Source organism: Gymnogyps californianus, chromosome 1 (genome assembly GCF_018139145.2).
Source record: "Gymnogyps californianus isolate 813 chromosome 1, ASM1813914v2, whole genome shotgun sequence".
NCBI lineage: Eukaryota > Metazoa > Chordata > Aves > Accipitriformes > Cathartidae > Gymnogyps > Gymnogyps californianus.
In genome coordinates this window covers 194295886-194367974 of record NC_059471.1, presented here as the reverse complement: position 1 = coordinate 194367974, position 72089 = coordinate 194295886, and the positions used below count along the sequence as shown (strand labels likewise).

The 72089-nt window shown below is 39.4% G+C and overlaps 1 protein-coding gene across 2 annotated transcripts; it reads left to right on the top strand.

Annotated features, from left to right (window-relative positions):
• Window positions 1-17291: 17291 nt before the first annotated feature.
• On the top strand, window positions 17292-69739 carry WASL (WASP like actin nucleation promoting factor). Of its 2 annotated transcripts, XM_050908910.1 has the most exons (12): window positions 17292-17641; window positions 44206-44340; window positions 45564-45650; window positions 46193-46289; window positions 51402-51425; window positions 56393-56561; window positions 60023-60065; window positions 60452-60605; window positions 63847-64367; window positions 65481-65589; window positions 67002-67095; window positions 69168-69739. In XM_050908910.1, exons 1-11 carry the CDS (start codon window positions 17522-17524, stop codon window positions 67061-67063), a joined length of 1521 nt encoding a protein of 506 aa, XP_050764867.1. In that variant the 5' UTR covers window positions 17292-17521; the 3' UTR covers window positions 67064-67095; window positions 69168-69739. The 2 variants fall into 2 exon arrangements, with proteins under 2 accessions (XP_050764867.1, XP_050764857.1); XM_050908900.1 differs by having other exon boundaries at window positions 67002-69739.
• Window positions 69740-72089: the final 2350 nt, after the last annotated feature.

Below are 72089 nucleotides of genomic sequence, written 5' to 3'. Positions count from 1 at the left end.
GCTTGCAGTTTGCCTAAACAAACCAGGTAAGGAGCCGTCACGCTACCCTGAGTCATGCAAAATCCCATACTTACGCAATTTGAAGTACACGATCCCTTTTGACACCCATTGGGATGGTAACGTGCTTCAGGTAGTGAATAACCTATTTCCTCCAGAATTAGGGATTACCACAGTGATGACACTGTATCACCTGGGCCAGGCAGAAGTGGGGTGTGAGTGGGGAATGACCTTGAGACAATGACTTGCTTCATGGTTGGGAGGCGAATTCGTGCTTTGTCATCCAGCTACTCGTGTTAGGGTTTCTATATTTCAGAAGAGTTTGCTGGGCAATCAAAACACTTGAAACCATTTCAGTCATTCATCCTGCTGTTCCTAACCATGTGAATAGAAACAGGTTTGGATTATACTCTCAAATAAAACTCACAAGACTGCCTGAGAGATGTAGGAGCCTATGTGTTTTGACTTTCAGTAGGAATCAGGCACACAATTCATTTGAATAAAAGGTTGATTTTTCCCCTTAAATACAGATTAGGATTTCCATGATAAAACACAAAATTACGCCTCTATTCTTAGTAAATTAAAACATATTCTCATCATGTGTTGGACTGGCAATGATGCACATGGTCAAGTTTGCCCAATGTTTTCGCATCACTAGACACTATTTTTGGGCTACCTGAACCCCAAATAAAAGCAGGGAGACCCTCCACGCTGTTTTGCTCCCCTACACTTCTTTGGTTGCCCTACGGAGGAAGCAGCTACTAAATGAGTGTGAGGGGAAGCAGAGAGGGGAAGCAACCAGGGAAGCAGGTAGGAGATGCTGCAGTATGGATGGGAGAAGAGGGCAAAGGCCAGGGTGCCCAGAGGGACTGGAAGGGGACGAGCAAAGGGCAGCCAAGGACAGGGACAGATAGCTGCCAAGGGGCTGCCTCTTTTGTCATCTCCTGCCATTTCAGTATTTGACTTGAAGATATTTTTACAGATGAAGTGTTGTACAAAACCATAAATTGGTTTCTTAATCTTTCAGGTTTTCACCCTTCATAAGGTGACAATAATAACAAACAGCAGTTACCATCACAAAAGGTCTTCTTCTGAAGTGACTGTAAAAATGATATTGTGAATGTTCTGCTTTTTTACCCTTCCCATGCATTTAGTTTAAAAGTCAGCAGTGTTTTGTCTTTTTTTTCTAACTGCCAACTTTGTAAACCCAGCAGCAACCTAAAGGAAAGCTGGTAGCTGGTAGCTTTCCACCCAATTAATCATTCCCGGCAATGAAGGCTCTCAGATGTGTTCTCAGCCACACGCTGGCAACCCCACTCTTTTTAAATTGCAGTTATATCTGTGCAGATCACCCATCTTCAGTACCTTTCCTTAGATATAACGTTTTGAAATTTGCTAAATGATTATTTTTACAGTGCACAGAAAGAAACAGAATCCCACTCAGACCGAGCGCTGTGACTCTGAAGAGCTAGCAGTCACAATATGCACTAATGGGTTATTTCTGTCATGCAGATTAGCAAATATGTCCCTGAATTCATGCAGGATGTATCTTACTCTTGTGGAGAGGGCCAGCACAAGGACCATATGTCATTTAAATCCCATTTAAACACTATTTTAAAGGCACTAGTAGGACTTCTGCGCTCCATCATCCTTTTCATGAGGATTAATTTCTTAAGTGTCATTTTTATATTGTTTTCAAAGGTAAATTGCATTTTAAGTTGAGGAAGTGGCACCATCTTGTGGGTGAAAATGAAAGCGTTTTTTTCTTTAGTAAATTTAGTTGGTTTTCACTTTTCTCTCATCCCCCCCCCCCCCTTTTTTTGGTTCTCATAATTCTACAGAGTAGCCTTTTGAGTCTAAAAAATAGTCATTGTTTCAGAAGACTTTAGAGCACAGCTGTGCTCTATTATGCAAAAAGTGCACAATATTTTGATAACTTACCACGCTACACAGATTTCTGAGACATCGGCTAATGTCTATGAATGATACTTGAAAAACCCTTTTGAGGTCAGCTCCAGAAAATTTAAAAAAAAACAAGCTACATTATGTCTATCAAGAAAATAATGGCTACATTTGCACTGGCAATGTCTTACTCCCAGAAGTGAGTCAAAATTGTTCAAATCCACATATAGAGGATTTCAATTTGCTTAAAAACTGAGACCTGTGCCTTAACTCTAAGAATTATCAAGATGCAGACTCACTTTTCTCAGTCTTTTTTTTTTTTTTTAATACCCATGTCTTCTACTTTTAAAGGACTAGTCAGATTTGTCAGCAAGCTACTGTGGAGACAGAAAAGAGAAGACCAAGAATATTTTTGATGATAGAGTATTATCGGCTTGTTTAATATGCAAACAGCTGTTGGGCTAAGAGTAAAATGTGTAGTGCTTGAGCTCATTTATTTAAAGGCATGCCCGTAATTACTGTCAGTCATCTCAGTGGGACTCGCCTCTCTTTAGATATCACCAATACAAATGTCTATACCTGAACCGGTCACCAAAGCTCCTTTTGAAGTCACTAGGGAGTAAGAGTTGCTTAGGTGCGGTTCATCTCATCGTGTACCAGATATCTGAAATAGATCAGCTGACTCATACCCTTAAAGTGCTTATTTCTCTTCTTTGGTTATAAAGGGAAAATGATGTGATTAGCATAGACATAGCTCCTGGAGCGATCTGCACGCAGTCAAATGAATCCCACCCCTTGTGCCTCATATAAACGACATTATCAAGATTTTTTGAGCCCTGTGGATGATATTTAATTCAGCACTCCAAATGACTTAATACAGACTGTCTTAAATATGGATTTCAAGAACAAGCTTTAAAGATCAAAACTGAATTAAGAGCCATTAAAATAGCTTAATATAGGGCTGCACACATTGCGTCAAGAGGTTGGCGTGATCCTTTGTGGTGACCCTATGAGAGGAACTATATATTATAGCACTGGTAGCTTTACATTTAGAGGTGTTTTCAGTTATTTTTGTCTCTGGTAAATGTACGTATAAAGTGGCATTCACAAAAGTCAATGTGCAAAGTAACAATAACTGCTGTTTTTAATCACTGAAATGCAAGTTAACCCTAAGATATTTCTTGCTAATTGCAGCTGTTTTCCAAAACCAAAGTGCCAGAATATGAGCTGGGCTGTAAAGCAAAACCTAGCACAAGAGTATCCTCCTTCCAAAATCAGATACTCGTGCAAAGAATATGGTCCTGCGTTGGCATTACGCCTTGTGAGCAAAGCTCAGAGGCCGTTTCCCTGTTGCTGAATAGAAGGCTGAACTCCACAGCACCTGGGTACAGCTCCTTCCCTTGACCCCGTGGCAGGACTAGCCGCTCCCAGAAGCACTGGGAGAAAATGGCAAGGTGTGGAGATCCTCCCTGGTGAGATGAAGAGGTGAGACAGGTCTTGCCCATCCTCCTGGCGTGACACAGGACAGCAGTTCAGAGCCTTCTGCTGCCCAAAGCTCATGCAGGAAAACAGACAATATCCAAGTGCTTCCACCTTCACCCCCCTGGCTGGACACGCCTGGCACCCACATGTTTCTGGACACAGCTCTCAGAGTTTCCAGTTCTTGAAAGTTAAACTGCTAGGGGATTATTCATCTGGGCTTTATGCTGCACCTTACCCTCAAGGAGATGAAGGTATCCATTCTGGAACTACTGACTCAGGAAATACCTCCAGGGATTCCAGATGGGATATATACTATCTGAGATCTCCTTCCCATGATCTTCTCTTCTCTTGAGAAGGGATATTCCAGGACACTACACGGATGCATATTGTAAAACAATGGCAGCATTTAATCATGAAGAAGCAAAAGAATATAAAGACATATACCTATATATATATATAAAGTTGTAAAGGCAAATCATAAGAAAATGCTTCCCCAAAATCTTACTTCACAAGGCCGTAATTAGCTACCTGTGAATTTGTAGGGATTAAGCAAGAGAAATTAAAAGTGCATATAGCAAACCAGCCCAATTATTCACCCGATGAAGAAAGACATCAGAACCTTGTGCAATAAACTGAGAACATTTATTAGAAAATCGAAAAGTTACAGAAACACAGTATAGACGTAATTTGGGTAAGATACACTGTCTAGAATGTAAATGTCCAATGTTTAAGGAAAGAGGACAATTCCTAGCCCAACACATAGCCCTTGGCAAATTTAGGAGTTTGCCTAGGCTCCCTGACTCCACATCTGTAGTAAGCATTTGCACAGACTAAAATCATTATGGAAATACTGCCTTAAGCAAGGCAAGAATCTGGTTGACCCTTTGTCCAATTCTTGGACTGAATCTCTTTTGATGTTAGAAGTCTGGCTCATTTAAATGCTAGCCACTCCACCCACCTTTTCATCTCCTGCTGTATTTCTTGGGTTGAAAATGTCACTGAGAGTAGAAGCTGTTCCTGCAGCACCCCAGGCCTGACGGCGAGCATGATACAGCTGGAACCTTTCCTCAGATCTCTTCTCCTGCCATTTGCAACCCATCATTGCAGACTAAAGACTGGCATGTAATTTCAATGGAAAATCCTCTAAAATTTAAACTTTGCCTCATCAGTTGGAACAAAATTTGGAGTGAGACTGAAAGAACCCAGAGCTGGTTTTATAATTGCAGAAAGCTTGGTCACCATCATTCGTCATACTGATTGCCATGTTAATTGTCGTGTTCACTGCACTTCCTTGATCTGCCTGTATTAGAATGGGCAACATCTGAATATAGTTTCTCTTTTTCAGCATTTGTGATGGGGCACAATGAGGGAGCATTAAAAACACTGGAAATAAATTTATTGTTATGAAATGGAAGACATCAAAACATTTATCCAGATTTATCATCATCAAGACTTATCAATCAAAAAAGATTTATTTAACATTCAGATAATAACACAAGACACAACCATTTCGGAATTTCGTCATTCAATAATCATACATGAAAAAAATCTTAAAATTTATTATCAGGTCTCTATACCTTCATTGCCTTCCATTCAGCTCAAGAGGGGCAGAAGTCTTTTCAGTAATATATCAAAAAGGGCTTTGATAGAATAGTTTAGGATTTTAAGTCTTAAAACAGGCAGTGGCTGAAAAGAGAATACACAAGGGTTGAGCACTGAGCTATGGCTGTTTGGGGGTCCAGGATAGTTCCCACACCTTTCATTAGTAAAAATCTCATTTACCTCACTGCAGATAAGACTACACACTGGAGAACCAGTCAAGCTCACAGTGCCTTTAAATTCTCATACATCTATTGGGCTCAACTTGCACCCGCTACAGATCTCTTTCATTCATTGTAAATGTTTACCAAAGGAGGTTTACATGTTTACATTTACATGCCAGCTGCTTACAGAACCCGCAAACACATCAGCACTTTGAGAGCAGGAGGTTTTTCACATGATTTTGTATTCAAATTATCTTGGATGACCAGCAGTGACTTAAAAAATCCATGTGAGGAAGCAGAGCTATTCAAAGCTTTCTAAGAAAAAGCTCTGCCTTCTTGGAAGTCCTGCCTGTTCTCAGGCCCTGGGCTGTAAAACCTCATCCAGACAGTACAGCCACATTAAAAGTTCAGTTATAGCCTTAACTGGTGCAAAAGTTCCAGTATAATAGGCATTTGAAAGGCCAAAGACAAACAATGCTCTTCAAGATTGTTGAAGGCAAATGGTTCTTCTCTGGTGAGAGTTTTCCTTTACTCAAGTGGCCAGGATGCATCCCTGTTGGAACAGCAGTGCAGGACAAGAAAAATCAGTGATGATGTATGTACTAATATATATATACACACACACACACACAGATATATATACACACGCAAATGTTCCCATCTCTGCAATACACGGCAATTTTAATGAAACCAACTCTAAATGAGCATGCTGCTTTCCAGATTGTGGGCTATCATGACACGTGAACTACTGATGCATTACAGACCTGTAAAGTACCTGTTTTGCCGGGGGGAGAGGTGTTACCCCCTGGTGCGAAAGTAATACTAATCTTTAGAGAGTATATTACGGCTGATTAACTTTATGGACTGCATTGGTTAATGGACGATTTTGTTTCCAAATATTTTAAATCTCTGATTGCTGGCTCAGAAGCATATGTTGAAACACAACTCACTTGTGTAGATTGTTTACTGGGTTTTGTTTGTTTGCTTGTTAAAACTTTTGGCATAACTTTAGCTATTCAGTTTCATCAAGAGAAAAACAAGTACAGCAAAGCACAAACTTTGAACTTTTATTAGTAACTGTGCTTTTGAGGGAGAAGGGAAAGTTAGACCAGCCGACAACGAACAGTGAGCAACTGTTTACTTTAAATTAACAAAGAAGAAATAACACATAGAAGTGGAAATGGTGAACAAAATTATTGCTACAAGACAGAAAGTGTTGATAGTAGTACTCTCTAACAGCAGCAGGGCCTCACTGCATTTCTCTTTTGGCACTTCTCTCTTCTGATACGCACAGTGCCGAGCTGTACAGGGTTTGTGTCCACACGTATACCTTGCAATCACCTTGAGATGCCCTTCCCCAGGAAGCGAGTATCAGTGCCATATCTTAGGCAATCTAGAGGTTGTGATAGCGGAAGGGTGAAAACAAGAAATGACTTGTGCAGCATCGTGTGCGTGACCAGCAGAAGGGATTATGTTGGGAGTGGTGGGTTTTATGCTCATATATCTGTACAGGCTTTGAGAACTGCACTGAGAATTGCCCACCACCAAGGAGGATCTGTGTCCCTTCACAGACTTCACCACGAGCCCAGCCCAGCGACTAGGGGCAGCTTCACAGAAGTGTGATCCTGCGCTGGCACTTGTGAGTGCTGGGATTCAATCAGAACAGGAATCTCACACACTCCCAGCCTGCTGGTACCGTCTTCTCTGCTGTTCCAGAAAGCTGTCCAACATCTTCACATCTCCTTTTTTCAGCGTTCTTCCTTTGCATCAGTACAACATCATCTGTGATCTCTCTAGTTTTCTCCTCGGTGTGTATGCTCAGCATCTTGAGTGGGTTGACTGGCCTTTACATTTGCCAAACTATTCTTTTTAATATTGGAAAAATTAATTTCCCCTATGCATAACTTATTTTTCTGTGACAAGAGTAGTGTTTGCATTTTTTAATCATTTTTAGCACAGTTACATTTTTTACTTATAGGTTAGCCAGAGATTATAAGGGTAAAACCTGTGGCCAAATTCTGCAGTTGCAAGAGAGTGAACTCAAAATGAAGCCAAATTCATCATTACAGGAGTTAGAGCAAATGTTGATGAATCCACAAAGTAAGTTTAGAGGAAATTATTTTTCTAAATTTTGTGTGCTTAAAATATATGCCAGGAAGTATTGTGACAGTTATTTGCATTTTATGGATATACTTGTTTCAAACGATGCTTGCAAGAACAATATCCAGTTCTAATGGGATAGTGAAAGAAAACCCAACAATTTTTTATTTATGTGGCTGTTGCTTTACTCCTGTGGGCAAACACCATTTAGATAATTGCTGCTGGCTGGTGGGTCCTGTACCATTAGATATCCTGTCCTCCTGAGGGGATGCTAGAGGTGTTCTAGCCCAGCTGTTCCCAGCCTTATTGTTTTTCATAGCTACAAAAATTCTCTACAAGCCGTTCTCTGAGATACTGCAGCTTAGTGCCCCCGCACTCAGTGAAAGAAATCTATCCTTCAGCATTTATAGAAGTGTATTGTTTAATAGGATTGCATTTAAATTTCTATAAAGGTTGTCAATCCAATGCTTATGACTCAGAATGGAAACTTCCTCCCAGAGAGACTTTATTTAACCACTGACTTCTAGATACAGAGAGTGAGCAGCACACTGTAAAGAGAGGTTATAAATTTTTTTGTTTTAAACTAACCAGCAATAAGTTCTGGCTTCAGCAGTTTTATTACTTTTTATTAAATGAAGTAGAGATTGTCTATTATTGGAAAGTGCTAAATAGAATGAAAAAGCTTTTTGACAAGATCTGTTAGACATATTTTATCATGTATTTTCCATTCAGTGCAATTTCACCACTGCAGACTAAACAGAGACTTAAATTAAGATTTGACAGATTTGTTTAGAAGCTACTGCTCTCCAATAGACCCCAAATAATTTATTATTTTTACACAACTTAAGACAGAAGCATTCTGAATTCCTTTCATAGCAGTGACTGGTTTTATTATTACTTTTTAGATGGTAAGATACCTAAAATACAAATATGAACAGAAAAACTAAAGGGATTTTCTGAATTATTGAGTCCTGTCTTTTGGTGTTAAAAGCAACACTTTATAGAATCACTTTGATAAATGTCTTGAGCTCCAGCTTAAAAGCAGTTCAATTTTTTGCCCCCACTTAATCCTGCTGGAGACACGTTACAGACTATCCTCACAATTAGGAATCTGTAAATTTCTGTCTAAATGTATCCATTATTAATTTCTAAACATTTTTCTTGAACCAATGTTGCCCTTTCCTTTAAAAAAAGATATTTCTTCTCTGATGTGTTCCTCATAAAGTCCCTCATCACCTCATAAACGAGGATGCAGTCATTATGGATTGTTTATAAATTACATGTATGCACAGTATGAATTATATCTATTCAACAGAAATTGTATCTATTCAATGATCAGGAAGTACACTATATTTAAAGTTATATCTTTTCTCAGGTCTTCTGTCATTTTATTTTGCCATGATACCTCATTTCCTCTTTCCTGTTCTCCCAGACATGCTATCTTTCCTCTGAACCTGTTCCAATCTAAATTCATCTTCTAGAAAATGGGCAGAGAGAATCATACACATTGTTTCTGATAAGGTGCATTAGGGCCTTGCACAACGGCACTAATACCTCCCTGGCTTTAGCGGGCACCTCTCCCCTGAAGCCCCCAGGACTTGCATTCACCTTTCCAAGGCCACATTGTCAGGGCAGCTCCCAAACATTCTCGGGCCTCCCCCTCGGTCGTTCTCAATCGAGACACTTAAGCACAGTGCTTTTTACTACTGAATTTCATCTCATTCCTATGACTCATCCTGAAAGCCACTGTGCTCTTTCTGTCTAATATTCTGATCCTCCTCATATTTGAAGACAATAAATAATGGATAAAGACAGCTCATATTGCAAAATTAAGCAGGCTGCAGGTTACGGATTGCATCATATTTGAAATAAACCACACATGGTTATAGAGACTTTGGCAAACATTCTGTATATTCAAGAACGATATTAAAAATTGAGTGGGTTATTATTTCATCAAAAACATTTTTTCAGTGTAAATATGAATTAATTATGAATTGATTTTTGTCTTCTCTTTTGAAAGTTTAGAGTTCATGCATTTATTCCAGTTCATCTGCTTTATATCATTCCTTAGGCAACCACCTAACACCGGATTATTTCAGTGTGAAGGAAGTCTCCAAACGACAGTCTGTGTAATACTCTCTTTCAGCCTTGACCTTGCACACAAAGACAGCCAGAGAAAGCAGAAGTATAGACACAGTGCAGCAGTTGAGCACACCTAAACCTGTTTGGAGATTGGAACTACGATTCAGTTATACTCAGTTAGAGATTTTGGGTTACAGAGCACCATAAAACCTGTAAGATATTCCCACAGATTTACACTATGGTTATAACTATGAGCAACCTAGAAAAGAAAGTTAATCTATATCTTATGGTTACATGTTGGCAATCTAGATGACATTCACAAGCAGGAGAACATAGTAACTAAAGGTGTCTCTTCTGCCACTAAGAACATTTCTCATGTTTTCTTGTTCTGAATTGATCAATGTAGCTAGCAGAAATCAAAACACCTACCCAAAATAATTGTCATAATGTATCATTATGGGAATAATCCTATATTGCCTATATATACTGAAATATCATACCTCATCCTACTGCAATATGTAGATAGTATTAAAATAGTATAAAAATCGTACTAGGCCTTATTCCATCTGATTTGAACAAATTACTTTCTACCACAGTTAAAAATGGCTTAGCTTTTAGGAAGTTTAGTGAAAAATTACGCCCCCCCTTAAGCAAACACTCTGCAGGCTATGGTTATGGAAAATCATTCTCATGGTAATCAGCTGTACATGCTGACAAACTTGTTCTTTTCTGGTTGCCTAGCTATCTACCAGCCTCCTCTGGCTCCCCGCCATGACCTCTGTGAAAGAGCTGCTATAGCAGTAGCAAGTATTTTCCCAGAAAGCCTTATTAACTGTGCTGGGGGTTTCTAGCTTTTGAACAGCAACTCATCGTGCTGTAATTATTGTGAAAGTATTTTAAATGAAGACATTTGGTTTCATATTTTAAATAGATACGAGAAAATTCAAGGCTAAGAAACCTAACTGGACAAAGCAGGTCAGCATTGCATGTTATGCTGTTGCAGCAAACACTACAAACCCAAGTCTAGAGTTCAAATAAAATCAGTTCTGGCCCTCTTAAAATCCACAAAAATATCTTATCAGCTGAAAAATGGTAGGTCTGAAGCTGAGATATATATATATTTTTAACACACATGATGGTAGGCTTGAAGAACCATGACATCTACAAAAAAGTTACTCATCTTCCAAAATTTATTTGTCACAAAGAAGTATAGAAAGAAAATTGATTAAAGGAACTTAACTAAATTTCTCTACTTCAGGTTGTAGCACACAGAATCACTATTTATTCAAGGATGGTTAGTTTTAGGAGGTGGACTCCTGTGGATGTTCTCTAAGTTTAATGTCGCCTCCCTCCAGATCAGCTGCTGAGTTCTCATAGATGTTTACAAGGCACCTGGGCACCAAACCTGTACAGGGCTTCAGGCATTGCTGTGCTACACATACAGCAGTATTTTAGTTAGAAAAAGAAAAAAGAAAAAATCAGCTAGATTAGTTCTCATAGGACAACTTCTCTTTCAGGTTGAGCTGATGAGCATGAGCAAAGTAGATTTTCACATAAAGCACTGATATAATTTGTATGTGCCATCTTAACAAACCATGGGAAGAGTCCTTAATTGAAAGTAATAATAGGGTAGCCAGGAAAGTAACAATTAAAATAACTTGGCTGTCTGTGCTAAATTCTAGATATTTGTAAGGTCTTAAAGAAATTTGATTATCTTTACTTATTAGGATGCAATCAAAACCAAAGATTTACTTTTAGACTTACTTATCTCTGAGGTGACACAACTGGACAGACTACAGATTTTCTTGTTGATGCATCATACGCATAAGTAACAGTCAATTGACTGCACATATAGTTTTGAAAAAGAATAAAATAGATGGTTTTCATCCATCTTCTCAAGCCAGTTTGCAGCATGTTCAACTTCATTTTGTTTATATTTGTTAAAGCTCCTACAGCGCACATTTGTTAAACTTCTAGACTTGTTAAGCATATTCTCTTTTTCCTATAAAAACAATACAGTTCATTGCACCAGTGGCTCTAGTTGGCCTGGAGCTGATATAAGTAAACTCCCTGAACACAAAAATCAGGCTGATCAAGATACGCATGCCCTCAATCTTGCTTTATGAGGTGGAGCCGTACGCCTTCAAGAACACTGATGCATAAAGACTGCTCTTTTTCTTTTTTTTCCCCTAAATATTTGCATCAACTAGCAAAACCACAGAGAAGCCAGACGATTAAAGAAGTATTAATGCACCAGAGACAGTCTGATGCAACAGAGAAGCCCCAGGTCTGGACCCATCTGCCAGACGAAAGCTGACCTTTGATGGGATCTCACTCTTTGGCCTCCTGGAAGACAGCAGCAGCAGAACAGGACTGGCAGGACACCGCCAGCCCTGACACACCACAGGGCTGCAGTAATGATCTGGTAGCGTGAGCCCCAGCACAACCCCAACAAGAACCAAGGTGCGGTTCATGCCTGTTCCTTAGGGTTGTTATATGCCAGATACAGAATTAAAAGAAAAAAAAAAAAAGAAAAAAAAAAAGAGAAATTACATGAATGTTATTAAGCCATCCATCAGGATCCAAATTGCAATTGTTGCTGAGTTGCATTACATATTTGCCAGCTGTGCATTGACCTATTGGGAGTGAACTACTAATCTCAAGCCAGCTCTTAGAGGGCGAGTATATACATTGTACTTAGCGCTTACAGTAAAAAGGTTGGATTTTGAATGCACTTGCCTGTGCTCCCCTCCGCTCAGTAAGGACGAGGCTTCCTCGTCAGAGCCACACTGATCAGGGTGGGAGGTCAGTCACGCTGCAAACAAGAACTGACGTTTCAAAGCCAGAGCAAGATTTCTGTTGTTAAGGAAATGTGCTCTAACAACGGATTTGCAGATTGCAGTAAGGAAAGCACATGTTTTTCTTTTTCTTTTTTTAACTGGTGAAGTTCTCGAGCCTCATGGTGGCTGATTAATGGTTGAAGGGAGATTTCATTACATTGAATTTAAAAACTGTCAGGAAACTTAGCGGAAGGAATAAACATGCCTTTTAATAGCTGTGGATAAATCAAAATGATCTTATTTACTCCACTCATGGTTGTTGCTGGGTGTAAAACTCAGAAGTCACACCTCTGCTGAGGTATAAACCAAGCAAAGAGAATAAAAAGACTGTTTCAACAAATCCTGCGCTATACAATTTTGAAGACGAGCTTTGATGCAAGGCTAGATGCAAGCTGGGCTGCGGAAAGAAAAATGTTTTCCTCTAACTTACAGAGTAGCTACAGAACTGTTCCACAGTGACTGCAGGCAATGATCAATAAATAAGTATTAAGAGGAGAGAGAGAATGCCTCAAATTCCAGTATGTTGTTTGGTCCATCTTCTCCACAGTCCTGAAAAGGAGAGTGATACAGTCCGATGCTTCAGGCCACAAAGGAATTGTAGAGAAGCTCTTGAAAAGAGCTAGATCTCCCCATAACTGATTTCAAAGTTAAAAGAGAATTTTTCATATCTTACTCCAGCATATTGAAAGTACGATTCTACATCCAAAGCAAAATCAATGTTATCCTTTGCTGAGCAAAATGGAAGGGCACAAATTACTTTCCTTCAAGTAAACAGTCTAAGGTCGAAAATCAGGGTTAGAAAGATATGGCAAACAGGAAGACATGCGTAACAGGCACTACAGGGAGAGAAAAAGTTCTAGCTGGCACCCAAGACGGCATTCGTGCAAGAAATGAAAGAACTTATTGTCCCATGGCATTGGTTCTCAGGCTCCAGCCTGCTCACTCCCGTGGTGAGGACGCTCTGCTTCGCGGCCGGCCCACAGAAGGAGGGGATTCTTCCTACTGACACTGCACTTCCACATCCGTATGGAATCAGCAGAGGCTTTCCTGACTAATTAAAATAAAATTTGTCAACTTTTGCAACTTCTGCTCCTAATTCATGTCTTTCTGTAATTGAAATCTACAGGATATAAATTCAATATAGAGAAAAAAAACACCATAGGCTCCAGATCTTCTTTCTTCCAGACTATTACCCACCTGAAACAGATAATGTAAAATCTCTGTGAGAAACGAAATGCGGTGACTGAATCTGAAATGGGCCGTAACTTAATAGATGATTCAGTTACCTCCAGAGCAGGCTGGGATTCCTAAATGTTTAAAGGTTCAGTGCACAGAGAGTAGAAGTGAATGAACCTCTATCAGTAAAATAACTAATACGTTATTTGCCATCGATTCAGTAATGATGCAAACCCAGTCCTCTTTGATGAGGTCTCTGTTGACAAAAACAACATGGTTTACTTAAAAAAGAGGAATTTCGTCTTCACAGCTCAAAACCTACTTCCAACCACAAAGACAGTTCCTTTTTTTGGTTACCACAGCGGTTTTGCAGAGAGTGGACTCGAGTTTTCTGCAGGCCCAGCCAAAAAGGGTGTTGAGGGAAAGAAGCCCTTCCTCCCTTTTGTTCATTCTTGGGCTGCCCTGTTGACATACCCGTCCCGTGTGGTGACAGTAATCATACGCTCTCACTCCTGATCTCCCCCAGCCATGCTTATGTGGTCGCTGCAGCGAGGTTTGCACTTGTCCCAGGCTGCTCCACTTGTCACGTGAGATGGAAGAGAGACGGTAGGAAATTTTTTTCTATGGAGAGCCGTGTTCTCCTTTAAGCCTGCTTGTTCTTTGGTGTAATCAACTGCCTGTTCATCTTACGGAAAATAAGAAAACCAAACTGTGTGACCTAAATTCAGCACTGGGACAAAATCAAGATCTGGGAAATGCAGCGACACTACTAAAAAAAATAATAAATCCTTGGAGAACTAACAGCTTCTTGCATTTAGATAATTCAGACTTTGATAAAACCTTTAAAATATATTATGATTTGTAGTGCTAGAAAAATGAACTTTAAGTAGAAAGTTTTCCTCACCTTTTTACTCCATTTTCAATTGCAGAATGTTATTTCTGAAATTGTGTGAATATTTAAAATCTGCAACTCGAAGTATAAAAGTATGAAAAATTACTGTAGAGGTCCACATTTAAAGACAAAATTCAGAGATACATATTTTCTGTCAGAAATAAGTCTGACAAGGATAATAAAAACTGTTTATTAAATAAGTATTTATAATATAAATCTTTAAGATCATTACACTTGCTTATATTGATACACGTTATGTCACTTCCAGTGTATTTCAGTACCTTGGTACTATGAGCTCGTATCCTGAAATGGAGAAACACAAAAGAAGAGCAGCTTCCCATAAAGCTTATGGACATCAGCAGTGGGTAACACAGGTTGAACCCTAAGGACTACAGCGAGAAATTCAGAGGAAAGCCTCGGATGAACAATGACAGCAATTTCCCTAAGAGAGGTCAGAAAGAGCACTGCAATTTCTTCAGGATATGGAGAGGTAATTCCAGATGGTGCCTTTCCTTGAAAGAACTTTGCTTGAAACCAGACGTTTTATGCAGGAATAGCAGCTCGTTGCTGATATTACTGCAAACGTAAATATCAAAGGCAAAAATCTATTTTTCAGTGCATCCCTTGGACTTATCACCAGATACTGATATTTCCATTTCCCTTCAGGACTCAATGCTTTGCCATGATACAAAAACAGAAACAGCTTTTGCATAATTAATGAAACACAGAGTCTGAAAATAGTCCTTTTTTCTTCCCTTTCCTGCCTACCCCTATTAAAAAAGCAAACAAAATCCTAACAATAGAGCCTGAAGGTTAAAGGGCCCTTACGAATAGCTACCAGCCAGCTGGTCTGAGAACACTATGAAGCAAAACGTATCACCCGCAACACCCAGAACTCTCTTTGATGGCAGGAACTACACAATAAGGAACAAACAGTAAAAGCTAACCGAAATGAGAAAAAAAAAAAAAATCAAGGAACGTAAGTGGTCAGACAGGTGAGGACAGTACCAGTATGTACCCATCGAAGGTGTACTCTATTTTTAGCTATTTACACTGTGACCACCAACAGTGGTATGTAAATTTCCTTGAAACGGCTTTGGCTATAAAATAATTGTTTGTTTTATGAAACAAAATAAAACAACACCAAAATACCAAGTGTCTTGTAAAGTGCTTCCATGTGTTTTATCTTTTACGTACATTTTCAACGAGCGAAATGCTGCCAATATTCTTTAGCTAAAGTATTTCCCCTTCCACTAAAATATGCACATACTTACACAAGAAACAAATGAAAACTGAAGAACCTAGGACTGCTGAAAAGTACTTTGGAAGCATTGGTTCCTACTGTTTTTCCTTTACAGCAAAGGCCCAAGCCACTTCTGCAAGATCTGCAGATTGAGGAGTCCTGTACATGCATATATTTTAAATTCTTTTTATGCTGGAAGCTCAGGATTTTCCACCGTATTCTCCCTTCCTTACACTTTTGGACACAGTTACAGGCTCTTAACTACAGGGAAAAGGGCCTATAAGCAGAGCAGAAGGGGTTGCCATCTGTTTCCGTCTGATCTTTTGGAAGATATGAAGAGAAGTCAGTACAGCTTGGTACAAAGACTTGCGTTCACAGGTTTTCCTCCTGTGCTTCTCTAGTTCCTTTCCTCCTGTGCTCTTCAGTTCTTTCCCACAATACAAAGAAAGTAAACGATCATGGAGGGATTGCTTTAGCACCTTCCAGATGGACAATGAATTTATCAGAGGATGTGAAGCCAACACATTCTTTACCTAAAAACACTGAGAAAACTAGCAAGGTGCTCACTTCGACATCTGCTTTTCACCTTTGCAGGCGAGAAGCATAAGCATTTCTTTCATGCAGCTGAAAGCCAGGCTGGGCATAAGGCAGCTGTGCTCTGGATCTTCAGGCTTTGAAAGGTCTTCAACCTCCATGCCAGCTAGTTGCTGTCACATGGAGAGAAGCAGGGGGAAGAGAAATCTAGCTGACAAAGGCTGCTGATTGTATACACGATTTCTCCTCAGCAGCTGACCCCCGGAGAGCCTGAAGTACCTACTATTTTTAGGTATTTCACCTCTAACTGTAGCAGCCTGCTGTTCGGCAGCGTGATGGCTGACACCCCCACGCCCGCCTCCCTGCGTGACTGCGCACAGCCAGGCAATCGTCGCCTCTGCACCGCCAGGACTGCATGAGCTACCCGCCCCACGCCACGCGGCGGGGAACAACACAGCCGGCTTGGCAAGTTGTATGGCAAACCATGAAGAAACGTTTTCCCTTCTGTCACGAACGGTGAAAAGATTTCCGAGTTGCAAATTAAATCAGGTTTCACTAAAAATGTAAGGGCTTCCAACGCGCCCTCGTCCCCTCACCCCTGCGCGAGGCCTGGGCACCCCGCGCACTTGCTCGGTAACGAGCTTCAGTTCAGGCAACGGTGCCGTTTAACGGGCTTCGGGACCTCTTCGCGCTCCGGGTGACTCCCCCCACGGACCCGGCCTCCCCCCACCGCGGGGCGGCACGGTTCCACGGCTCCTCGCCCGCAGCACCCAGGGGCGCCCCCGGCCGCGCTCCCCCTCACGCCCTGCCCCGGTGGCTCCCACGGCCTCCGGGACAGCGCCGCGCCGGTCCCCGCCGTGCGGCCGCATCCCGCCGGGCCCCATCCGGGGCTAGGCGGCGGGGACGGCGGCGACAGCTCCTTCCTCTTTTTCTTCTTCTTCCTCCTCCTCCTCCTCCCCAGCTCCCCGCCTCCGCCCAGCAGCCGCCAGGCCGGCCTGGCAGGTATTGAGGGGCAGGGCGCGGGCGGCGACGCTCGCCAGCTGGCTGCCGAGGCGCGGCCCGGCGGGGCGGGGCGGGAGCGGAAGGCGGCGCCCCCCTCTCCCCGCACGGCGCATGGTCGCGGCGGCAGCGCGCTCCGCCGGCCTCCCCCCCTGGCTGCCGCGCGCTGTGGTCTCGCCCGCCCCCGCTGCCATGTTGGATCGTGCGGCCGCCGGAGCCGGGCCGGAGTTGGAAGTTTAGCGCTTCTCGGAGGGGCGGGTGCGATCGGCCGCCGGCGCGGAGCGGCACCGGTGCGGCTGCCCCCCTCCCCGGCGCCCTCTCCGCGGGCTGCCGGCAGCTGGCCGAGGCCCCGCCGCCCCTCTCTACCTCCCTCCTTCCCCGGCCCCGAGAGGGAGGCTCCGCGATGCGGCTGCTGTGAGGCCGCGGCGGCAGCGGAGGAGGAGGAGGAGGAGGGGGCCGCGGGCGCCAACGGTCGCAGGGCGGCGAGGGCAGCGCCGGGCCGGCCCTGGCCATGAGCGGCAACCCGCAGCAGCAGCCCCCGCAGCCGCGGCGGGTCACCAATGTGGGCTCCCTGCTGCTCACCCCGCAGGAGAACGAGAGCCTCTTCAGCTTCCTCGGCAAGAAATGCGTGGTGAGTCCCGGCCCGCGGCGGCGGGGAGGGGAGGGGGCGGCCCGCGGCGCTCCCGGGCCGGAGACCCCCAGCCCGTCCCCACCCCGGGCGCGGAGGGCCGGGGGCCGGGGCAGGCAGGGGGCGTGTGAGGACAGGCCGGCCGGGGCGCCGGGAAGTTGAGTGCTGCGGAAGTTTCAGCCGGCCCGGCCCGGCCCGGCCCGCTCCGGTGCCCCGGCCCGGCGCCCGGGAGGGGGGCGGTCTCCGCAGGCCTCGCTCCCTGCCCGCCTCGTCCGCAGCACCCCGGGCGGTGGGAGCGGAGCGGGGGTGCTGAGGGCAGTGAATGGCGACGGCCGCGGCCCGCAGCGTGGGTGGCGGGGCCCCTCGGCCGTCCCGGCCCGGCGGGGCTGCCTACCCCGAGCGCCGGGCCCGGCCTCGCCCCCTCCGCCGTGCCGGCTCCGGCTGGAGCCGTGCGCGCCCGGGCGGCTCCGAGACCGCCTCGAGCGCCGGTGTGGGCTCCGTCCTTCCGCGCTCCCCTGTTCATCGGCATTGAGCTCCCGGAGGGCGGCCGGTGGGGCTCACCCCAGCCCTGCAGCTGACCCGTGCTCTGCAGGGGGAACTGGCCAGCAAGGGAGCAGCCGCGGGGCTCGGTGGCAAAAGTTCAGTTGCTCGGCGAGGCTGGGACGAGCCCCAGGTGCACCTGCGGTACAACAAAGCAACGTTGATGAAGTTGTAGGGAGGCTCGTATCAGTGTTAGGCCTGCCTTGGATTTAGTCTGTACTTTTCCTAGCCTAAACAACAGGTTCATGTACTCAAATGCGACTCAAATACCACATCTTTTCCTGTTTTTATATATATAAAAGGCAACATAATGGTTAAAAGAAAAAGCCTTGTAGTAAATGTGTTACCAAGTATATCAGTAAGTTCTTCATTTTCAGAATACCTCTTGCATGTTAATATAAAACTGTATTAAAACTGTACTCATCTGCATTAAAGAGCTACTTGAAGGCTTCAAAAGTTAACCACTTTCTTTAGAAAAGAAGCGGCTTTTAGAAGAACCGTGTCTTTTGAAAAAAATGAAAAAAATGCTTCTTTTTGGAAAAAAATTACCATTTGGAAGCCATTGAAATTATGTTACCTGGCTGTTTTCTGATGCTTTGTGTCCAGCGCCTAGCATACTAATGTTAGGCACTGTGCATCTTGCTGTAACGCTATGAAGAGTATTTCATGAACTTAAAATTGTGATTTAAAGCAGGATATCTGTGCAGTCATAATGGTTCCACATAACTCTTTGGACTTTGAAATGGTATTGTTGATCAAACTGTTGCAAAGCATGTATAAGATGTAGTAACTGAACAGGAAGTAGGTGATATTTACATTGGGGTGGGTTAAATAAGATGCTCTCACAGTAAGTTAAATGGGTCAGAAGGTGAGACCGTAAAGCATGTTTTTTGGAAAGTAACAGATTTGTAAGAAACACCTTCAATTAATTGAACTACTTTCAGGTACACATTTCATATGTTTAGCTCCTTTGCAAAAAACCCCCAACTTTCCTCTAAATTTAAAAAGTAGTGCATGAATTTGTGTAAGTTGATTTCCAGTTTGTTTTTCTACAACTTGGATTTTCTTGTCAAGTGAATACACTCTTCTTTTTTGTTACGCTCAGCTGTAACACTCACCTACTCAAGTTCTCAACTTTTCTGCATAAATAGCATGTTGAAAGCAGACTTTGGAGGTAAATATCTTCATAGTATCTGGGTGTCATGCAATTTGTGACAGGTTGATAGCTTCATAGACATGACTTGCTTTGTATTTTTCTTGAAACTACACGTTCTTGTGGTTTACACTGAATCTTGGCTGACTTTCCAGTTGAGGTTCTTCTAATTGTGGCCCGTTCTCTTCCCCTTTTCCCCCAGCCCTGTAGGCTCATCTTACTATAATTGAGTCTCTGCTCAATCGTGAGGACTTGAGTGTTGAAGCTCTAGAGATACTTAACCAGGCTTTTTTGGCTTACTGTGGCCTGAGCCAAAAATTATGATAATTCAGAAACTAATTCATTAATAGATTGAACATCTCTGTCCCTTGGAGGGCAGTGTCTATCAGAGAAGTGGAATGGGCACCTGGAGATTGTAGCAGCTTCAGCTGTCTAACTTGAATCCACAATGTCTGTCCGTCAGAGCCCAGTAGTACTCTTGATACTCTTGACCTTCTAGCCTGACTCAGTGTTGGCATGCTATGCTGATAAATGCCTTTTTGCTCTAATGTACATGATATTTGATCTCTTAATATCCATGTTTGAATTATTCATTAGTGAAACTTCAGACTGTAAATGCTACTTTTTAAGAAAGGAAAATCTTGCGAGTTTCGTAGGATGCTACAAGCTTGCTTTCCCATCAGCTGAATTGTCTGTGTGACCTGGCTGCTACAGGTGGTGGTCTCTGTCAGTGTGGGGCATGGATATGCTACTGCATGTGATGTGCATCTGCCATATCGACATAATTTTAGATTATGTTTGACTTGACCTTGTGTTTAGATCACTAGTGAAATGAATGCCAGAGGAACAGTTGAGACATTAAACTATGATCCTAGATACTCTTTTTGTAGTAATAATTTATAGTGCTCTTATGGAGGGCGTAGTGCTGGTATCAGTCCTGAGGGGCTTGGTTAAGAAAGCATGTGGCGCTCTGGACTTGATTTATGTCAACAGTCTTTCCTTTGACTCCATTTTTGACTGATTACAAGGCAGCTACTTTGAAATAACACTGAGGATTCAACTACTTGATTTTTGTTCTATGGAAAAGCAAAGGAATTTATCAAGTAGCTTAATTTTGATCGAGTACTCACAACCTATGAACTCCGATACTGACATAATTTCAATGGCATCTTAAGTAATGATGACTGGTAAACACAAAAATTACATGGGAGTGGGGGAAGTGGTGAAGAGCCATCACTGTGTGTGTGTTGCTGAGGCTGATACCATTTTCTGAACTACTACAGATACTTTGGGAATGTCATTGACTAGTAAGCAAATGTACATACAGACGGTTACTGATTTTTTTTTTTTACTCCCTTTTTTCCCCCCGCTTGCTGAGCTGTAAAATGCTTATCTGAATCTATAAGCAATTAAAATACCTTTGCCCATGACAGATCAGGTTTTCAAAACCAAGCCACTGGCTAATAGTCAGAGCTGCAGCTATAGTTAATTTGGTTGAAATATGAATCCAAATGTAGAACTACTTGCAGTAGGTATCCGGCATAAGGTAGCCCTTTAGGACTTTATTGTTGCTTAGGCATGTAACTAATTTTCATTCAGGTATATGACATTTGTTATCTAGGTCAGGTGTAAAATTTACTATCTGTAGAAATTTTTCCATAACTATTTTTTATCATAATGTAGAAATAAAAGTCTATGTAAACCCATGCTAAGGTGAGCTATGAGATTACTGACTAATATTAATCATGCAAATTATAAAAGTACCTTCTTTATTGAAAACTATTGATGAGACACCTAGCATTTGCTTTTCCTTACAAAACTCATTCCTTAGGACAAAATTAAAATGACTGATTTGTAACTAAGCGGACTTAAGCAAAGCCTTCCAAGTTTGGCATAACCACAAAAATATTTCATTAATGTGCACAAAAGTAATGTCACTGATGAAAAACTAGTTTGTTCTGTAGAAATAATTTTGTATGTGTTTAGGAAAGAAAACCTGAGAGGTGTGTACTTGATAACATTAGAAGTAGGTAATGAAGTATGGCTATTTTATACTGCTTAGAAGTGGGACTCAGCACCTGGATAAGGTGTAATGAGTAAGGCTAGGAATAGGTTGTTATTTGTAAGATCTTGCCATGGTTGATAGGGTAAAGAGGAACTGGTAAAGAATGCAAAAAGAGAAGTGACACAGCAGTAAACTAAGAAAACTGTTTTGGCTGCTTTTAAAGTGCATGTGACCAGAATAGGATTGTATGTCAGAGCCAAAGGACAAATTACAGTAACAGTTGAGATAAAACAAAATAAAAACCTGAATGGCAGTTATAGCTCTTAATTGATAAGAATTAAAGGTATTATCAAGAAAGGACTTGTAAGATTATTTGTGCGTATGAAAACAGCGTGAACTAAGACCGGAAGGTGTGGACTACAGGTCTGAGTAATGGGCAACTTCATGTGGCTGAGAAGTGTTGGGACTCTTCAATTTGAGTGAGTTTATGCTGCAGGCTGTACATCCAAAAAAGCTTGAGATTGCAGTTTGAAAAGGAGTTATCTCTTGAACAGATAACCACCACTAAACTGATGACTCAGTTGTTCTTATCTCATCTTTGCATGTGTTTTTAAATGAGATGCAGAGGGAGAAGACAAAGCGTAAAGGTTAGGGTCTCGTGGAACAGAAGAATATTGAGAGTTATGCCTGGATTTCTTTTGAGGTCTGTCCTGTTCTATCAAAAGACATGTAACATCTTCAGATGCCTCACTAGTATCCACTGGAGTCACTTCCTTAAACAACTTGTCAGCAATCATCTTCCCTTCTAGAGGGAATTACATTGTTTTTTTGACGGTTCCTCTGAACCAAACCTGTGCCTACAAAACTGATTTTCACAGGAATGGGTCAGATGAGACTCTTCAGAGCAAGTGGCTTAGCCATCGTCCTCAAACTGCCTCCGTGTATCTACAGTAGGGTTATTTATCATAAAGTGTTTCTCATGCTTGTTTTCCTCACAGCTTGCTATTAAGCTAAAGTAGTGCACTATGCTGTAAACAGATTATTTACCCATGGATGAGAAATGTTTTGAGACTACATGCGAACACTCTACAAGGCATTGCATCTTGTAGCTGTACGTATTTGAGACAAAGCATCAATTCACAAAGTGTGGGATTCGGCTCAGGAGTAAGAGACAGAAATCTAGGTGTTAAAATCCATCATTGTCAGTAGACATTACTGGCTGTTGTCTAAATCTCCTATTCAACTTACCTTAAGATAGAAACTTAGAATTAGCAGTTGAATTTCTGTCTTTGCTTCAGTGACTTGTAGTGGTTACATCTCTCCTGACCTCTCATGTGCTAGACACATAAATTTGTGTCTTGACATGCAAGGTGAGTCCTACTACAAATTTCAGTCACTGTATATCTCTGTTATGAAGTGTTATGTGTTGCTAAACAGAAGGTGATCTAGTAATATAGGCCTGGAACAAGTACCTCAATCTATTAAGGCTTCAGTGCTCTTGCATTCTCTTCTGAGCTACTTGTAGATCTTTTCTCTGTTTTGGAGGTAGTCAAGTGCCGAAAGTCTCTTAGCATCTCTGTGGTTAATCAGCTGGTCAAGTGTGCCACTCATGCTCCTGATAACGTGCTCTGGAATCCTGTAGCGTACAGACGCAACAGGATGAAAACAATTTGTAGTCACAAGCTGTTGTGTTGTAACTTACCAGCTCTTCACAGCTAAGAAACAGGTGGAGGAATTTAGAAGAGCGCAAAGTTTTAATGTAGGATTCAGATGAACAGTCATGTTTTGACTACAAGATTTCCACCAAGATGTCCAGGTACCACTTTTTTAGAAGAACACCTAAGGAAGAGGTAGTTTCTTGTTAGAAGATAAAGACTGAGTTTACTATTTCATGCGAATATGTAAATGGAAAGACTCTACTTTGTTCTTCCTTTAATGGAGAATTGATGTGATTTCTCTGCACTATCTGGTCATAAGTATTGATTTGAATCTGTTATCACAAGAATGTTTCCTCTGTGAATATTTCTTCTGGGGCTCTCAAGGGTTTAGTATAAGCCCAATTTGTAGTAAGTAGAATGTATGAGATCCATCTTATACCGTGCAATTTCAGGGTAAAAAGGTGATAATGGAGAATGTTCTAACTTAGATCTCAAATCTCTTCTTTCGGAGGAGTTCTGGTACTTCTGCCTGAAAAAACTTCCCTGTCTTTTCTGTAGAGCTTCTTATGACCCTTATTGCTCTACTGTTAGTGTCTCCAGTACTGCCGGAATTAAGAACTTGTTTACTGCTATCATTGGTACGTAGTGGCTGCAGGTGCCAGCAACGGCAGCAATTGCCACTGGCAACTCCTAGCCCAGTGCTGGAATAGGTGAAGCATTGAAGTGGTTTGTATATGATGAGTGAGTGTCATCTAGGAACTTTGCAGTAGTTCATTAACCAACATGACAAAAGGCTTGATTCTTTCATTGACCTTTTATAGGCAGAGCTGTCTGCAGTAGAGAGGGGGCTTGGTGAGCTTTTAAGTGCTCAGTTTGTCAGAGAAAGTTTGCTGTTCACTTGAAGCCGTGTGGTAAGATTTATGGTATCTTCTCTTCCAGTGAGCATGTTTCATAGGCTTGTCTCTTGAGGAATCTTTGTAGTACAGAAATAAAACTTAGTATAGTGCAGGAAACTTATGGTTTCATGACCTAATACCTAGATAATAAAATATAGGAAGTAACAAAAATGTGTCATGGGCACTAGACAGAGTTGCTTATTGGTAGGTTAGGGTACCATTTCCTCAAGAAAGGTTGGCATTATGTGTTACTTGGGCACAGAGGTATATTTTTTTGTTGTTGTTGGCCAGTTTGTTTTCCTTGTAACAGTAAATCAAACAAAGTGGATTTAGTGGAACTAGAAGTGTATCTTCATGGGTGGTTTTAAGCAGCCCACTCTACCAGGACATGACTCAGATGCTGTACAAGATGGTTTTGTTTCTGAAGGTGTTTGCTTGGGTACACTGCCACACTAACTTCTCTGGCTTCCAGGCATTGTTTGTGCCTGGATCACCCATCAAATGGGCACAGTAGGTGTGCAGTTACCTTCAGGGACAGTTGCAGTTAAATTCGAAGATCCTGAAGTGTGCTGTGATCTTCACATGAGAGGAGCAGTGTACTAGAAGAGCCAAATGGAAAAAGAAGAGATGTAATGCAAACAATCATAGGGACCCTTTCGTAGAAAGCTGCTCACTTGCTTAATTCTTCAAATTCAGTAGTGTATTTTCAGCTACCCGTGAGTTAAAGGTAGACAATTTTCCTGACACCTCTTTGTGTTTATGCAGTGAATGACACTTTAGGCATCTCAAATTAGAATGCGTGTGTTAAGAATGTATGATTCTCGAAGAGGTTTAAGTGAATTACTCAGTTCCTGTAGACTTAATGTTCTGTGGAGAAGATGATTGCTGGCAAGGAAATTGTTGCTGCAGAGCTCCACGACATATTTGCAGACTGCAGCTCACTTTAGGCACTTGCTTTCATACATGCATGTTCACCTTGGTGAGACTGTTTTCCCTGTACTGTTTATTTGGCTATCCTTAAAATCCTCAGTCTAAGGCAGCTTTTTTTCTTTTAAGTTTTCTGAGAAACAGTGTTAATGCATTTTCCAGTTCTCCAGTGTGTCTAGCTTAAAGCTGAAAGATCCCATTAAGGCTTGCTAATCAAGGTCGTAAGTGTTTCCATTTCTGTAAGATGGTTTCACACACCATTTTCCCCTTCAGAACTTTGTGTAAAGCAGAATTTCCCTGCATTCATCTCATTTTCCTTCAAAGTGAATGTGTTATTTTGCCTTTATCTCTCCTTGTTAATTAGCCACTATGCAGCATCAGAGTGGTATAGTCATATGGGAACTTATCAAGCATATTTTGTATGCGGGGGTACTGTGCCTGCAATTTGAGAAACACCGACCTAACGAAAGAAAATGGGGCTTTCTCCTCTTTGAAAGGCTAAGAAAACTGTATTTCATTATTTGAATTCTTAATTATGGAAAGATAACTCTTGCCTCTAAGATTGCAAACGCTTTTAAAAAATGCATTTACGTCAAGTGTTATCGATGATGGTTTTCCCGAAAGTTAGCCAGCACTGGGTGAGATTATTTACAAGAAAGGTTAAGTTAAAATATGGATTCCTAAATAACATTCTCTGAGTATTAAGTAACAAGGCCTAGTGCTTGTCTTGCTGTCTAGGCTGAAGAACAACAAGAATATTTGAATATGGGAATTTGGCACTAAATTGTAAATACTTTCTCCCTCCTCAGGGTGACAGCCAAGAGATTTATTTATCTGTATGTGATTTGTGGATAAGAAAAGAAATGAGTATTGATTTGTTGTATTAATATCTTTCTATGTTAGGGATAAAGAAAAGTAAGATGTTTTACAACCTTCTTAGTACATTTTATAACAGAAGCGGTAATTTATTGACTTAAAAAGAATCGTAGTTTCTATGTAGAAAATAAAGCTTGGAGATTTTTATACAGCAGATTGCTGTTAAGTTGGTAATGATGTTTTAGGAATCGATTTAACCACTATTTCTTCTGTAAGCCCCATCCTGCTGATTTGCTTTAAAGTCCTGCACAGTGACCTCTGTCCTCTGAATCTTGTGTCTCGGCGTTCATCAGTCTCCTTGCACTCTCTTATCACACACGTGCTTTTTTTAACAAGTTTTCTGTCCTTCTGTCCCAGCAAAAGGGTTTCCTCCCCTTATTTCCTCTTTCCCCCTGGTACCTCAAGTGCTTCCAGGATCTTCCTTTCTCCCTTCAGCCCCTGCATCCATAATCTGCACAAAGATCTGCTGGGATAGACATGGCTTGTATTCTTCTAACTCAACAGAGCATTGCACGAGGAAAGAGGTGAGGAGAGGAGACGAGACAGTCTCTATGCCAGCCAGCTGTTTGCTGCTGCATACGCAGAGTGCACTTCAGCCTGAGATATGGCCATTAGACATTTCTCTCCTATTTCATCTTCACTGGCCCAAAGTCATTGTTAATGTTGCTATAGAAAAGAGAACTTTTGGTGGATAAGAGAGGGGGAAGCAAAAACCAGAGTGTGATATTCCTCAGGCTTCTTGCACTGCTCCACCCTCCACTGCTGCTCCTCCAGGGAGTACCAGACTCTCCAGTTTGTAAACTGCTATATTAAGAAACTGTATACTGGAAGATACAGCTTCAGCAACTCTACAGGCTCAGATTTGAAACCACAGAATTGCTTAGTCCTGCTTTGAGTGAACTGTAAGTTATTTCCTGCTCCTCTAACCATGTGATAGCTCGCTCTGAGCACAGCTAAGATGTGGTCATTCTTTGTGAGTAGACATTTTTTTCCTTTACTCCCCCTCAGTCAGCCAAAGCAAATAGAAACATCACTTGGCTTATGACACTAAATATACACAAAGGCATCCAAATAGGCTCCTCTCTGTAAAACTGTGCTTGATTTTTGTGGTTAACTGAAAAGAGGAAGAAAACTATGAACATCCTGTAGTGGTATGTGTTCTGTGCAATACCACAGGCAAAAGCTTCCCCTTGCGTTTGCAAAGAAGGAAGCAGTAGTTTCTAATAAATGAAATGCAGGGCTGTTTTTTCTTTATGTGCCTTTAGTCTGTAGTTAAGAGTATCTTGGGTATGAAATTCATTTTATAAGTGGGCACATAGAATTATTAGCGTTTATATTTTTAGTGACCTGGCAATTAACAGTTTCAAAAAAATATAAGTTTGGGGCTTAATTTTGTGCAATTTTATATCAACCAATATTTTTTAGCCATACAATAGGTGTTGTCATTTTGACCTTTCTTAAACAATGTTGGCCTTTTTAAGTGTTATACTGCACTGTTAGCCCTGTTCTCAGTTTGTATAGCTGGAACTTTACATTTAAAACTATACCAGGTTTTAAAGTGTCATTGCAACAGAAAATGCTGGTTGCACTTGATCTCTAGAACTCAATAGTGATTCAACAAACCACTTACCTATTTTAAAAAAATATTTATTCTAGTTTTGTCTTTGAGAGATTTGTCCATATCATATTCAGGTGCCAATATTTATATACTTGAGAGACTGTTACTACGTCTGTATCTCTGCACAGAGCATGCCCTTCCTTGCCTTAGTTCAAGCGTGTACAAGATGCAACACAGCTATTGCATTACGGTTTTGTTTGATAGGATGAATGGAGGTGGATTTGGTGCTAAATGTTTCTCTAGGAGATGTAGATCTTACTTATTCCATGTAATGGTTTTCACTTCGTCTTTTTGTGTCATTTAGGAGGTCTCTCTTTCAGTGCTTCAGTTCTTCATTGAGACTTTTCCTTAACAGTCTCTTTGAACATCTCTGGCCTTTGCTGCCTGTAAACAACAAATCTTGTCTGTTCCTCTGCCCTCTGTTCATATTGTTTAGATGAGGGTTGCTTATTGAACAAGTATTCCTGCTGCTGCTCCAGGCTTCACACTGTGTAACCGAGGGGTCCATCCCTCACACTGGCCATACCTGTCTGGACCATACCTTTCTGTCCCCGATAACCAGAACTGACAGGCTCAAAATGTGAGATACCCACTCAGGGTACATTGAAGCTTAGTGGCAGAAGGATGAATCTTGTCCTTTCTCTCACCTCTGCTCTGTCAGCCAGCTGTGCTAACATATTGATGCTAACAAATTTAAGTAGGGCAGTGGCATGAACTCAGGCATTGTTCTGTGACTGTCCATGGTGTTTAATTTGTTGGCATACTTCCTGGCACAGGTTTGGATAATGCTAGCTAGTAGTCGCCCAAATTAATGAGCATGGTTTTGGGAACAGAATGGTGTAAACATAATTCCTAATAGACGGTATGAGTAGGGCCATCCTTACCCAATTTGTGTTGTGTTGGGAGGAGCGAGGGACATCCTCTGTGCAGATGTGCATTCTGCTGTACCACTTGCTCTCGGATCCAGAAAGTACCCCTGGTCCTAGTTACTAGTATTTGTGCAACCAGTGAAAGCTACCAGGAGACAAAAGCAATCGTAGTGCTGGGGATGGGGAGACGGCAGTGAGCTATCTGTTCTGGCGTTGTCAGTAGCGTGTGCACCACAGAATAAGGGTCAGCTCTGCTGCTGCTCTCACAACTGTTCTCTTTGACATCAAGCCACAGTCAAACCTGGTTTTCCTGCCAGCAACAAAATTCAATCTTGTCTCTCTGCTCCTAGAAATTGCTTTTGGAAGACTGAGAAAATGCAGGTGACTAGAAGTTTCTAGCAGACAAAAGTGTGCCTATGCATGTAACAACCTACTGCAGTGGACAGATTATTAAGTGCATCTGACATATTGTGAACACAAGCTCACAAGGTTCCAGATCCTCTTCTCCGATTTCAGGAGGAAAAAAAAATATATATATTTTTGCCTTCTGGTAAGGAGATCTGGCTAACTTGTAGCTGTGCTTCTGCAGACTGCATTAGGTACAGCAGGGTCACCTTAAGGGTTGCTGTATTTCACTTACTGTCCTTCTTGATTACAGAGCACTGGCCTACCAAGAAAATGAATTCCTGTCTAGAGCTTTCTTTTCTGATGAGTGGTTTGTAAGTAATTTAAGAAAAGTTCTGCCTGTCTTCAGAGACTCCAGGGATGTGCTGAGGTCTCTTGGAATCTTACCTGCAGCTGCATTTTGGAGCGTTTTAGCATTTTTCTGTCAGTTCAGATGCAACAATTTGTTTCCCACTTGAGCTCCAGAGACAGTTCTAGGGTGTGAAATAGCGTAATTAACGATAGTTTAATCATCACATACTCTGTTCTGGTATCTCACCGTAATCATTGATTCAGTCTGGGATGTAAAGGTGCAAGCTCAGGAACCTTTTCAGTTCTGTCTTCTACATCCACTAGATCTGTTAGACAGTGTTTAGATGCCTCAGTTCTGTAGACACTTACGTCAATTTTTTATTTTATCTCCCCCCCCCCCTGGTGTCCTGTGATCTCCTCTTCCCCCTCAAGCCATATTTTATTCCAATGTCTGCTTTTATAAGTCAGCACTGACAGGAACTGGACCCCTGGTGATGCTTGGTGCTGTACAAGCAGTTCTCCCATAGCAGGTGGTCTTTGCTTCAGAGCAGAAGGGAGGTAACAATCCATCATGGATTTAGAAGCTGTGTGCTTTTAGTCTTAATCTCAGGATGGTGACTTGCATGTCAACTCTGGCTGCGATAATTGCTCTAGCAATGAAATGACGCAGTACCAATATCTGTGTCACTGGAAATAACTTCTTCTCCAAGGTCACCACATACAGACAATATCACTGTGATGCAAGTCTGAATTAGCAAAGGGTGTTATGTAGTTGGCTTATTCCAAATGAACAAACCAGCCGTAAATAAGGATGTCTGCCATGCATCATCAAGGCCGGTTTTTCACTTCAGATGCTTTGGGCACTTCGTTGAAGTGCAGCATGGTGCCCTGGTTTGTCAGAGTAACCTGGTCCTGAAGTGAGGTGACTGAAATGTCACTTCTTTGACTCTGGGATTCTTCAGAAGACTGTAGCGTTTGTCGCAGAACTGAAGCTTTTACATGGGGATTGGCAGATTTAGAGATCTTTGTTCCACAGCAGCTAATACAAAACTCTCAAATTCTCTATCATATTGCACATCACGTGGTGGATGGCCTTCTTCTGAAGGATGCACTTTTGAATAACAAATGTTCTACAGGACACTTTCATTGGTGAAGTTGGCTGGCCTTTCAATTTATTCTGTAAATCTTCTTCATTTTCTGTAAATAGTTCATGTGCTCAGGAGTGGATTCTGGACTACCAAGAAATCAAGAATTTTTTTTTTTCCCCCAGGCTTGCTCAAGGTCTAGCTGTGTTACTGGCACACCGCCATCACCATCTTCCTGTAAGAAGATCGTCAGTGTTTGTACCACAGTGTTGAAGTTTCTGGCAAACAATTTAATTCCTACATCTTTTGAGGACCCAGTTATGCAGACTTTAATGTGATGTTCATAAAATTTACCATGCTGAACCTCTAGCAACCTATTAATGCATTGCTATTATGTAGGTCCCACTCCTGTGATTATTTCTTCCAGGAGAGTGGAAGGGATACCATATTTCTATACTCATATGAAGTCTTTTGAGTAGGGTGTCATTTTTCTTGAACTCTGTCTTAATCGGGTAATCAGCTTGTTTTCACTAAACTGTGTATTCCTGGGACTGATATTATCTTTCATATACTCAACATCAGGAGCTTTCTGTTTCTATGCTAACAGATTGAGGCTGTTCAGGTGCTCAGAGCAATTGGTGTAGTTAGTTGATCACAAAGGAAGGGAATATCCATACAAAAACTGGAAACCCAGTGTCTGCTTTGACAAGGGGTACCTTCTTTCAGTCATTGGGGTTTAAGTTGCATCAGTGCCCTTATGGAGGAATATCTCATTTCCAAAGGTGTTACACATCTGAAAAAATTCATCGGTATGTCATCAATAACCTTTTTTTCTGTTTAATGGTTACAACCAGTATTAATGAACATTTTTATTCTGTTAATGTGGTGTAACAATATACCTGCTGTCTTTATGCTGTCATAAAAGCACTGTAACTTATCATTACATAAGTGGAGGTTTTCAGAAAAGTGACAAACACTTGACCTGACAGTAAGGCTGTTGCCAGTTCTCCCAAGCAGCAAGAACCAGTGACATTGAGCATGTTAGCCTCACTGTCAGCTCCAGAACAGACTCAGAGGCTTGCAGAAAAGTAGTTCAGAAATGGAAGCATGTAATGCTTCAAATCTGATGCTTGATTAGGGTAATGATACTGGCTGATTGGACTGCCAGTGCAATACAGATTGATTGTTTCCAGTATTTCATTTTCACTGGGATCAAAAGCAAAGCTATCTTAAGATCTTTTTCATTGAAGTTATTACTTTGGCTCAACTTGCTGTATTTCATTAATTCAGACAGTACTCACCAAAAAGAGTAAAGGTCAGTTTCAGACCTAATGTTTCTTCTAAATGTTCTTTGAAATAAATATTTTCTGTCCTAAGAGTTTTAAAAATATCTTAAACTACTGTGTTCATGTTAGAATTATATTGGTGTGACTTTGTGGATTCTAAATTCCTGTATTGATCTAATAAATATTGATTTTCTTTATTGTAAGCTTTGTTTCTCACACAAGATCTAGTGCTACTTCAGTACTGTTGTAAGTAGAGTGCAATAATTTTTTATATTATTTGTAAATTCAGGCTGGTACATACTTTCAACTTTCCATATAGTATATTTGTTATTGCTGCTGAACAATGTTCACAAGTTATGAACAGGAACACAGCAGTCCTGGAGAGCTAACTATCTTCTTTTTTTTTTTTTTTTTTTTTGTGGGGATGCTTTTGTTCTGACCCATCCAAACATATGAATATTTAAGAATAAAAGATTGAGGAGAACATCACTGCCTTTGTTCCTCAATTCTGCCTATGGTTCCTCATTAGAACTGCTGTGTGAAGTTTTACAATCAGATCTGTGCTGAAGGGAAAAATAAGTATTGTGTGATTTTTAAACTGGAAACTGGTGACTGGACATGGACACTAAAGTGTTGAGTGCAGAGGAAAAATACATCCTGCTGCCTCCTTTCTACAACGTGTTTGTTCTATAAGTAAACACTTTATCATTAACTGTAAATGAGATTCCTTACAGTTTTTGCTGTTCTGGTTGTGCCCAGCAGAGCAGGCAACCTTGTGATAAGTAACATTCCAGCACCTTACGGAGTTACAGAGGAAGAATTTTGGCTTCAGGGAAGGAGCTTTCCCATTCAGCAGCCCTCTGTGCGCTTATTTCGGGCAGTGGGTAGTAAGTTCAGAAAGGAAATTGTCAACTCTGTTGTTAATATCTGAGTTTCAAAATTGTTCTTCATCTGAACTTTTTTTTTAAGTCCTACCTTGGCAGAGGTCAGTTGTATCCGTTTCTTTTTTCACCTTGAAAATTGAGTATTGCAAACTTAGCAATTCCTTTCCTTAAGGTTTTTTTTTCCATCAATAAACTACACTCAAATATTACCTTATTCATTTAGATAATCCAAGGGGAGAGTGTAACAGAAACACAAATTGTACAGGGGAGCTTTTCTTACGTAGTAGAAATTGAGGGTTTGTAATACCTGGCCTGAGAATTTAAACACAAATCTTGAGCTGCAGAGCCCATGCTACAGGATATCACTGAGGGCAAGTTCTTAATGCGGTTTCTAAGAGGCATAAGTAGTAATGCCAAAAGCTAAGCTAAAATATCTCTAGCTTTTTTTATAATGTAGCCTTAATCCTTCATGAAAGAACCTAGATGTATGGGGTGATGACTGGCCTTATTGAAGGGCTGTGTCGGAACTAGGCTAGAATGCCTACTTTTCAAAACTAGTTTTGTCAGGTGATTATCTAGTTCCTGTGGTATTGCCAACATCAGATTTTTTTTTTTTGATGTGTGGTCTCATGATTTTCTCAATCCTTATGTACTTCGGGGATTTTGTTGCTCAGGGGTCAGGGTTATCATGGAAGAGACCACTGAGAAATGCTAGGTAGGTAGGAAATTACTTTTGTTTCATAAAAACAATTTTCCTTTTGCAGTTAAGTTTTGAGTCATGTGCCTTATGCTCTTTATTCTTCCATCTTAAGAATCAAGTGTTAAATATACTGTGTAAAAGTAAGCATGATGATGACTTACAAAAACATTAGTAAGTTTGTTACAAAGAATTTACAGCTGTGGCTTGTCCAAAATGGAAATAGGTGACTTACCTTAAGCCTGAGATTTGCATAGGATTGGCCACATAAGACCACCATTCTGTGACGCTGCTTCCAAACTACTAAAGTTTGTTTACACACAGGTGAATTTAGGTGGCTTCTGGCTTCCACGGTGCATTATTAAATGCAGTGCTTTGGACCTACAAAGAAGGAGCCCGTACAGGCAGTGACAATTGTAACTGTTAACTGTAATAATGTTACTTTACTCAAGAGGCATCCTTCATGGTAAAAGAATCTCTCCATTTTGTTATCTAAAACAGTAAGTAGTGACCAGGCTATCAGGTATTAATTAGTGTTCATGCATTGGGGAGAAAACTAACACTAGTAATGTGGAAGTTAAGCTGTCTTAACCTTTGCTGTTAGCGGAAAAGATAAGACACACGCACCCCCAAAATACTGGATTTCTGTCTGTGGCAGCATAATACTTTGGGTTTTCTTCATCAGTAGTTCTCAAGGCACTTTACAGAGGTAGAGGTCCGTATCTCCATATTACAGATTAGGAAACTGAGGCACGGGGGAGAAATAAACGCAGACATCATGCAACAGGCTGTTGCCAGAACTAAATGAAAAATAGCAGTCTCCCAAACATTCAGCTGATGGTTTCACTATTAGGTACGCCTTCTACTCTGAAAGAGCTTTTAGCGTTGTACCCCTGGAATGAGCTTTGAATATGGCCAGGGGTCATATAACTACTACATCTTCATGCTATTTTTTCCCATAGTATATCTACTTTTTAAGACTTATAACTGGGAATAACTTTATTCATAGCAGACTCAGTTGTTGGTATTAAAAAAAAATCATATGTACAATTACGAGTTTCCTTGTATCTGACTTGAATTATCATAATTGTTCTGTTCAAACATGAACTGCTGAAGGAGGAATTAAAACACGTTGAGTTGTGGCACAGTGAAAGTGTGAAGGGGTTTGCATCTCTAAGTACCTTTATGTAAGTGGATTGAGTCTGCTTTATGGGACAGGACACAAGTTGTATGCACGATTGTGAGACCAGTTGCTGGCTATTATTCAAAGAGGTTTTACTTTTAATAGCCTTTTCTCAAATTTGTTAGTATTTTGAAGGGTGTTCTTTGTTTTATGTTGGCATGAAGTCAGTGTTTTCTTATAAAAGAGTTTTTTCTTTTAAAACAATTTAAGCTATTCAATTTCAGTGTTCTCAAAGTATCTGAAGTCAAAATTCCTTATTATTTTCTGTCCTCAAGTGTAAAGATGATAAGAACAGTTCACCTAAACCTCACCTCTGCAAAGCAAATACTCATTTTTTATTATTATTTTTTTAAATCTCGACCTGGGAGTACCAGTAGATGTTAAGTAGCATTTTCAGCGGCTCATTAATGAGTGTTCCAGAGCTGGGATAATTCGGGGATTCCTGAGGCTTATGCTTCACATCCTTTCTTTAATCAATTTAACCGTTGTTCTGAAGATTTTTACTTGTGAATGTGGTGATACATATACCATTAAGTGGGTCTGTAAAGAACTACAGTGGGTCTAACTCTTAAAAAAACCCCAAACAAACCTGTTTTGGTTTTTATGGATGATGGGGGTCTGAATTCTAACATATGTTCTCAAAGCACGCTCACATGTTCGAAGTGGGTGTGAGGATCTGCTTATAAGAACCTATATTAAATATGGACCTAGTATGTAGCATCTGGAAGAATGTTATTGTGTAGAAAATGGAATGGTTGGTGAAGGCTGAAGAAAGAGGACCTTAGTGCATGAAGGCAATGGGTGGCTGGTAAAAGAGAATGTTGAGTCAAAGGAGCTGATTTCCCTTATAGCTGAATAGGCAGTGGAACAGAAGAAAACAGATTTGAGCTCCAATTTTACCCCATGGGTTGTGTGAAACTCATGATTCTTGCCTTGAATCTGTATGGCTTGAAAGACCGATCTGCAATTTCTGTGTATGACCGTGAAACATAGTTTTGAGAACTGGTTAATCTACATATCTGTACAGTGCTCTATTTGTGTAAAGATCATCATAGCCTTGGGAGTCTTGATTAATTTAAAATGTTTCAAAATCGAAAGGTAGACTTTAACATTTCATCTAAAAATTCCCTGAGCTTTGAAAAGGAACAGTCTTATACGCCTTGATTCTGAGTGTCTTGGGAGGCTGGGGGTGGGAGTGGAACTGCAAGACAAAATGTCTTTCTTCTGTAGTGAGAATTTTTGCTCCGTGGCAGTAGGACAGTGTCAAATTTGTGGACAGCCTGCACACAGCACGCTTTCTGTTGTTCTGAAAGTAACTAAATGTATAACTTTAACAACAGAACACAAATAACTGCATTTTGTCATGTGTCTGCTGCTTTCTGGCCAGCCAAGATTTCAGCAGCATTAAGCAGTGAGAGGCAGCTGAGTAAGCTACTAATGATGCTGTGCAGGTAAACAGGAAGTGACAGTATTAAGCTTGCTCATCAATGAAAACCCCAGGTTGTGTATGTCATCTGGTAAATGATCTGCTAAGCTGAGATAGTTTGGAATATTATAATCTGGAGCATGCTTGTGGTTATGTCATGTCTCTGGAAAGCTGAAGTCTTGCATGTGTTGTCTGAACTGAGATTGTAGGATTATAAAATATCTTTATTCTGTGTCTGATAAAAGCATATCTCAATCATGTGCTGTTCAATTTGGTTTTATATGCTATGCTGTTTACCCACATCTTAATTGTTGGTCATCTGTGATCCACAGTTGAGCAACGAGTGTTTGAAAAGGAGTTGGCCAGCTCTAGCTGAACTGGGGGGGTTCTGGGAGGTGCTGGAAATATAAATGAACTTGTATCTGAAGACACTCAGAAAAATGTGAGCTGTCTGTAACTGGCTGACCGAGGATTAGGAGTGAAGGATTGCTTTGCTAGACAACTGCAGACTTAAGTCTGAATAAGCTCTCTTGTAGTTCAGGTTTGTTAAACAGCAGTCCCTTGCTTCATCCCTTTTTTGTTCTAACATCACTTAGTGATCACTGGTACCTTCTCCACATCAGTAAAAGATCTTCAGCGAGGCTATTGCAGCTGACTTGTGTACTGATCAGAACAAGGCAGGGAATCTGTTCTTGGGTATTAACATTTTTTAAAAATCGGTTTTGGTCTCTTGATCCCTTAAATGTTTTGGGCTATGTGTTGTCTGGAACTGTCTTTTAACTTAGATTAAGATCCTCATGTTTCAGAAATGATAGGAAATACCTAAAGTGGCTTTTTGCTATTTCAGAAAAACTTCCTCTCTTCCTTCTCTCTTGAAATAAGAAAAAGACAGCATCTCTTATGCAGTGGCTTTATTTTTATCATAGCCTAACTTTGTGTATAGGTGGAAAAAAATACTAATTTCTTAGCATCCATGCATAGTACATTTTTAAATCAGTGGGTGGTCATGGGAAATTAAGAAATGAAAAGCAAGCTTTAAGCTTAAAATTGAACACTGTTGGTGACTGTAGCAAATAATTTCACAAGCAGTAGAACTCGTGAGGCCTCAGTGTCTTCAGCTGAGCAGTTTTTCAACTTGCACCCAATAAAGCTTTTCTCGTGTGATTGGGTATTTACAAAAGGCTCTCTTATGTCAGTTCTGTCAAATAATGTGAAATCTTGCTTTAGTTTTCCTGTCTGTGGAGCAATCAGTCTGTCTTCTGAAAATAATGTCCTGTAAAGGGCATTAAAATTAGAAGATTGTTTCCAGCTGCTTAACTTGTTGAAATCTGCCAGCAAACTTCTGAAGTTCTGTATTCTTTCTATGGGAAACTAGTTTAAAATCCTGTCTGTAGCATCTGAAGATAACTTTTTTGCAATACACAGTTGTCTTTAAAGATAAGATTATTAGTAATTTGTTAAATATATCTTTAACAGCTATAATAGCTTTAAAAATTGAAGTAATCATAATTTACCCAAATTGCAAATAAAGAAGTATCCAAATCCCCAGTGGATGAACACTGTCACATGTCAGACTCATTTGTGAAGATTCTGGAGGCAACCTGGTGTGAAGACATAAATTATAAGGCAGTCTGAGAGTTGCAAAATCTAACTTATTAAAGTCTAATTTCGTAGTCAAAATATTGTGGAGTCCTTGAAAAGTATTTTTATCTACAGAAAAGTGTGTGTGTGTACTATCGAGACAGTATCATCACACTTTTTTTTTTTGTACAAGATGCAGTAACCGTAAATAGCGTGATCCACAGTTCTTAAGGGGAAAAAGGCTAAAAAGACAGTCAGATGCATCTATTGTACTTATTCTTCTGTCATCTGGGGCCATAATCCTTGTGGTCCTTCAGATGACGGTGTCAGCAGGAAGCAGAAGTGGTCTGCCTTTGGTGTCACTAGTCTTTTCTCTCTTCTTGTGCCGTTTCTTCCGATCTCATCCCTTCCCATCTAAAACTGCAAAAGTAAGTAATTACAAGTTGACACTTGAGAATACTTATGGAGACCTTTAAAATTTGGTGAAAGTGTTGGTTTGTGTTCGTATTTCTTGCTGTTATACCTGAATTGAACCTAAGCCATCATACTAGACACCCACGCTTAAGAGGGTTGGATTACCTACTATCCAGGGCTAATAAATATTGTAGGATTCTGAACCTAATTAAACTCAAGTTTTCTAAGTTTCTGTGAAAGTGCTAGAAAATATTTTTGTCTACTCTAGCAAATGCCTCTGCTACTTATAATGTGGAAATTGTTAGGGAAGCATACTTGCATGTTGTTTATTTGGCCTAATTAGTTAGGGATCATCTGAATAGTGGCAGGCTTATTCAGTTCATTTAAAAGCACCGTTGGAGGAGATTGCAGTGCATGCCTTCTGTAGGATTGCGTGGTGATGAGAACATTCACCCTGGAAGTGGGTTGTCAGCCCTTCCTAGCAGGAAGGGAACACACTGTTCCCACATGACAGGAGACACCTTCAATGCCAAGAAAATAGCTACATTTTCTCTTGAAACAGGACCACTGTGCAGAAGGGAAATGAAACTGCCAGAAAGAGTGAGCAGAGCTTGGTTGTGTAGGCCACCAAAGGCCTTCCCTTGAGAAGGGGAGGAGGTTCCAGTGCCTGGTCCTTGCAGCAGGTTTTGTTTGTGTTTCTGTATTAAGAGTGATGAGATAAAATGCATAGCTGTGTTGAGCACTGCAGAAACATTTTTGGAAGCTCCATATATTTATGACACTGAAGATAAGGTAATTGCAGAACAACAGGAAGGCATTATCACTGTCTAACTCCAATTTTGTTTGCTTAGAATAACATGAATTTCTTAAAGTATCAACATTTAAATGTGTGATTGCTTAAACATAAGCTTTTTTTTGAGATAAACTAAGATTTCAAGCAATATTTCTGCTTGATTGGTCAGTGCTACATTTTGGGGCTTTTTTCTGCAGAATACTTGTAATCTAGAGAAAGAAATGTCAACCACTGAGTTCTAATTGCCTAATTTTCTGTGGATTAGTCTGGATTTCTTATAGAGTTAGCTACCCTGCATTGTCACTTCTGCTTCTTGTCTTTCTCATTCATGAGTCTTTAATGAGTTTCCGTATCTTCTTCCATGACTCAGATAATGCTAGGCTATTAGAGATTGCCTTGGTACTGAAGCTTCCTGTCCTTCTTGTGGTCAAGATGAGAGTTACACCTCACTAAGTGTTTTCCACATTGGAGTGGTACTTGACGTTAGCATGTCTCTGTTCCTGAACCCTGTTGTCTGAGGAAGACTATTACCACTGTTTTAATGTCAATGCATAGCAACAGCCCTTTATTATTGAACAGTCACCCTTGAAGCAAACTGCAGGCTATCTTCCTGGTCTTGTATCAGAGAAGAAATGAGTGACCCAGGAGCACCCAGCATCACCTGGTCAGGCTTCAGCATGATGGCTTAGCCATAATAAGGATTTCCACCATTGTAAGTCTTAAAAAAAATGCCTGCCACAGGTACCTTCTCACCAGCTGTAGTATTGATCAGAACAACTTTTCCAGATACCCACTTTAAGGAAAAGATAATAGAAATATTGATTTCTATTCTTACAGGGTCTGGATTGCACACAACTATTCACCATAGCTTTTTTCCACAGAAATCTTAAAGTAGCTAATTGTGTTCACTGTGACTTTCAGGCCAGAAGTCTTCAGACTGACTTCGTGAAGAAGCTACAGGCATTGTATCAGCATGGTTTTTTTCCAAGAGGTTACTCTGCTTGGAAACAACTGCTACTGCTTGTATTCTCACATTACAGGGCAAGGTCTTTTTTTTCCCCAGTTTTATTTGTAAGATACATCCAGAGGCTGGGAACGATAACTAAGAAAAGCAAGCCTGTCTGTGTGATTAAATTACATACGTTTGCAGGGTTCTGCACCTTTACTGGAAAAACTGTGACTCTTAAAATTGGAAGAAGATTGAAAATCACTGCTAGTGTGTCTTCAGTAGTACTGTCAACATGTAACACATAACAATACCGAACCATTAGAAGAATACATTAAACTTAGTTGCATTTTTACAAGCACTAAAATGGGAGTGATTAAGCACTGGAACAGGTTCCCCAGAGGTGATTTGCAGCCTTTGAACTTAACTGGACAGGACCTTGAGCAACTTGAACTCCAGGCTTTTAATTACCCTTGCTGTGAGCAGGAGGTTGGACTGGAAGACTTACAGAGGTCACATCCAACCAAAGTCATTTTATGGGTCTTTGATCTTTGCACCACAAACAGTTGTCAGCTGTATGTGAACACTACAAAAACCATCCTGATGGGTCTTGAAATGTTTTCTGTTCTGGTGTATACTGAGGTGGCTGAACATCCTCTTACAGCCTTAATCTTGCTGCTGCTCCTCTTTGTTGTGACTTTTGGCCCGCTGTGTTTTAATGTCTGTAGTTTCCTGTAATTTCTTAGCTTTTTGCAATCCTTGTCAACCATAAGCAATCTAGCATGATGGCTCTTTCTTGTAATGAGATGTGCCACTGTGTGTGTTGGCTTGCTTTACTGTTTTTGAGAAACACTGAGTTACAGCAAGTCATTAACTTGACAGGCTACTGCAGCAAATGTTCACACTAGAAGCTGATCAAAGTACACAGCTATCTGCTGCCCAGTTGGAAACTATTAGTGGCTGCTGTGATCACGTTCTACAAATGTGTGATGACTAATTGTGGCTACCTTTTGCAGGCAGGAGGTGTTTTCATGAGCCTTTTGTTGATACCACATATCCTGCAGTAGTGTGTCCAAGGATGAGACCCGCTCTGCCAGTGAGGCAGCCAGCGTACAGCTGACAACACCAGACTTACTGCTTCATAGCTCATCAGTTTGAGGGATGTGACAAGTCCCTGGAATCAATGGCACGTCCTCCAGCCAGAGGCTGACTGTGGAAAAAATAAAGGGAACTGAGGGGGGTTGATTCTCATCTCCATGGTCCATCAGTTTTTGGTGGGCTACCTTATTTCTTTCCCCTATGCACCTTTTCCAAATATATAGATATACAAAAAGGACAAGGTCCTCACCAAAACTGTTAAGCAAAGCAGTAGTGCCAACTTCAAAATCCTCCTCCTGAAAATACAGTAATAACTTTAGGTATTAAGTAACAAATCAACTTACTGTATCTCAGAAAAAATGCACTAATTATGTTGAGTATTTAATGGCAGTCCTGTTCAGTTCTGTCTGTAACATCAGTGGCGTGACATCTTGTGAAGAAATACTTACATATAGTTTTAAAGAACCCATACTTTTAAATGCAACGTTCTCTTCAAGAATGCTGTGAGAAACTGAGCTGGGTATACTAGTCAAAATAGACAAAGTGAATGCTCATGCAGAAAATGCAGTAGAATACTCAAATTATGATATTTGCATAAATGTTCTCGGATGCTGCAATTCTGTAATTAAAGTTGAATTTTTTTAATTGAATTTATGTGGCTGGGATTCATAATGAATAGCAGTAGATGAAGTTTATGGTTCATATATTTTCTCAAGTTTTAAATTTTGCTGATAAGTGTGTACATTTCCAAAGGCTGTGGATGATTAAATATTTTTGCCACCTGTCTTCCAGAAGCTGAATAGCATAAAGCATAGCACCACTGCTCTGCATGATGAAAATGAGCAGTGGCTGAAGTAAAAGGAGTTGGATTTTATTGTCCTTCTCCCCGCAAAAATACACCTTGTATTTTTTCCTGTATTGTCCTTTTAATAAAAAAATGATAGTGGTGTAACAGTGGAATTTGTAATTGTATTTTCTAATGTGAAAGCCTCATCGCAGTCTGTCAACACTAGGAATTTGCACAATGCTAATGAATAAGTTAAAATGTAATTGAACTCTAAGCTTGATAGGCCTCAAAACAACACCTACTTTAGATTCAGTGAAATTGTTCTCGAACTTGTAAATTAAGCTCTACTCATAGGGTATCCAAGTGTACATTAAATCTATTAGAATTATGCAGGATGAGGACACACTCTTCTTGTGTAATATTCTTCTGTCTACTCATGAGGTAGGTGCTGGTTCAAGTTTTTATACGCAGTCATCATCGAGTTACGACAGTTACTGATTTACCCAGATAATCCAGTTGGTGCTTTTGCTGCTAGATACGATAGGAGGCAACACATAGGGAGCCCTTTCTTGACACAAATCACTGTCTTCTGTGCCTTGAATTTAAGTTGCATAATTCCTGCCAAGACTACCCATTTCTGTGGGTAGGGAGGTTAGTGGAGCTGGACTTGTTTTGGAGGGCTGAGAAGGCTTCTTGCACGGGTAGTAGGGTAGTTGCTGTGGTTCAATGTGATGTGATGCCTTCGTTACAACTGTGGAATGCCCCACCTGTGCTCCTTTTTGTTGTCTTGTGTCTACAACATTGTCAGTTTAACGATGAGGTGATATTGGAGAAATGAGAGAAAAGGCTGTTAGCAGAAGTTTTGAACAAAATCTGGCCAGTTGTGCCCAAAATTAAGTCTTTGCCTGTTGCAACATAAGGGGAAAAATGGCATCTCTTATACCTGCAACTTAATGTCTGCTAACTGTTTCGTTGTGGTAGTATGGCTAATTCAGGGGTCCCTTTTTACTCGTCTGACAAGTCCAGTTAAGATTAAATTTTTATTTAATTCATATTACTTAAATTACATTTAATTCCTTAAATTCATATTACTCTGTAGGTTATAGGGAGAGAAGTTTTACTCTGCACTTAGTTGTAGAGCATTTGAGGAGGCAACTGCAAAGCTTTCTTTTCATCAGTCAGTCATGCTTTAACTTTTTCTGTAGGTTACCAGAAAGATTAGTAGTCAGTCTCACAACTTCTGAAGAGGTGGTTGCAAAGAGGAACAGAATTATATCTTGACTTGTGAAAGTTATATCACAGTTCTTGGGCAAAGGTTATAACGCTTCCCCAAGAAGTAGCCGTCGGTCTGGCTATATTACCTTGACTCTATTTTGACAAAATTGGAAGGTTTTTTTTGATAAAAATCCCATGAAACTTATGTTATTCTTTTGGTTATTTTAAACGAGTTGAAAAGTGTGACATGAGTGATACTGGTATTTAGTAGATAATCTTATAATACAACAAGACTTGCCTGTGTTCTAGATGTCAACTTTTGGCAAGTAGTCAGTGTTGATGAAGGCAAAGTAATGCTTGTAGAGTGGGTGGGGAGCCCATTACTCAGACTAGATATGATCCCTCCAGAAGGGTCTTGGAACTACAACAGATCTATGAAAACATCTGCTTAATGTTCCGTAGTGAAAAAGGAAATAAAACTCTTTGGTTTACAGGAAAAGAAATAGAGAACAAAACAGAAAACAATATTATTGTGACCCTATGTTCAAAAAGCTAACAAACTGGATTCATACAGCATAAGTCTTGTCCCCAATCAAAGAAGGATGTAGTAGGACTAGGTAAGATCCGTGTGAGAGTGACAAGGCTAATTAAAGTGTAGAATGATTTTTTTTTTCTTTTTCCTTGGTACAAGAATGACTTAAAACTAGTGTCACTTCCTAAACAGTAGAGAACTTACAGGGTAAAGTGTGACAAATATCTATAAAAGCATGTGCAGCATGGAGAGGCAACTATGAAACCATTAACACCGTCTGCTAGTGTAAGAACAAGGAGGGAGAGTCAACTGAAACTAGCAGGTGGGAAACTTTTAGATAAAAGTAGCTAACTATTCACACAGTGCGTAAGTGAACTGTGAAATACAATCCTGCCCAGTGTTGTGAGGCCCAGAAGTTCACATGCGTCTGAAGAGTGATTAGATAAATTCACAAAGGAAAAATCCAATATGTGCTGTAAAACACATATGCTGGCTCAGAGGAGCTTTGAGCTCCAACCTGCCAGTTGCTGGGGGTATACTCCCATAGTGTAACAGTGTACTCTTGTATTCTTACCTAGGCATCTGGTGCTGTTGAAGAGTAGATCCTGGGCTAGATAGCCTCTGGTGTGTCCCATTACAGAGCCTTTAAGCTTTATGCCCTTGTGACTTGGCTGCTAAATAAATATTCATCAAAGGCTCCAATTTTCATTCCCGCATAGGACTCTTAAGGTAGGACGCGTATATACTAGAAAATATGCTGAGGAATGTTCCCAGTGACTGAAGCAATCTGGTGTGGAATAATCGTCATCTCTTATTAAAATCTCTCAATTTGAAAACAGGACGATTTCAAGTTGCCAGCTGGGAACGAGCCTAGCTCATGTGGATTCTCAAACCATGCCCAAGAATTTTAGAATTTTGCTAGTTGGCATAGGCTAAAATCATGCCAGAGACCATTTGAACAATTAAGCAATGTAGACAGTTGCGTTCCAGTACCCAGGAGTGTTTCCAGGCACTGTGTAATTTACAGTTCTAGCCTGAGTATTGCATTTCTATCCAGTTTGAAGTACTGAGCAGAAAGAAATTTAGTTGCACAGTAGGGCTTCTCTGCGTGACCACCATAGCTACTGGTCTGCCTCTTACAGGCAAAGTCTTTTTGCTGATTTTTATGAGCAAGAACAAAAAGTTCATTTGGGTTCTTAAGCTGTCTAGGTCTTGCGTAAAAGTGAAAATCTAAAGCATAGAAGTGATTTGGGGTCATTTGAACTTTACTGTGTTACCACCTGGGAAATCATCAAAGTTGCTGTCTAGAACAAGGAACAAAATTAAGAGATGCTTTGATAAAAGATAAAATTTAGAATTCGTGATTTTTACCTTAAAAGTAATAGCTACTTTTTCTTTTTAGACGATGTCTTCAGCAGTTGTTCAAATATATGCAGCAGATCGCAATGCCATGTGGTCAAAGAAATGCTGTGGTGTAGCTTGCCTTGTAAAGGACAATCCACAGAGGTCATATTTTATCAGAATATTTGACATTAAGGTAAGCATCTTTTTTTTTTTTTTTTCTTTTTCAGACTCTTAAAGCTTGGTTGTATTCATTCTCCATTTTGAATTGAATGAGTATAGGTTGTCGTAGCTACAAACTCATAGAAATTCTCAAGTAAATGGTTGTGCTTTTAGCGGTGCAATTACAGTGCTTATTAATAGGCAAGTGCAACTTTCTCAGGTATTCTAAATTTAAATTATTTCACAGATGTCAGCTTTTATGGATGAAATAAATATCAGATACCATTTTCGTACAGCTCACAAGAGCTGTCCTCTACAGATCTGATTACTCAAACTAGTGAAAGTTAGTATAGTGTCACTGATATGGATATCTGTCAAAATTCTAGCAAGTGTCACTACTTTGGATGGTATTAACAAAATAGATGCTGTCCTCTATACGAGTGGAAACAATCTTTTTGATTAGTGTGTTGGTGCATGTGAAAACTGCAGGACAAACAAGTTTGGGTTTTTTTCCCCTCCACAATATATACATTCATACTGAAGATCTTTGTCCTATTATCATATTTCACTTAAGACAGTGGGAACTAAGAGATCAAGTGTCCAAGACATGTTTTCATAACAAAAATGATACTGAAAAGCATAAGTCCTACTGACTTTGCTGAGACTTTGGAAAGCTTCCCATTATCTCTACAGCCAGGAACAGCTTGTTATCTGTCAGCATTCAGTACTTGAAGTCTCTCAGATTTGTTAAGGATTGCCACTTGGCGCTTGCATTTGACTTTGTGATCTGGTCACATGACTATTAGACTTAGTGAGAAACCTGTTCCTTGGGTGCTGATAATAATGCTGTTTAAATATATAAAACTTCTTTAAAAGGTGAGACTTTTGTTCCCTTTAAGTTAACTATTGTCAAGTCTGAGATAATAACAGGAGACTGGAAGTCTCCTTTATTGCTATTGCTGTTACCACTGTATTCCTATCACTGGTCACTATTACTGCTCCCAGTATCACTATTGCAGGGTTGTAGAACTTGAAGGATGTTTTTTGAAAACATCCAGGAACTTGAACAGAACACAGTGACCTGATGGAATAGTCTTCCACAGCTCTTCCACAAATTCCAGTATGTTTTGATTTTGATTGAGCTCATTCGTTGGGTTAATAGCAAGGTAGATGCTTAACACCATGCAGCTTCCAACTCTTTAAACTCTGCAATTCATCTAAGTTTTTCAAAATCTTTTTTTTCCTTCTTCTTTTCAGGATGGGAAATTATTGTGGGAGCAGGAGCTGTACAATAACTTTGTATATAATAGTCCTAGAGGATATTTTCATACCTTTGCTGGAGATGTGAGTCTCAACGTCTTTGAATACCTATTTTAAAATGCCTTTTATTTGAACAGTAGCTTCTTTTAATATAACTGAGGTTTTTATTTCATTCTGTAAATTATTTGTAAAAGTACAATATTACCTGTGTTCCCTGAAGCTTTTTAAGCTTATTTATAGAAGGATTTTTTTATCTCAACTAGAAAACTTAATCCATAGGACAGAATCATAAAATGCATTTCTTTATTTTCAGTTCGCTTTAATGAAATTATGTTTTCACTTGCAGATGATGTTTGTGAAGTATCATGTATTCTTAAAGCACAAATTTTCCTCTCCCCCCCCTTTGATTTCAAGCTACAAGATTTTGCTCAAATTTGTTAGCCATGATCTCTGGAAACTTGATAGTAGACAGATGTTCCTAAGATGGAATGTTTCACTAAGACTTGGTTCCAAATTTGCAGTGACAATTTTTTGTGATTATACATTCAGAAGGTGTAAGAAGACATTTAAGAAAGCCTTTGAAACATTTTCTTAGTCATGGGTGGGGGAATATTAATGTTTTTCAGACATGTCAAGTTGGTCTTAATTTTGCTAATGAAGAAGAAGCTAAACTATTCCGCAAAACAGTAACAGATTTACTTGGACGACGGCAGAGAAAATCTGGTAAATATTCAAATTAATCTTAAATTCAGGCTTGTTTATGTTGTTTTGGGGGGAGGCAGGAAGCTAATTGTATGTCTGAAAGCTACTGGAGGCACTACTGCCATATTTATATTTAGAAGTCATTGTGTTATTAAAGCGTGCTTCTTTTCTCTATTGTGCAAAAATAATATTTTTCTGAAATAACTTAACTTGGTGCTCCTTGCTCTAAGTTTCCTTGTAAGCTGAGACTCCAGGGTTGTGGTGTTTGAAAATATAGATCAGGAGGAAGCAAAAATGGTAAGCTGTCAGTGGGAAAACTAGAAATCTTTCTGTAAGCTGTTTTCACATTTGACTAAACCCTCTTTTAGCTCTGGGCTGTTTATAACTGATTTGTTTAAATTCAGCCCAAGTGGGTTGTAACAAAGATTTTACCATCTGGTATGTTCAGTAGTTCATGTGAATGAATTTTTGGCATTGGTCCAGCGTTTAGTGGAGAAATATCTTTTATTCAAAACCAGTGATCTTGGCGGAGGCCAAGAATGAAGACATAGTGTGCCTATACTGACCTTAGCAGCACAGGACAGTCTGAAGCACAGCACACTTTTTGCTAGCTGCAAGATGCCTTAGGAACATGGTCAGTGTTTTAAAGAGAGCTCAGGCTTCCTACAGATCTTGTCTTGGTCCTTTTCCAGGGAACCCATACGCAACTTGCCTGTCTGACAGCCATATGTGCATGAAGAATAAGGTGATATAAAACATAGGCTGGGAACACACGGATGTGCTCAGGCTTGCTCTAAGCTGTAGCGCAGACTTGTGTCCAAGCTACAGGATGTGTTTTTGTAGTCCATTCTGGAATTGAATTGCACTAGCAATGCAGTGTAGACTAATGTAAAGGGAGGAAGCCCTCATCTTGGAGTGCCATACTTGCAAGTATTCTTGGGAACCTACATGATCTGTATGTATTCACTTGGATTTCATTCAGGTATGGTGACTGAGGTGCAGAGCATTTGTTCCAGAACCTTAAACGGCTTCTTTAAGGTTCCGTCTGTTCAGAATTAGGATAAGTTCGTAGGGTTTCATGAGAAGAAGTAGGGTCATTAAGAAGTGGCATTAATAATGTTTCTCATACTTGTTGCGTAAAAGTAATCTTGCATCAGCTTGCATAACTTGAATATTATCAAACATACATTGTGGTTGGACTAGATGATCTTAAATGTCTTTTCCAACCTAAATGATTCTATGATTCTATCTCTTTTTCCTGAAGTTTCACTCTATTATGTGTCTAAAACACAGTACTACTCTATTATGTGCCTAAAACACAGTACTACAGTGCACAGACGTGACTTGGGAGGAAATATGTTTGCATTATTGGCCATAGGAAACTTTGTTTGAAAACAGTGGTTCGGTCAAACCACCTGTTCACAGGACAGAGGTTCACCTCTGTCCTTCTGCACAGAGGTTTTCTTCCCAGGACCACATAAGTTTTGTTTACTCTTTGAGCTAATATCTAGGTTTGTGTGCTCAAACTCGTGTTGTAGGATGAGCTTACTCCATACATTGGCTTTTAACAAACAACTCCCCCTCCCCAAACACTTGCTACTTGAAGACAACTTCAATTAAAAAAAAAAAAAAAAACAAAACCAAAACAAAAAACTCCAAATTTTTTTTTCTTGTTAAGAGCTGCAAAACAAGAATTGAAAACAGAGATTCTTTAGTCAAGCCACTAGATGGAGTTCTGTATGTCATTGATGTGACTGTATCTAATTGTGCTTCTAAAATAACAGGCTTTGCACTTGCCCACGTCAAAGCTGATTTGCTGTTGATGTTTATATATTTATTTCTATATAAATGCATATATAAAACATTAATTTATACATAGATTTACATATAAATGATATATAAAAGTTGTATATTATTTATAATGTATATATAAATTGTGTGTGTGTGTATTCTAATGCATCTTAACCTCAAATGCAGAGGTAATAGTCTGGTAGTTTTGATGCTTTTCTTTTTTAATGGGATTTTTACTCCCATGCCTTCCAAAATATGTTTCATTTCATAGCAATGCCACCTGACATGCTTTCAACTGAAATAAGTACTCCATGTGATCAGTTAGCAACCTGTTATACCATTCAGGACTTGCTAGGAGACTTTTCCAGAAGTCTTATGGAAAGTTTATGTTCTTAGAAGGTAGCAAGAACAGCAGTTCTGGCTCACAAAACTATGTCTTGGTGCCGAGACTAGTACACAAAATATTGTCTAACAGCTGCAAGAAGAGGCAACAGTATTCTGCTCTTCCTCTGTCGGCATGAAATGCACTCCAGTATACAGACAGCTCCTGAGTAAGTGAATCTGGAGTTCCAGAGGGGTGAAAGTTTGGCTCCAAATAGAGAATGTACAAAAGCTTGCAAATGTAGAAAATACCTAATAGAAAACAGAATGAGGGAGAAAGGCAGAGAAAGAATTATTGTTGTCTTAATCTTTTTAATATCAGGCTGGTTTTCATCTAGCTAAACTCTGATTTTTTTTTTAAGTCAATTAAATTCTTTACTTTAGGAAGAAATTACCATAATTAGTTAATTTATCTGGTAGACTTACTTAAATAATACCTCCATTTACTTCTTAAACGGATCCCAAATAGTTCCCCCGGTAAGCAGGGTGAACACAGTGTTTCTCTTCTCAGTGCTTGTCAGCATAGTACATTCTCCCTTTGGGTGTTCCTGCACATAGGTACCTTTAGTTTTTATTATCTTGCCTCAGAAATGTTAATGTGTGTACACACACAAGTGTCCTCTCCACATGCTGAGCACTCAGCCATAAAAGGACAGCAGAGACTTGTAGAACAGAGCCTTGTTCTTAATTGCCTTTCTGAAGTAGGAGGCTTCTTGACTAATTTCTATGGACCGCTTGTAGCTCATGGGTGGGAGCTCTGTTAGCCCTCTCTGAAGCTGCCTTTTTCCTCCACGAGCTTTTAGCTCCTGATGCCCTTCCTAACGCACTTCATAAGCTTCAAGCTGGATACTTAATATGGAGAGCATTATTCTTTTTGCGTCTTTGGTCACAGCTTTTGTTTTTGCTGCCTGGGAGACAAGGGCATCTCTGAAGTGCTCAGCTTGCATTGGATTCAAGTCTCAGCAGAGATCATTCTTGTTTCCAGGAATACTTATTGAAGGGAGCTGTGTTTCTTGGACGTAGGCAGCTGGTGAAGTTGATCTGTTTCGAATCATTAGGCATCTCCATCTTCAAAAAAAGAGAAATCTGCCACTCTCCAGTCAGGTCATCTGCACTCCAGAAGAGGAGTTCATATTTTCTAGTCAGCAGTGGGAACCACAGAAAAAAGATCTAGTATCTTTGGGCCACAAATTAATTTTTTATATACCCAGCAAAAATTACAGGAAGTGTTTAAAATGTCTTGCTTTGTTTTCCACTATCTTATCTCTTGAACTCTTTCTTCTAATGAAAATTGTAATGGATTCCCATGATTTGGCACAAGGCCACTTAACACTTCCTATGAATACCTCCTACTTTTGCCAGCTGCCCATCCTGTGCCAAATGACTTGCAATCAGGCCTGCGCTCTCCTTTGCTGTCTCTGAGTTGTTGGATAAAACTCTTAATTATGTTCCAAAAGTTGAGGTGTGGTTTGTTTGGGGTTTGGGTTTTTTTGTTTTGTTTTGTTTTTCAGTACTACACGAGTGGTTTCTTAAACTGAATATTCTAGGAAGAGAAAGCATAGTATTTGACAAAAAAGCCCTTTTTTTTTTTTTCTTCCCCTCCTCTCAGATCTGATACCTTTTGCTGAGGCACCCTTGCAGAGGTTCTTCACCTCTGTGCCTAAAACTAACGTGCTGTGAGCTAAGAGGCAACTGTCTGTCTTTAGAAGGCTTGCTCAGCAAAAGTTGATTCTCAAGGGGTTTTGGTCACCTTTCTCTGAAGGTTTGATGACCTTGACAGCTTCTTTATTCCTACCTGAAGATCAGCTGACTGATACGAGGCTGACTTGCCTTGCGCACTTAGGATTGTAGGTTTGTTTGTTTGTTTTTTAAATATTGTTAGGACAAGGTCAACACCATCTGCGGAGGCACCTTCTCCCTTCCCCTTATGTTTGTGTCTGGAAAAATATAATAGGTTAGCAGTTTTTCTGGGACTTGCTGAAAAGTGAAATGTCTGTTACAAATTCTTATTACAAAACTCTTGGGAGTCCCTGTTAGATTTCAGATACTCCAGATCTGAAAGGAAGGGATGTACAGCCTTCCTTACAGAGCCTTGTTTTTTGGTGTGGTGAGATGACAAACTGCTTGCCAATATGGGTACTGCTAAATCCAAAATTCTTAAGAGTGTGTGTGTGTATGTGCACGAATAGTGTAACTGTGTGCTGGCAGTTTTGAAGGACGGTTGCAGGGTAGGTAAATGTTATTTGTGGTGGATAGGAATTAATAGTGAGGGAAATCTCCTTTAAAGGAGAATTTACTGTTGTAGGCTGAGAGTACTGAAGTGTGAAATGTTTACAACTACATTTTAAATCATCAAGCCACATTCTTCATGGTCTGTGAAACAGTTTGGCATTGTGAATAGAATATCAGATTAGTACTAAGGAGGTTCTAGTTCTGTTCCATATTGTTCAGTTACCTGTTGGATAACATAGGTGAAGTGTCTTGCCCCTCTGTGTCCTATTTTTGTTGCATAAAACCAAAAATAATTATAATATATTTTAGGTTCTATGGTGTATAAAAGTGCTAATTATATTTCAAATAAAAATGAAGGAACAGTCTCATTCAGTGGAAATCAGAAAGCATAATGCTTCAAAAATCTTGCTTTGATAGGTTGTACCAAAACAGCTGCTTTTTTAATATTTCACCTTACTTTGGAGTCAAAATGTCTGAAACAAACTCAGTAGCTATTTCCTTATGTTCCTCCTCGGTTTGCTCACTTGAAATCAGTGCTTATTATCTACGATTGGGGTTTTATTGTTCTGTAATGCTTTATTTAAACTGCACAACAAGTAGGCTTTAAGGGTATTAATAGATTGTTAAGTTTGAGTTCAAGGTCATTGAAAGCTTCACTAGGAACTAAAATTTAGAATGAATTTTCCCTGCGATACCTATGAATAAATAGCTCTTTTTCTTTTTTAACAGAAAAAAGACGAGACCCACCAAATGGTAAGCTTTTTGCATGAATCACTGCATTTTATTTTTTTCCTGCTACTGTCATTTACTCTTTATGTATAGCTTTGTTTTGGACTTGTTCAGGATAGTCGTGGTGGCAAAAGCAGCAAACTCTTATTCTGGACGTTAGTATATTTGGTTTGTTTCTGTTCTTTGGTATTTGTTTAGTTGTAGCTTGAAAGATTTGTGGCTTAGCTGGCATTTGTAAAGAACGTTTTTGGAGGAGCATGTTTGTTGCAAATAGGACAGAGGCCCTTCAGCTTAAACTGAGAAGAAAACTTTGCATTTGCTGCTTGGTCTTCAGAATATGCGTATATAGGATCACTATATAGAACCTTGCTGAAATTAAAAGTTAGGCTGTTTGTCTAAAGGCAGGTATAATGATGACAGATTTCATAAAACATCCATAAAATTTCAATTTCAGTGTATCCGGCTAACCGTGTAACATAGCCTTTTGGTCGTATGTCATATGTTTGTCAATATTAAACATTTTTCTGCATGAAGTATTATTTGAATCTATTTGCCTCTCAGGAATACATCTCACTGGCATGAAGATACATGTTCCTCAGGAGATCCTCTCATTGAATTGATGGAAGGAGTCAAAACTATGTATCAGTTTGATCAAAGAATTTTTTACCATCTATTCTAAAATCAAGTGAAAAATGCACATCAATGAATATAAAGTTTAGAGTCTTTGTAGTTCTCAATTCACACTGAAGTTAAAAAGTGATTTCTCCTGTGATATTTTTGTTGGTGATCCAGATCATGGGTCATATCCCTGTATCTGTTATTTTGCTGCTTCAGCAAGGGTATAGCCAACTTATCATCTGAGGTCCCCTTATGGCCTGCAGAGGTAGTCTTAAATTTGTACTAACCAAGACATCCAGGCATCTCGGTAGATCACCAAAATAGGTAATCCTTAACTAATCCTGAATTATGGGGAACTACTTATATCTTTTATATCCAAATAAAGCCTCCCTCATGTGGAATACTTCTCAAAAAATTACTCTCTTTTTCATACACATTAAGTTTTGAGGAAGTTCAGGCAATCATTGGTTTAGGCCAGGCATTTTTAGTATTGATTCCTTCAACTGGGACTGGGTTGTTTAGTTTTCAGACAATCATAGTAATACCATCCATGATTGTCTTACCAGCTTTTCTGCGCTTTCAGAAGGTTTTAACTGTTCTGCCTCTTGAGGGACATTTGCTTCTGCTCACCTAAACAGCGCATCCCTGATAGCCGTGTCTGCAGAGCAGATGGGAATTAAAACAGCAGTGGTGACTGTGTAGTGCCACCTACCACAAAAAATTTAGCCTTTGTCTCTACTGTAAATGTTACCAACAGTAACACAATGTGTTTGTCTAGTTTGCTATCTGTGATTGGAATAAGATTTAAGAAAACTAAATCTGCAAAAACTTTTGTGCTTAAAATACTCTCATAATTAATCCTGTAAGATCTCAGGCAACATCATTTTTTTTGAGAAAAATATTGCATACTAAACTTGCGTTCATTGCCTATGCCTTTATCGTGAATATCCTGTGGAATACATAGGTTTATGCCCGATGTTTCAGGTTTATAATCACTAGTCAAAGCTCTGAGCATCTCTGCTTTTTTAGTAAACTGTTTCACTGGGAGTCCATGTACTCTTTCACGACCTGTCCATCTTCCTTTTCTGATTCTGTCAGTTCTGTAATGCCTGGCTTCTCTGCTGGCAAAGAGTTAGATGTGTTCATGCCCTCTGTCGTCACAGGTGAGACATGCTCAGGGCATGGGTTATAGCCTCTGCATTTCAGCATTTGGAATTCAGACTAGAGCAGGTATATACTATCAGCATGTAACTGGGAAAAACTGTTGTAATATCAGCTGGTTTTTGTTTTACTCTCCATATGCAGTGAAATTCTATTGGGGGAAAAAAAAAAGGAACACCTGCTTTTTTGTACTGAGTACCAATGCATAATTACCTTTAAAACTGAAAAACAAGAACAGTCACATTTCTGTACTCACATGATCCATGCTTGAAATACTGCGGGGAATTTTGTTTTAGTGAGGCTTGTTTGTCTGGATTTTCTGCATACGTTGAAGCTGCATGGAAAAAGCATTCTGTGTTTTCGTATGACGTTTTCAATGGTACGGATTTAAGATTTTTTTTTTTTTGGTAGAATTGCAGGATTAAAATCAAATTGGCATTAACAGTTATGTAAAATGTATTAGTCTATAATTTCCTGGGATTTATGTTCTACTCATTTGTAATATCTAGGTCTCTTTATGCAAATAAAGAAGAGTTATTGTAGTTAAACTGACCTCTAGTGAAGTTCTGGATGAAACAAGGATTTGTCAGAGAATTAGGTTTTGAGGGAATCTTTAAGAACCATGTGGCAGAATTTTGTTTCAGCTGTTAACTAGAACAGTTTGCATTTACTGTAGGGCTGTCTGTAGTCTGGGACAGATGCCTAGAGAGGTTCTAAATAAAATGCAGAGAATTTCATAGAATTAACTTTTCAAAATGTTCTGTACTACGTTTTCTGGAGCCCCTTCTGAAGATGTCACAGATATTGATAACAGTGGATGCTTAAGACCACTGTACTGTCAGGTACTTCCTAACGATGAGCTCTATATGCCTCTCTCATCTTCATTTATTGAGCTATCTACACCTGATGGGGAATGTGCATGTCTTATGATGGGAAAAATTTTACTGGATATAAATATGGCAGTTCTAGAAGAGTACAATTCTTTCCAAGGTTCTTTTATCCCTCGTGGACATCTAAGGTCTAAACCTGACGGTAAGAAAAATTTTCATCTTTAAGAGTTTACTGTGATGTCTTGTATGAATATTACTAGTATCAAGGAATCAGGCTATCAATCCTTAATTTGAGCTCAGCTGAATAAAACTTCAATTTGCAAATGGCTGCTGCTTTGTATGGTTAAAAGCATGTATGGTTAGTTCAGGATTTTACATGCAAAAAGGTGCATTTTCAAAGACTGTCAGGAATTGCGAGGAGAATATTATGAACTTCCTAGCATTGCAAAGGTACGTGTTTCTTTTTGAACGTCAGTACAACTGCTGAAACTACAAATATAATAGGTGAAAATAGGGATAATATAATAGAGAAAATATAATAGGTGATCAAAGTGAAAATGAACTCCTACAGTGTTTTTAGTTTTGTAACTAATGAAATTAAAACAGTAATTTTCAATTCATTCTGAAGATTTTACTTAACTCCACTTGTTAAGTTGTGGGTTGATAATATTTGATGATTAGTGAATTTAATGCTAACTTTAAGTGGTACTTTAACAGTGCAGATTGTTTTGCATAGTCGTGTGTGGTCAGTTTGTGCTTTGGTATTGTCAAAGGACAGTTGTCTAGATCATAACACTTCTAGATCAAAGCATTTCTGCTTAGCAGAAAACACTTTAGAAATTCTTCTTCCTGCAGTTTCAATGCAGTTTTAAATCTTGTCCTTTAAGACTCCTACAGGAACGTAGGAGTTGTCATCTGTTTTTAGATGAGTTTTGTCTAGCCCAGTGTCGTGTTTCTGTTCTTGTTTCTTGTTCTGGCCAGTACTAGGTGCTTCCCGCTGAAGTGTTAAACTACAAATGTTGGCTATGTTATCCATTGTATTGTCTGCTTCTCCTTTCTGATTTGGACTTTGGACTGTGAAACCTAAGGCTTGTTAGTCCTTTCAGAATGCTTAGAGAACTCTGAATTATCCATACAAAATGTGGTTATGAAAAAAGTGTCAAAATAAGTTTCAGATTTATCAAAGTCTAATTAGACTTTTTTATGATCTGCCCAGTAAGACTGGATGCATGAATCTTATTTTAATTGATTTGCTAACCATAGGGTAGTAACTCACAGGCAAGTAGAGGATGTTTTCAAACTATTTCTGGCCAAACTGGTCTTAAATTGACTGCTTAATCCCATTCTTCTGAAACTGAAATTACTTACCCTTTTTGCAGGTTTCTTTAAAAATATGTGTATGTGTATACATATATATATATATATAAAATGCATAAATTGCCTCTTAGTATTTAAATACTACTATCACTTGCTTATGTCAGGAGTTATCTTCTGTCAAAGCTAAAAAAACTGTGTGGAAAACATGCTAGGTATTTTTATTTACTAGTATTACACAAGTAACATAATATTAAAATGCTAAAATTGGCAGGAGTATTCAGATGCATTTTAAAAAAACTAGAGTAATACTTCAGAATTGTTTATAATGAAAAACGAGGTTTGAGAACATAATTCATAATTTGAGTGTTTAATTTGTATTTCTGGTGCTGTTTTTACTGTCAGTACTCTTCAAGCTCTGTTTCTTATCTGGGACTTCAATTATTTTGCAAACCTGTCAAAGAATAAGACATAAGAAATCCTGAATAGTTCCATAGATATTGTCCTGTATTTGAAGACAGTAGTGTGTCCAGAGTGGCCTTCTGAAGTTCTTGTGATGTTCAAGTTCTGTGTGTGATGGCAGAAAGCATTCCCACTTGGGGCTTATTAAGCGAAGGTTCCCTCTCCTTTAAGATCAGTTTACTGTGCTACCAAGGTAATGGTGTGCTGGGTGTTACTGTTTATGGCACTTACTACTTTGATCTTGTCTAGGATTGTAGCTGTGCTGTACTTTAATGTGTCTCATTCCATGTGTTCTGTGCACATGAAAACTCTTTAGTTTAAAATTACTTTCTTTGCCAAATTTGCAAAAAACATTCTAGTTTAGAAATTTTTTCTGCCATCGCTCTACTCTAGCAACATTTTTTTTTTTTTTCCTTCCTTCAGCAAATAACTTAGTCTATGCATCTGACATCCAGAACCCAGCCGGGTGCATGTGGCATGTAGAGCTATGGCTACAGTACAAGTATTTTACCACTCAAAAAAAAAAAAAAAAAAAAAAAAAGTTTATAGGTTAAATATGGTGGTGTTGAAACACTATAGTAAAAATCCTATACTTTACCTTCACAGGCCCAAATCTACCAATGGCAACTGTTGATATCAAAAACCCAGAAATTACAACTAACAGATTTTATACTCCACAAGTCAACAATATTTCATATACCAAAGAAAAGAAGAAAGGAAAGACTAAAAAGAGAAGATTGACAAAGGCAGATATTGGAACACCATCTAATTTCCAGTAAGGACTTTTTTGAGTTTGGGTTTGGTTTTTGGTGGGTGGGCTTTTTTGTCGTTCGGGTTTTTTTGGTGTCAATTACACTTGCAAATGCTCAAGACTTGAATGTGTGACTGTTGTGTGTAACCTGAACTACAGTGAATGCTAGCTGGAATACTGTGGGGTTTAAAAGCAAGTTAGCTTATACACAGGTGAGGAGTTTACTACAGCTGTAAACAAAACAAAACATAACTTGCTTGGAAATAGCTTAGGAAACAGCTGCATAGAGATGCCTTGTTGAAGTGGTCAGCTCAGTGCAGACTCATATTCAGCCTCAATGGTCAGCTCTTTAACACTGTTATTCTTACAGCTGTGCCTGCTTGGCTGTGCTTTGTCATGCAAAATACACATGCGGGTCCTGACTTGTCATAACAGCAGAAATGACATAGCCATATTTTTATCTCTGGCTTTCTGTTTACAAACTTACTCTGATATGTGGGCTAGTACCCGTATCTCGTGATGAAAGGACAGCATGCATATATACACCTCTTAGGAATGCGTTGGGTGTTTTGTAATATCGTTTCTTACGTATCTTTAATCTTTTAGGCTAGTTATGATGTATCATTTTAAGCTTCACTTTCATGAAACTTGGTTTTGGACACTTTACTGAATTAACTATTGTTTTCCCGAACTGTAATTTGGTATTTGGGTAGATTTAGATTAGATGTAAGGAAGAATTTCTTTACTGTGAGGGTGGTGAGGCACTGGAACAGGTTGCCCAGAGAGGCTGTGGATGCCCCATCCCATTGGTTGGATGGGGCTTTGAGCAACCTGGTCTAGTGGAAGGTGTCCCTGCCCATGGCAGGGAGGTTGGAGCTAGATGATCTTTAAGGTCCCTTCCAACCCAAACCATTCTATGATTTTAATCTTCTGCCTTTTAAAGTAAGCGTACTTTATTTGCTAAAGCAACAGGAATTTAAAGAGCTTGAGTTAGTGACAGGAAATATCAGTTTCTGTGAAGTATTAGAAAACCAGTGTGAGGTTTACGTGCCAAGTGACTGTCTTGTTCTTTTGAACCATTATTTTGCATCACTTCCACTGATGTGCTTTCCCAGAATAAAACTCAATAAAAGTAATGCTGGTATTACCTGTTACAGTAATGCTACTGCACAGTGTTTTGAGAGAGTGCTCTGTAGAATGGGATAGTGGACAGAAAGTAAAAGCAGAGATGGGCTAAAATGCTTCCCTAATCAGACTGTGCTTAGACAATTCAGACATCAACCGTGTTTTCTGATCTGAGTATCAGTGAAGTGCTGCATCTATTAGTGTAACTTAAACTGAAAAATGCAGAAAAGAAGGAAGAGTGAAACAAAGAAAACTGAAGAGTGATTGGTAGCTGGTCACTGTTGTAGCTCTACTGATGCAGACTTCATACATGGACAAAATTGCAAATAATGATTTGCATTAGCGTCTCTTACCTCTGATCAGAATTTGTGGAAGGGGTTGTGCAGCAGCGTAGATATAAAATGAATTTGAGACTTTGTTTATAATGTCTATCAGGTTCTGACCTAGAAAAGCTGAAAATAAGATGATAAAATATTTAGTGAAGTTCAAACAAAAGATACGTTCTAGTATCATTAAATGTAACATTAAATTATAAGTGGTGAACCTTTGCAAAAGAAGATTGAAAGTCTGTTTTGTTCAGCTTAAAGTCTAGTTAAGTTTCCTGTAGAGTGCAGCTATGTGTCATCTTACTATGTAAGATACTTTAATTGCTGGGTTTGTACAAACATACGGGAACTGGTGTTTGGTATTGTTAGGCAAATACGCCAGTAGGATAACTTGTATACAACTTGAGCTATGATACTGGTGAAGACCAACACTGTCACTGTTTGTTTATGCCAGATCAAAGTTGCAATCAGTAGATAAAATTTTTAAATGCCTTCTGTTGGACAGTGTTCTGAGAAAAAAAAATCAAACTACTTAACATTAATATAACTTACTGCTGTATACATTCTTTTAAGTAACATAAGAGTTGTAGTTACATGGTAAGTATGTATTTTCATTGAAAAGACCTCTGAAAACAAATGTGTTACGGTCTACGTGTACAAGTAACTTATTTTACGCTGAGGGATGAGAAATAATGCTGACACTACTCCATATAAACTTTAATATCAATTAAGTGCACTAAGTTCTGAATTGTATGCTCACAACCGCTTAGAAGAGCATCCTGAGTTGCACAGATACGCAGAAATATGTGGGTAAGCTTGTATTAGCTGGTAAATTTCTGTCAATTTACATATGCCAGTTAATACATTACAATGGGACATGGGACTGTGTATTAGGAAATGCATGTCTAATTTATGTGAAGCAAGCTGTAGCTTAACATCCAGAACTCTGTAATCAGTAAAGCATCCCATATTTTGGTAGTGAAAGGCATTTAAATATTTAGGCAAAACGGGGGGGCTTTCCTTTCTTGCCTTGTCTGTAGCATAATGTCATTTTAAACCAGATCTTTTACTTTTCTTCTTGCCCCTCAAACTAAGTAGTTAACTAATCATAGTTATGCCAAGACCAAAATTGATCATTGAGCTTCAGTATTCTCATAAAGAAAACTTGTGCTGTTGGGGTACTAACAGACCCAAGCAAGAATACGAGGTCTGTTGCGCTAAGCACTGAATAAGGACAGCGAAACAGTCCTTGTAATTTGACAAACTTAGCCTAAACTGTGTTGGCTACTAACAGCTCTCCTGGTATTTTTAAAACTCTGAGTTGGACTTCCTGAAGAGTATGTTGAGGTTCTAGAAGTGGCCATTGGCAAAAAGAAACCCAAAACATGGAGTGCTGGTAACATTATGGTTCTGTCTTCTATAGCCAACAGCAGTTGCATGAAGTAGCTTGGAGCGGTACAAACTCTTCTGCCTCTTTAGCTGATTATAGCATCACATAAAATAATACTTTAGTAGCCATGTGAAATGGCTACTAGAAGCCTAGGAAGATGGCAACTGAAAACAGTCCTGACTTTTCTTTGAAAGAAGTGAATGGAAGAAGGGTGATGAGAGAACAAACAGGGATGACAGGGAGGAGGAGATTTTCCAGCTGCATGACACTGAAGACGTTGGCAGTAGCTCAAAGTCCAGTTACTATATAAAGGCTAAACTCCTCCCTTGATCTCTGTGCAATCCTTCCATCACCATCCATATGCACCACAGAGCGACATGGAGCCTTCATGTTTTGCCACAGACCATAACCTAAGGGGGAAATGAGTTCTCCACTTGGTCTTTTTGATGCAAGACAAAAAGTGGGAGTAAACGAAGTTTTACTATTCCGTTCTTAAGTGGGGCACTGAGGAGCAAGAATTGCTTGGTGTCTTAATGAGACTAGAGGTAGAAGCTGGTAGTAATCTCCAGTTATCTTGGTGTCTTGTTATTTTAGTTAACAAGGTCCTTCTTATGCTGATTAAATGGACTTTTCTGCTTTTTTAGACACATTGGACATGTTGGTTGGGATCCAAACACAGGTTTTGATGTAAGTAATTTAATAAGTTATTCAAGACACTGAATGATTAAAAGCTTTCAAGGCTTTTTAATGTAAATTGTGAAGATTGGCATTAAATAAAAAGTTAACTGTACATCAAAATAGTTATAAGTTGTGATTTTATAATATGATGCAAACATAGAGATGTTGGAGTGGAAGGGAATAGGAGGGATCCGGGATTGAGGGGAAAAGATGCAAAACTTAAGTTTGTGCAAGCTACTTACCTCTCCTAAAATAGTCCTTTCTGACTGAAAAGTCAACCCAGAGACATGTACTTGGCTTTGCTATTCCTTTTACCTACATGGTTTGTGGGGTTTTTCCAATACAAATAATATTTCTATTTCAAGCTACTTAAAACTAACGTATCTGACTTGCAGGTGAACAACTTAGACCCAGAACTGAAAAACCTGTTTGATCTGTGTGGAATTTCAGAGGCTCAACTAAAAGACAAAGAAACTTCAAAGGTCATATATGATTTCATTGAAAAAACAGGAGGTGTGGAAGCTGTTAAAAACGAACTGCGCAGACAAGGTGGGATTCCTTTTATTTCCACATGAAAATTAGCAGGGCGTTTTTTGCCTTAAGGATTAGAGTAGAAGCTGTTGATGATGAGGCATTTTTGATTCTCTTCTCTGGACTTCATGTCACTGCAGTTGCACTGGATTTCATAATGTTTCTGTACACCATATGCTATGTAAAAATGTTCATGCGTGACCCATGAGAGTACTTATTCCCTAAAGAATAAGGATCTTATCTATGTCAGTTAAGTAAATTCCAGTAACACTTAGTCTGACTGCAAAGCTATGCAGTATGTTCAGTATAGAATTTTCAGACTGTATATGTTGCATATTTATTTATAATCTCAATCTTATAAATAAATTAAAATCTTAGAAACTATATTGCTGTTGTCAGTTATAGTGGTAGTACGTGGCTGACAGGTGTATGTATGGTGTCCATTTACCCTGGCAGCACTATGTAATGAGCCTTGCAACAGCTAGAGACCTGCAAATCTTATATGGATTTTTTTTCAAAAAGGGTTTTTTTTCTAATTTAAAGTAAAAAGTGCTAGTTTTGAGCAGGCTTCTGCTGCAAGAAAATTCTCATATAAGCCATTTCCTGCCTAACCTTTAAATGTGATCTCAGCTTGATGCATTATCTAGTGGAACATAACAAGTCAGTCTGAAAATTACGCTGCCAATGTCAAACTCTCAAAAATTTGCCTAGAACACCTCTCAAGAGAAATAGGATATAAATGCCATTGAAATTATAGCAGTTTGAAACTAGTGAATAAATTGTTCGACTGACTGAAGAGACACAGATTCAGGGTACAATGACTTGTTACATTTATTCCTTAGGTCCGCCACGGTGGAGCGGTATGTATTTGAGCTGGCATCTAAGCATATGCTTCAAAGTATTCATGCTGCTGTGTGATTTCTTTCCTAGACGAGAAACCTTAGTCCACATCTGTTTGACTGCAATACTAAAAATTATAGTTAAACTTCTTAGTTAAATTGCAAGCGAAATTTCAGTTATTATTTTTTTCTCAGTAAGAAATCTGTCAGTTTCTTTATATAATCTTAACTCTGTTTAAATGTTTACAGAGTTGTTGATCCCAGGCTGCAGACCATAAAATTGGATTGAGAAGACTTACCTTGGAGTCTTATGACTAGCTTAAAATACTTTAAAAATGCCTATTTTTCTATTACGTATGTGTTAGCTTCACGTTACGGCCACTTGCATGCATGCAATTGAAAGAAAAGCTGCCTCATTTTTAACATGCATGATAAATCTACCTCTGTGCTTTTTTGATAGAGGTAGATAAAATATTTCAGTGGGTTTAGCCACAGTTATGTTATTTGATGTGTAGGCTTGACTGCTGTTTGAAGTGTTCTTTCTCAACTGAAACACATTTTTCTGTGTTTATTGCAAGAATTTCTGTGCTTATGTATTCCCCCTGCTAGGGTGCTGACTAGAGAATTGCGGACACATTGTTCTGTTCAGATAGAAGTTACTTTCCTGTTTTTCCTGCCTTTCCCCTAGTTTTGGTACTGTTGGTTGGTTTTTTTAGTGACAATACCATGAATAGAAGATTTTACAAACTTTTTTTGTTAATAGCCATGTTCAGATTAATGCGCATTTATAAAAAACTGAATTATTTTCTTGCTTTGCTTGTACCATCTGTTGGGGGGTGGGGGGGGAGAGGATGAGGTAATGGTGCTCTCTCCTTGCTCCTCGTCCCTCATTTCACTTCAGTTGAGTGCAGACAAGCCTTATAAAAACTCCTGAACTCTGTTTCCATAGATTGGATGTGGCATATCTGTCTAGATATGATGCAAATAAACCCCTTCCACACAGGAAAACTTAAACCTTGTGTTCAAAATCTGCAGACTCTGGAGCATGACCATGTTGTATATCTTTTCAGTAATACAGAAAAACTGTCTGTAGTGCTTGCTGAGTAAGTTGTATTTGAAAATACTGGCCTCCAATGGCCGAGAAGGAAACTACAGTCATGTCAGCCAAAAAGTGGTGGGGTTTTTTTAAATCGAGAATGTTGGCAGTATGTCTCTTGGAAAATATATGAAGTTTGAGAGGAGATTCTCCCCATGTTGTTCTCTTGAAGGGATGGAAGAAAACAGAGCAGTTTGTGGAACTTAAGAACATAACATGTAATTTCAGGAGGGGTATGTTTCTCTAAGATGAGCAGCGAAGGAGGCACTGAGGCACTAGTGTCTCCTACTTCCTCAAAATCCCTTTTTTAGGGATGTCCCCTCTCTATTCCAGTGCAGACAGCCTGCTTTCTCAGCATGTAACAGGAAGGAGATAATAGAAGAGGTAAAGAAGTATCTCCTTGACTGTAATACCCTTTTCATTATTAAAGCATATGAAATCAAATGTGAATTTTCTTAGTTGTGTGACAGCACCTGGATTATTAAGTGGCTACGTGCAACAGCCACACAACCTAAAGTACTATAAGCCATTAGATGCTTAGTGGAAGAGGAAATGAAACTGTGCTATTTAAAATGCCATTAGCAGAGCAAGTACATTTCAAGGCCACTTCATATAGAAATGGTCCTGTGTGTTGAGGTAGCCCTGAAGTTGTTTCCTTTCTATGGTCCCTGCCATAAAGATATTGTTGGAACTAATTTCCAGTAAAAGGGACTAAGAGTCGGTTTACACTGCGTCGTAATGCAGTAGTAGTTTTTTTGTTACTAGAAGATGTTACTTCAAAAAATGTTTGCTTCTGTAATTCCCTAATAAAATAATGGATAGACTATAAAGTGGAAATTCTGTATTTCACTTTAAGTGTATTTCCTAAAACCTCTTTCTCTTGCCTTCTGTCCTAGCTCAACAAAATTTTAGAGGATTCTTTTGAAATTTTTTCTGCACTTTGTCACGAGCAATTGAAACACTGACTTAAGATACGCTTGGATTATGAAGAAAATTACTACCATGGGACCAAACCAAAATTAATGACCAAGCTTGTTTTGTGATTTTCATTAGTCTTTTTATGTATTGCACTTGCTTCCTGCAGTGTGGATTCTTTTACAAAATATACAACAGACATAGGGGCAATATTCAGCTTGGTTTGCATTCATATAAGCGTAGCCAATATTCAGCTATATTCAACTTAATCCAGAATTGGTAAAATTTGCACAGGCACAGAGATCCTTGCAAAAGGCAAGGCAAAGCCTTTTTTCTTTTTCTGCTAGTCTCTGAAAGACTGACGGGTATTGGGTAGCATGTAACTGTAAATTGTTTTGTTTCATTTCAGCTCCACCTCCACCCCCACCGTGCAGAGGAGGACCCCCTCCACCTCCACCACCCCCTCCCCATAGCTCGGGCCCTCCTCCTCCCCCTGCTAGGGGCCGAGGGGCACCACCTCCACCTCCTTCAAGAGCTCCCACAGCAGCACCTCCACCCCCACCTCCATCTAGACCTGGTGCAACAGTGCCCCCCCCTCCTCCAAACAGGATGTATCCTCCACCACCACCAGTGCATTCATCATCTGCACCGTCTGGCCCTCCTCCGCCGCCACCACCACCGGCTAGTGGGTCATCTGTTCCTCCACCGCCACCTCCTCCTCCACCCCCTCCTGGTCCTCCTCCACCACCAGGCCTTCCTTCAGAGGTTGATCACCAGCTTCCAGTTCCTGCAGGAAACAAAGCAGCACTCTTGGATCAAATCAGAGAAGGAGCTCAGTTAAAGAAAGTAGAACAGAACAGTCGACCAGTGTCCTGCTCAGGAAGAGATGCACTGTTAGACCAGATACGACAGGGTATACAGCTGAAATCTGTGAGTAAAAACTGTTTCTCACCTGTGTTCCCTTGGGACTTGCAAATGGCTGCGGTATTGCAGTGTGAACGGTAAATTGTGGCTCTGTTTTGCGCTGGGTCATAACTTTTAGAATTTTTGAAGTGATGCTTTAAACAGTAGTACTGAGAAAACGCTTAGAACACGTATTTGCTATAGATGAGTATTGGTGCATGAAATTATCCTTATTTCAAACTCATTTCTCACTTTTCAGTAAAGCTTTGAGCATAAATCCTACAATGATGATACCACAGTATCGTGGCTGCAAAGAACTTTTGCAAAAACTGTGAAAGATTACTGGTCTCCTGAATACTTCAGTAAAATCGTCTGAACAACTGCAGGGGATGAGTTCAGCAGTAATGGTAGTAGAAGGCAAACACTAGATTTCCCCCCCCTGCCCCCGCAGGCATCTTACAATGGATCTGTGCTCTGCAAACACTGAGGCTTGTAAGAAGGCTGCCTGTGCCTGGAAAAGTGCCGCCCGTGAGGGATGCCTCTGCTGTTCCTGGTGCAGCTCGGGCTATTACTGTTACTATTTCTTCTTCATGTCACCGAACATCTTCAAAATAATTTTGCCTGTAGGAACTTTTTTTTTGGCCACTCTTCTGCACTTGAGGCTTCTGATGTAAAACGTGTGAGGGCGTGTTAACATTTATTTGCCATTACAGGTATGCAATATCAAAGTCTATTACTTTCAGGAGGGATTATCAACCCAAAGCAGACCTGGTTAACAAAACCAAACAAGAAAAAATATTTTGTGGTATATACCAAGGATAAAATAAATAATGATTATGCAGCCACGCAAGTCATGCCTATATAACCACAAAGAAGCTTTCCTTTAGCTGAGCACTCACTTCATGATAGTCAGAGCTGAAATATTTAATCTTGAGTATGGACTAACTACAGTTGTATTATGGCAAAAGAGAAAAGGTTGACTTTTTTTATAAATAAAAACAGCATGAGCTAGAGAAACTGCAGTTTCACTCTTCCTTCTGGCTGAAAATAAACTCACTAATCTTATAAGGAAGTTTGTCTCAAAATACACAGGTTCTGTTATTGCTAATTGCATCTTTCTAATGTATCCTTTTTTCCAAGGTATCTGATGGTCAGGAGAGTGCACCACCTACACCTGCACCCACCTCAGGAATTGTGGGTGCATTAATGGAAGTTATGCAGAAAAGGAGCAAAGCCATTCATTCTTCAGGTGAGTCTGATGGAATTTCTCTGACCTCACAGTGTCAGGTTTTCAAGAGTTAACACTTCTATTCAGCATAAAATATTGTTAGGAAAAAGCATGGATTTCAGCATATAGTTCAGTACAGCATGCTCTAGGCAGACCCCTAGTGATGGGTTGAATGGTTATTTCGTGCTACTTTGAATTACTGGTGTATAGTAGTTTGCAGTAATACTGAATTAAAAATTACTAATCGAGGTTAATATCCTTATAAAGATTTTTTTTAACAACTGGCTTATTTTTATCCACTAGATGTCTGATGAAATAAGTTGTCAAAATATTTTGGAAGGAAAGTTTTTAATGCTTTCTCTTTCTAGAAGCCAAAGCTCTTGAAAAGATTCATGCTCTTAAAACTGTGGCTTCCAGTGTGCTTTGGATGCCACCTGCTGGATAATAATCAGATAACTAGTGTTACTTGACTAGTTCCATACTAGTACTGAATCAACTTTTCACACTTCAGTGCTTGGAAACAATAAGGCTGCAAGAGGATTTGCATTTCTCAAATACCAGCTTGTAATAAATGCAGTTCAGTAGCTGCAGTGCAGCTGTTTGGTTACATCTCTTCTGTTTAGGCTTTGATATATTTTTCTTCCAGAGCTTGCTTTGATACCAAAACTGAACTTGCAGTCTGCAGACCATTTGACTAAGTGAAATATAGTTTGTTGATTTGCTGCCCTACGTAGTAATCTCCAATTTTGGTACTTTACGTAAATTAAATACCAGAAGGGCGCTAAATATAACATTTTCCTAGGGAAGGAAATGCTCTTGCCTAACAAATAAGTAGTTTAATTTTAACAGCCTGCAATTTTTAATTTATGATGCATATAAAAATAGTGGAAGGCTGAATAAAGTTAACAACAAACATTGATGTTGAAGTTGATGTGCATTACACAGCTTAGAATATTCCAGTAACCACAACGGTCTTTAGCTCACAAATGTTTTTTTAATCTGCCTGTACAGTAAGCAGAAATCCCATTATGTAGTAAACCTGGGGAAGCAGTTCTTTACGTTTCAGAAATTAATCTGTCCTTGAAGTTTAAAACTCAGTCTGGAACAAGCTGGCCACTCTCACATTCTGTAAGAAAGAGTAGTAAGTGTTAAATGAGAACTTCTGATTCTTTTTCTCATAGCAGAAAACAAGATACATTTTTCCTGCTTGGAGAAAGGAGTGAAAAAGGAACCAAACTAGATTTAACTTTCAGCCAGTATCTATCTAAACGGAATGTCATGTCTAGAAATCTTAAAATAGAGTATTACCAAATGTATTGTCGTGACCTCCTTGAACTGATTGTTCTGTTTTTAGAAAGTTGTGGGAGAAATCAATAACACTTTTGTCATGTTAATTCGGTGCATGCAAGTGACTTGCTTTTTTTGTCTTACAGATGAAGATGAGGATGAAGATGATGAAGAAGACTTTGAGGATGACGACGAATGGGATGATTGATCATATATTATTATATATATATATTTTTTAAGGTGAATGATATACTAAACACTACTTCCTGTCTATGGATTCTGTAAAATTATCATGTAAATGTTCTACCAATTTGCTGTATATTTTTGTTGCCTTTTGCTTTTTTATTAATCTGTGCAATACCTCATTTAATCTGTAAAGGTTTGTCATAATCCTCTACAAAGCTACTCCCTGTTAATGTGTGCAAGTTTACACCTGGATGATCATGTACATGTGAATACTTTCCATTCCATCAATAAGGGAGTTTAAATGTAATATGTGAGACTGACAAAAACCTTAATGTAATTTAGTTATAATGCAAGAAGGAAAACACTATTTTCATACCCTACTTTTTCTGTATCTAAATTTTCTTATTAAAACCTAGTATAGCACTATGTTCTTTAAGTGATGCAGCTCTTAGTTTATTTAGCCCCTTCATTTCAAATGCAATGCTACATGAATGTTGAGGCTGGTTTATACTATTGCATGGTTTCAAATACATCACAACATTGCAGTTCAAATCTTAGCAGTATGCTTTACATAAAACAAAATCAGTACAGAAATGCACAGCTAGTTAGAAGATTACCTTGCCCTAAGTGTAGCAATACTGACTGCTATTGAGCAGCAGTAGTAGTTAAATCCTTCCATTAGGGAACTCTCTATCTGAAGTTAAACAGGGTGGCTTTACATTGTAATAGTGGTAAAGGCATCTTTGATGCAGACAAGTTCAGTCTGGGTTTTTTTTTGTTTTGGTGTTTTGTTGTTTTTTTTTTTCCTTCCAGCTCTTATTTTCAGAATGAAGAAGTGTAAATTACTGGGGGCCGTACTGGAGGCTGGCAATTGCTACAGTTTGATTTATTTTTAAAATCAATTTTATGTGGTTTTCAGGCTGAAGGGCTGCGTTTAATGCTTGCTTCAATAATGTTTAATTACTTTTTAAAATTTGTAGGACATTGGTGTACTAATAAAGTAAACATAAGTGGTATTACTTTGCAGTCTTTGCGTTATGGTACAAATGCTGAAACACCAATCCTACATCGATAAAGTTGGAAAGCCATTAACTCAGAATATACATTTTGAATAAGTACTGAACTTTATGGCAATATTCTGTCTTCATATGTTGGCTTTAAGACCAAGGGTTGTGATTAAGATCAAGAACCTGATTCACAAGAACAGTATTTGAATAAGTGGACGGAAAATGGGATTCTCATTTTACAGCTTGCACATTTATATGAGTTGTACTTTGTAGTGCAGTAAGCATTGGCATATCTGCCTATTACAAAATATTAATCTATGCTACGTGGGTATTTAATATCTGCAGCACTAATTACTGTACTTACTGTAACTTTCAGGTAGAAAATCTTTTTTAAAACCACATTATCTGACATGGAATGTTTAGTTATGTCAGTCATATTTGGAGCATAGTTAATGCACAGTGTCCTGGGTCTTTGACTGTAGTCAAACTATCAAACTCAATTTAAGTTATCGGAGTTGTATTGACTGAAACCCAGTGTTGACCTGATCTTGACAGGCTGGACCTGCATGATACGGCTTGGATTTCTAACCCAGTTATAACCTAGTCTTTAGCGAATTAATTTAGTCATATGAGAAGAAAGGAAAGTTGCTGAAAAGTACTGGGAGAGGTAAGGTTGTAGTTAAATTATTCAGAGGATGCTAACTTCCTTCCAAGAGTAATTTAAGCACATAACTTGAGGAAGAAAATTTCCAAGTGGTCTCACTTTCTTGCGGTAACTTTCACATTGCCCTCTGCTGCTAGAAACACTTCCTACTAGCTTTGCTGCTGTAATGGCTTGAGCATTGGATCAAGTGCAAGTGCAGCCTGGGGTAGCTAATGGCAATGGAGTTAAGAACTTGTGTATAAGGAAAATATTTGTATGGCTTTCATATAACTTCTGGCACTGCTCCCTTATTTTTTATTGCATATAGGGCATTTTAAAATTAAGCAGATGAGGCCTAGAGGTTTTCCTAACATGCTACTTAATAGATGTTTAGCTGTTATGTTCCCAGAATTGGAATTTCTGTAATATAGTTAATAATTAAGCATCACAGTTCATTAATCAAACTTCTATTCCAGGTTTTGGGAGCTCTGAAGTTACCTTATTGAAGAAAACTTTGATTTGTAGATACTGGCCAAAGAAAGCTTTTGGTTTTTCTATTTCTTTTTCTTCATACAAAAAGTACGCTCACATTCTGTGGTGTCCAGGTTAATATTTACTTTAAAGTAGTGTTTGTACATGATAAATTTCAGGCATAAAGACTGCAATGGCAGTTAAGTTAGTCATAACTGCATGCTTCAGCACTCCGCCACTTGCACTATGAGCAGAAGATAGCATTTCATGATACTGGTGCATTGTTGCTAAACATTGTAATGAAGGCCTGTTATATATTCTGGTTAAATGACTGTCCAGATAGCCTTAGCAATTAACAAACTAGCATGAGGCTTTTGTATCTCAACACTCTATGTGCATAGACAATATCAGCTAGCCACTTGTACGTATGAAATCCGTAAGAACTTCTCAATCATTCAGTTTTCCATTTATCGAACTGAAATTTTTAGTATGTGAATTTTTGAAATGTACAGTGAATAGGATGTTGCACTGGTGGCAATTCATCATGGAGCATAATAAAATTAATTTGACCCAACCAGTGTAAAACTGTGTGGTTTTTAAGTGCTAATTGTGGCACAGCTTTTAAAATAGATCTGCATATTGATTACACACTTTAAAAGTAACTTTGGTCGCCTAGCCAAGTTCACAAAGCAGTAAATAGCCGCTGTCAAATCACAGTAGTTTTCATGTCTCTGGAAAGTTGGATTGTGCTAGTGAATAAACACAATGAGTAAGAATGTGACACCCTGTCCTCCTGGCAGATCTCATGGCTGCTCAGCAGCTTCTCTGGAAACAGCTACTGCTGCAGGCAAGTGCAATAATCCAGCAACAGTTCAAGGTCAAACAAACATGGCTTCATTAATAAACACTCTAGAAGGAGTACTAAATAGTTAACTCTTGTCAATGAATGCTCTAACTTACGAGGTTTTTACAGATGCAGATCTTTGTCTTGCATGTTGTAATGTTTGAGCTCAGGACACTTCAGAAGTCTGCTTTCCTCCTCTAAAGCAGCTGAAGAGTCCAGTATTTCAAATTTTTATCTCGTGTACACTTTCTTTTGAAGTTTAGTCCTTCTCTGATTTTTAGGCCTTAAGTGCAAGGCAAAGTTGGAATTGTTACTTACAGGGTGTGCTGAGGTAGATAATTATTTCCTCTCCACTTAGTAAACAGAAGCTTAAAACATACTTTTGAAAGGCGGCTTTTCTTTCAGTTTTTTAATTTGACAATGGTTACTTTCCCGAAGTAAGACGTATGTAAAGAGGAAAAAGGAGGAAGGATCCTTTTGTTTTTGTTTAAGACTGTTACCAATCCATTGCAACAGCCTTTATCTAATCATTAGAGGAATTCCTGGTCTAATTAAAGTTCCTGAAGCTTAAGTACAGTGATAAGCAGCTTTATTTATAGAGAAGTGAAAATGGTTTGGGGAAGCTTAGAAGATACTAAACGTCTGTCTCTCAGAGGACCAGTGTTACCCTCTAGCACTGCAGTAAGGACTCCTGTTGCTATGTTATTTGTTTACTGCCTGGAGTTTTCTTGTGAGTGAGAAGAAGAAAAGGGTAGGGTAGTACGAACTAGAAAGTGAGCTGTGGAAGTTTAATGTCCATGTTTAAGCCTGACAGTTCTCTCCAAGGTAGTGTTCAAAAGTTTGGGGATGTTTATACAGTTGTGGAAGAGACTTTTTTCTTTTTAATCACCAAACTGCTATGGCATGTCTGCTATTTTGTGCTTGAAAAAATAAACCATTAGTTGTTTGGAATGACAGATTTGAAATTAATGCAGATGCGTGTTGAGAAGTAGAATCATTGCATCAATATCAACATATAAATATGAGTTGTTTTCTGACAAATTTTATGTCATGCTGAATTTTACAGTATTTGTGGAGTAACCTGCTAAAATGAGCTAGAATAGTAATTTATCAGGTATTCAAATTTTTCTCTACTGTAGTTCTGGGTAATACCTGCAGGACTTACCCATCTATAAACAGCTTAATACACACCTGAAATTGTGAAGCTTGATGTTTTATATTTATTGTGATTTTTATCTATTAGTACTGACAAACATACTTAAAGGCCTGTTGGCTAGTGCTCTAAAGAGTTTTTGGAGTCTTTTTGGAGTGAAATTCTTGAGCCATTACTTCATGTGTGTGTTTTTTTCCCTCCCTGAAGCTTAATCATCTTTTCTGAGTTTTGTTACTCGAGCAGTATGATTTTTAAACTTGTTACTTGAGGATTAGATGAGGGATTATAAGGCTTTCTGAGGAGAAAACTTCAGAGAAGTTTTAAAACTTCAGAGAAACTTTAAACAGAACAAGTTTGAAAACAGCCTTAACCCTCATTATATTTTTGTATGTGCCAGCTGGGGGACACAATACGATCTGAAGTTTAAAGCTTAAGAAATATGATAATGCTTGTATCATATATCAGACACAAAGTACTTGCTTAAATGACATCAGCAGCCGTGCAATATCGGGAATTGGCTCTTCTGGATGTTGATGCCAAAAACCAGGCAACTGCCAGAGCAGTTGAGCTGGATTTGGGGCCCTTTGCTGGTAGATGGGGCTTTCCCAGATGCGCAGGATGCAAGGTACACAGACTGACAGACTGTTGAGAAACCTGCATCCTTTTCTTTTTTTCTTCCTTTTTTTTTTTTGGTTTTGGGTTGTTTTTGTTGTTTGGTTTTTTTTAACTAGATGCTACTATGGATTTTTCTGGTTAGAATAGTCTTTTGGACCAAAACAGTGCTTGTTTCATTATCAAGAGAAGAAATGATCCTCAGCATATAGTCCTTTGTCAGGGTTATGCGTGTTCAACTGTCAGCAGAGAATCTGTCTTTATTTTTAAATTCAAAATGAAATGGAAAGAGTGGTCTAGACCCAGTTAACAAACACA

Excerpts from the sequence above, each read along its gene's own strand:
- WASL (XM_050908910.1), top strand. The coding sequence starts at position 17,522 with ATGAGCGGCAACCCGCAGCAGCAGCCCCCGCAGCCGCGGCGGGTCACC. Across the intron at positions 60,066-60,451 it reads ATCCAAACACAGGTTTTGAT|GTGAACAACTTAGACCCAGA; the intron begins GTAAGTAATTTA and ends TCTGACTTGCAG. Across the intron at positions 60,606-63,846 it reads AAACGAACTGCGCAGACAAG|CTCCACCTCCACCCCCACCG; the intron begins GTGGGATTCCTT and ends GTTTCATTTCAG.